At 40.8% G+C, this 72,089-nt stretch overlaps 3 protein-coding genes across 4 annotated transcripts; 1 reads left to right on the top strand and 2 right to left on the bottom strand.

Annotated features, from left to right (window-relative positions):
- Positions 1-16,511: 16,511 nt before the first annotated feature.
- LOC143624716 (nuclear transcription factor Y subunit A-8-like) lies at positions 16,512-22,333 on the top strand. 2 transcript variants are annotated; one of them, XM_077095277.1, is made up of 6 exons: positions 16,512-16,730; positions 17,804-17,889; positions 18,145-18,207; positions 20,404-20,580; positions 21,271-21,637; positions 22,285-22,333. In XM_077095277.1, exons 1-5 carry the CDS (start codon positions 16,568-16,570, stop codon positions 21,610-21,612), a joined length of 831 nt encoding a protein of 276 aa, XP_076951392.1. In that variant the 5' UTR covers positions 16,512-16,567; the 3' UTR covers positions 21,613-21,637; positions 22,285-22,333. The 2 variants fall into 2 exon arrangements, with proteins under 2 accessions (XP_076951392.1, XP_076951393.1); XM_077095278.1 differs by having other exon boundaries at positions 16,513-16,730; positions 20,413-20,580.
- Positions 22,334-23,485: 1,152 nt separating this feature from the next.
- Positions 23,486-26,929, bottom strand: LOC143624715 (uncharacterized). Its single transcript, XM_077095276.1, has 3 exons — positions 26,869-26,929; positions 25,893-26,126; positions 23,486-23,729 (listed from the first exon to the last, which is right to left on the bottom strand). The coding sequence occupies exons 1-3, from the start codon at positions 26,926-26,928 to the stop codon at positions 23,580-23,582; spliced, it is 444 nt and encodes a 147-aa protein (XP_076951391.1). The 5' UTR covers position 26,929; the 3' UTR covers positions 23,486-23,579.
- Positions 26,930-37,686: 10,757 nt separating this feature from the next.
- Positions 37,687-43,019, bottom strand: LOC143624757 (ATP synthase subunit O, mitochondrial-like). The gene is made up of 8 exons (XM_077095304.1): positions 42,953-43,019; positions 40,697-40,839; positions 40,245-40,297; positions 39,691-39,781; positions 39,317-39,560; positions 39,090-39,202; positions 38,164-38,250; positions 37,687-37,824 (listed from the first exon to the last, which is right to left on the bottom strand). Exons 1-8 carry the CDS (start codon positions 43,017-43,019, stop codon positions 37,699-37,701), a joined length of 924 nt encoding a protein of 307 aa, XP_076951419.1. The 3' UTR covers positions 37,687-37,698.
- Between the last annotated feature and the right edge of the window lie 29,070 nt (positions 43,020-72,089).

Raw genomic sequence — 72,089 nt, 5'->3', positions numbered from 1 at the left:
TTTATTTTAACACATGTTCAGGTTTGCAGTAGCTGTTTTGGAGCTTGTGGACACGTAGGACGTTTTTACTTTTGGACCTAGAATTAAAATGTATCAAGACAAGTTAATGTTGTTTGAATGTTATAATTTATGATATATTGATTTATGTTTGATTTATGTTCTTTATTTTCCCCGCTGCGCGGTGCGCGATAAAATGAATGTATTTATTAAATATTGACACCCAATAGTGTCACGAGTAATGAAACAATATGTGGCGCCCCGATGTATAATCCGCCTTTGGTCGGGGTGTTACAGATTGGTATCAGAGCTCGTTGACTTTAGGATAGGTGGTTAGACGTAACGGCCTAGAATACCTAAGAGTCCCTTCTCGCGCATGAGAGAAATCTCATGTTTGCGCGCTTATTGTTAATTACTCGTTATTTATGAATATGCTCGCGCTTGCGCAGTATATGATTTTATGTCTTATTTCGCGATATTTCGATTTTTGTTGAATTTCGATTTTTATTGATTTTACTTACATATTCGTTTGTTGAATTTGAAAATCCGAAAAGTCATGGTGATACATGAATAGTTGATTTTCAATTTCCATTTACGATTATGTTCTGAGGTTGGAGACTTGAAAAGTCATGGTGATACATGAATTGTCAACCTCCAATACTCATTTTCTTGTATATTTTATATTGAAGATTGGAAAGTCATGGTGATACATGAATCGTCAATCTCCAATACTCGTTTGCCCGTATATTTTAAATTGGGAATTCGGAAAGTCATGGTGATACATGAATTGTCGATTCTTGATTCGAATTTGTTACCTTTATTAAGTCTGCATTTAGGATCATTTATTTTACTTTAACTTTTGATAGTATCTAACTCTGCGAAACCAAGCTTTATAAAGTTAAACTTTGCGATAAAAACCAAGATATTAACTAAAATTAAAACTTTTATAGAATGCCTCCGCTATCTCGCCGATTTCAGAGAAGAGAAGCCTCGCGCATGCGTAGACAGCAACGTTCCCAGGAAATGGCCGCCGCAATAGCCCAAGCTTTGAGCCAAAACAATGCTAATACCTCCAGTTATAACATTAAGTCCTTTAATGCGGGTAACCCTCCGAAGTTCACAGGTCTTGAAGGAGCCACCGTGATGCTCCAATGGCTTGAGAAGATTGAAAACACTTTCCTCCATACCCAATGCCCCTCAGAAAGACGAACCCTATATGCTTCCAGTGTCCTGGAATCCAGAGCGCTTACATGGTGGAATGGAGTAGCTCATGCGCGTGGCGCAGAGGCTGCTTCTAGCATGACATGGGAGGAATTCAAGGAAATTCTTACGCGAGAATTCTGCCCTCCCAACGAAGTTAAGCGCCTGGAGGAAGAATTTTGGAATCTTAAGCAGTACAGCGGAGAAGCGCGCGAATACGCGACGCGCTTCCACGAGCTAAGCTTACTGGTCCCTCACCTTGTTACCCCTTCACGCAGAGCAATCGAGAAATTCCTTGGGGGTCTCCCCATGGAAATTCAAGATTCTGTATGGGCCAGAAACCCAGTTACCCTCTCTGACGCCATCGAGTTGGCCGCTGTGCTCAGCGACAACCATGTCAGAGCAGGAACCCTGTTCCTGCGGGGAACTGAGAAGACCAAACCCACCAAAACTGCCCCTGAACCCGCAGAAACCAAACCTGAACCCTCAAACCATAACCAGAAACGTAGGCGCAGACAAGCTTACGCGCTTACCAACCCGCCCATAGTCCAGCAACCCGCTTACCAGCCTCTAGCATACGCCCCTCAACCTCTGTCAGCCTACCCAACACCTCCTATAGGCCACAACTATGCCATAACCAACCCCGCACTCCCTGCCCCGCCAACTAAGAAACCTTACACAGGAAACCAACCCTTTTGCCCAACCTGTAGACTTCATCACCCACCTCAAGTCCCGTGTCGACAATGTAACCGATGTGGCCGCGTAGGTCACTCCGTTGAGTACTGTAGAACCCCTCCCTCCAATCCGATTGCGCCAACACCACCAGCCTACCCGCAGAACCCACAGCCAACATACCAAAACCCACGACCCAGGTCGTGCTTTAACTGCGGTGATCCAAGTCATTTCCGGAACGCGTGCCCAAGGCTACAAGTTCAGATTACTCAAGCGAATCCGGTGAACCAAATTTCGAACCAAGTGACGCGTGGCCGAGCTTTTAACATAACCGCGCACCAAGCGCAAGCGAATAACGACGTAGTTAATGGTACATTTTTGCTTAATGGATTTTATGCATCTATGCTTTTTGATACTGGCGCCGATCGAAGTTTTATCTCTCGCGCCTTCGAGCAGAAGCTTGCGCGACCGCGCGATGACTTAAAAGAAGATTTTTCAGTTGAATTGGCTAATGGCGAAACTGTTTTAATAAACTCGGTAATTAAAGATTGCACGCTTAACCTTAACGAAAACGATTTTCTGATCGACCTCATCCCTATGCCTCTTGGAAGCTTTGATGTTATCATTGGTATGGACTGGCTCTCGAAGAATCGCGCCGAAGTTATTTGCGCCAAGAAATTGATTCGCATACCTCGAGAAAATGGTGATCTTCATATTTACGGCGAAAAACCCTCCAGTGGTCTTAAACTTATGTCTTGCGCCGAAGCCCAAAGACTCATGCGGAAGAAGTGTATTGCATTTCTAGCCCATGTGGTTAAACCCGATGAAGGAAAGAAGCTTCGCGATATCCCTGTTGTGCGTGATTTTCCTGAAGTTTTTCCTGATGATCTTCCTGGTATCCCTCCCGCTCGTGAAGTCGAGTTTCGTATTGATCTTGTCCCTGGTGCTTCCCCCGTTGCTAAATCTCCTTACCGTCTTGCACCCGCTGAGATGCAAGAATTGGCCAGCCAACTTCAAGAGTTGACTGCTAAAGGATTCATTCGCCCTAGCTCTTCGCCCTGGGGTGCTCCGGTGTTGTTCGTTAAAAAGAAAGATGGATCGTTTCGCATGTGTATTGATTACCGCGAGTTGAACAAACTCACCATTAAAAACCGGTATCCCTTACCGCGTATTGACGACCTCTTTGATCAACTCCAAGGTGCCTCTTGTTTTTCCAAGATCGATCTCCGCTCTGGCTATCACCAGTTGCGCATCCGCGATGAAGATGTTCCGAAGACTGCTTTTCGTACTCGTTATGGCCATTTTGAATTCTTGGTCATGTCCTTCGGTCTAACCAACGCACCCGCCGTTTTCATGGATCTAATGAATCGGGTGTGTAGGCCTTTCTTGGATAAATTTGTGATCGTGTTTATCGATGATGTTCTGGTGTATTCTAAGACCAAGACCGAGCATGAGCAACATCTCCGATTGGTATTGCAAAAGCTTAGAGCCGAGCAACTCTATGCTAAGCTTTCCAAGTGTGAATTTTGGTCTGATGAAGTACAGTTTCTTGGTCATGTTGTAAACAAGATGGGTATTCATGTCGACCCATCCAAGATTGAAGCAATCAAGAACTGGATTACGCCATCCTCTCCTTCTGAGATCCGTTCCTTTCTGGGCTTAGCTGGTTATTACCGGCGTTTCATTTCGAACTTCTCAAAGATCGCTTTGCCTTTAACAGCTCTGACGCACAAAGGTAAACCGTATATTTGGGGCTCGAAGCAAGAAGAAGCCTTTCTAACGCTCAAGCGTTTGTTGTGTGAAGCTCCTGTTCTTGCGCTACCTGAGGGTAATGATGATTTTGTCGTGTATTGCGATGCATCCAACCAAGGTCTCGGTTGTGTTCTTATGCAACGAGGCAAGGTTATCGCTTACGCATCAAGGCAACTTAAGGTTCATGAAAAGAATTATACAACTCACGACCTCGAGCTTGGTGCAGTTGTTTTTGCCTTGAAGATCTGGAGACACTACCTTTATGGTACTAAGTGTATCCTCTACACTGACCATAAAAGCCTTCAGCATATCTTTGATCAAAAGGAACTTAACATGAGGCAACGCCGATGGAACGAACTCATCAGCGATTACGATTGTGAGATCCGGTATCATCCTGGTAAGGCTAATGTGGTAGCCGATGCGCTCAGCCGAAAACCCTGCCAACTTAACTGTATCTTGCCGCGCACCCAGCTTCACTTCGCGCCGATTCAAAGCAACCTTGAATCGCGTATTCGTGACGCGCAGCGCGCATCCATCAGTAATGGTAACCTTCGCGCCGAGTTAGCGTGTGGCGCGGAAGCACTCTTTGTCCCTAATCTGAGTGGAATTCTCTGCTATCTCAATCGCATCTGGATCCCTTGTGATGAGAATCTTCGCGCTGATATCCTGAGTGAAGCGCACAAATCTCGGTATTCTATTCATCCCGGCGCTGATAAGATGTACAAGGATTTGCGCATTACTTATTGGTGGCCTGGCATGAAAAAGGATATTGCTGTGTTCGTAGCTAAATGCCTGACTTGTTCTAAGGTAAAAGCTGAACACCAACGCCCATCTGGTTTGCTCGAACAACCAGAAATTCCTACGTGGAAATGGGAAAGTATAGCGATGGACTTTATTACCAAGTTACCTTTGACAGCAAGCAAACATGATAGCATTTGGGTAATAGTGGATCGTTTGACTAAGTCTGCTCACTTTCTGCCCATTCGTGAAAACTACCGTGTTGAGCAACTCGCGCAGCTTTATGTCAAAGAGATTGTCTGCCGTCATGGTACTCCTTTGAGCATCATATCCGATCGCGATGGCCGTTTTATATCTCGCTTTTGGAAATCTCTCCAATCTGCGCTAGGAACTCGCTTGGACATGAGTACGGCATATCATCCTCAGACTGACGGTCAGTCTGAGCGAACTATTCAAACTCTTGAGGATATGCTCCGATCTTGTGTTCTTGATTTTGGAGGTAATTGGGATTCGCACCTGCCTTTGATCGAGTTCTCTTATAATAACAGCTATCATTCCAGTATCGGTATGGCCCCATTTGAAGCACTTTACGGTCGTAAGTGCCGCTCCCCGATTTGTTGGAGCGAAGTGGGTGAAACTCAAATCACAGGACCCGAACTTGTTCAAGAGACAACCGATAAAATCGCCAAGATCCGTGATCATTTGCTGACTGCCAGAAGCCGACAGAAGAGTTACGCCGATCGTAGGCGAAAGCCTCTCGAATTTCAAGTTGGTGATCTTGTTCTCCTCAAAGTGTCGCCTTGGAAAGGTGTTGTCCGCTTTGGGAAGAAGGGTAAGCTTGCTCCTCGTTATGTTGGTCCATTCAAGATTCTCGCGCGTGTGGGAAAAGTTGCCTACAGACTTGACCTGCCGCTCGCGCTCAGTAATGTGCATCCAACGTTCCATGTTTCCAATCTCAAGAAGTGTTTAGCTGACGAGAACCTTCACATTCCACTTGATGAAGTTCAAGTTGATGAATCCATGCATTTCATTGAGAAGCCTGTTGAGATTATGGATCGCGAGGTTAAGCAAACCAAGCGCAGTCGTATCCCTATCGTGAAAGTTCGCTGGGAGTCCAAGCGCGGAGCCGAGTTTACATGGGAAAGGGAAGATCAAATGAAGATTAAGTACCCGCACCTGTTCTCTGCGCAACCTACTTCGAGATAAATTTCGGGACGAAATTTCTTAAAGTAGGGGAGACTGTGACATCTGCCCCGATCCGACCCGACCCAGGTACCCGTTTCTCTGACCCGATCTCTCTTTTATTATTTAATATTTATACTTGTATTTTATTTTTAATAATAATATGTATTTTCCTTCCCGCCTTTCGTTTCCCTCCCGCTGTCCCGTCCCTCTCCTTCTCTCTTTCCGCCTTCTTTTCCCTCTTGTCGCCGTCCCGCCCTTAAGCCTTGCTTCCCTCTTTCTTCTAACTCTTTGCTTGTCCTTTGTTCCTTCCCGCCTAAGGATGTCTGCGCAGCTCCACGCGCCAGACCCCTTACAAGGAATCCTGCGTGAAGACCATCTGTTCCTGCGTTACGCGAGACGAACGCTTCCCGCGACGCGCTAAGGATTTGTAGTTCCCTCGACGCGCGAAGAATTATAGTTCTTCCCGCGGCGCGCTAGGAATCTTAGTTCCTCCCGCGGCGCGCTAAGAAATGTGGTTCTTCCCGCAGTGCGCATGGAAATATAGTTCTTTCCGCGACGCGTTAAGGTTGTTTTTGTCTACCTTCGCGTTCGCGCTCTCTTGACCTTCTGTGTTTGCCTTCGCGCCTTAGCCTTCTCGCGCTGTACCCTTTGAGTTTTCTTGTGTTGAATCTAGCCGTTGCTTTTGTGTTGTCTTATCTTTTGAGCTGTTGACCTAATCTGCTTTATGTCTGAATAGTTACTTTCGGCGCAGCATGCGTACCAACCCCATTGGTTGGCAGAAAAAGTGACTGACATTATCTTTTGAGATCTGCTTTTGCCATGCTTGACCAGTACCTTTATCTGACCTGCCCATGCCTGTTACTGTTCCCTGTCAGCTTTATCTTGCCCCCTGCAGCTGCCATATCTTTTGATATCTTTTGCTTTTGGAATCTTTTGCTTTTTGAGATCTTTTCCCCTTTTTCTAGGGATTGTGTCTCCTAGGGTTTCTCTATAAATAATAGTATTATTTTTCCTAACACATCACACACAAAACACTTAATCTCTCCTGTTCTCTTGCCCCTTGCTCTCTCTGCCGTCTTCCTCTCTGCCTCCGTCTTCCTCCTTGTTCTTCCTGCTTTTCCGGTAATATATATTATATATAATAGTTTACTTATTAATTATGCTAACTTATAATCAAGACTTAAAACCAATCGTTAAAACAATAATCTTATTTATAGGTTAACTTGTGCTTGTTTAAAGTTGGTTCTTGCTTTATCTATCACCGCATCGTTTATCATGTGAGTTATCTCGTATCTAATCCCTTTTTATTTTAAATGCTTTGGGATGTTCATGTGTTCATACAAAACTTGAGTCTTAAACTTGTTTATGAACTTTAGTCGCGCAGTATCCCATGTGTTGAGGACGTTTACTTGGCTGTTTATTTGTATGTGTGTATCATTAACCGCTTTGTTCGGCCTATTCCGCAGTTCCGTTGGTACCATTAGTTGAACACGGGAGACCTATCGTTTACGGTTTTCTTGGTTTACACTTGCACAGATGTTTTCTCGTTTTTATGCTCAATTGGGAGCATGGATTGAACTATGATCTATGAACTATCTTAGGCTTGATCACAATCTGATTACACCCTTGTTAAACTCTAGACATACACGTGTTGCGCGCAGATTTACTGTGATTATCTATGATTATCTATTAAACTTGATTTCTCACCAACACGCGAGTGTTTGACGTTTATTTTAACACATGTTCAGGTTTGCAGTAGCTGTTTTGGAGCTTGTGGACACGTAGGACGTTTTTACTTTTGGACCTAGAATTAAAATGTATCAAGACAAGTTAATGTTGTTTGAATGTTATAATTTATGATATATTGATTTATGTTTGATTTATGTTCTTTATTTTCCCCGCTGCGCTGTGCGCGATAAAATGAATGTATTTATTAAATATTGACACCCAATAGTGTCACGAGTAATGAAACAATATGTGGCGCCCCGATGTATAATCCGCCTTTGGTCGGGGTGTTACAGATGGCGCGGGCAGAGATGTAGAAGAACTCCCGCTTCCACGATCGGAGACTGCGCTCGGTCACGCAGATCTTTAAACCCTTTATACGGGTTGTCAGGGTGTACCACCCTTGGACGCACCTCCAAGTATAGAAGGTCATCAGGCGGTCCACGTAGGGCTCAATACCCAGAATCCGGCACACCCACTCGAAGTGCCGGACCTTGGCAATCGCCATCGGATGCACCTCGGTCAGGTGCACACCGTGCCTCTCCAGGACACGATACATAAACTTTGTCAATGGAAACCTAAGGTTCCCATAAACAAAGAATGCAGCATATACCCCGATCTTGCCACTGGGGGCATCGTACACAGTTTGGTGGGATTCAGGAAACTCAGGCTCGAGAGACTCGAGCATGAACTTCCTGACTATGTACTGGTACTGATCGAGAGGTAGAGCACACTGGCACTCGCCAGCAGTACTCCTATCGTCGGCTACAGCTTCAGCATCATGAGAAGACATTTTTGCAGAAAGAAGAGTGATTTCGGGAAAATGCTTGCCTGAAAAAGGAGAGTATTTGCCGGAAATCACTAAGAAGAAGAAGAGAGGTGAAAGTGTGGATTACAAAGGGGCCTCTCCCCCTTTATATACTAATCGCAATTAATGCGGTGAATTTAATGCGGAGGAGAGAGAAATCGAAGGTGCAATGAAACTATGACACGTGGCAAAAAGCAGGCTGGCAACAGCTGTTGACAGGACGCGTGCCAGTAATTTCGCGGCCACGCGCCCGAAAAATCGTGCCCACGCGCCAGGAAAAGCGTCTGGAATGACCATGTTCTGTCACGTCACCATAACTTCCTGCACGTCCTGACACAGTCAGAAGAAACCGTCGCACGACGTTTCAGAGGTTTGGACTGTTCTTATCTTTCCACCAACTCTTCGAATTTCAAAATTCAAAATTCGAAAATATTAAAAAGTAAGCGGGAAAATACCCCTTACCCCTTGGCAAACAAGTAACCGTTAGACGGATGCGGGTACAGTGTAAAGGCAAAACCCTTCACATACCTAGCACCCGCAGGGAATTGAAGCCAAGTAAACCTTGGCGAACAAGTAACCGTTAGACGGATGCGGGTACAGTGTAAAGGCAAAATCCTTCACATACCTAGCACCCGCAGGGAATTGAAGCCAAGTAAACCTTGGCGAACAAGTAACCGTTAGACGGATGCGGGTACAGTGTAAAGGCAAAATCCTTCACATACCTAGCACCCGCAGGGAATTGAAGCCAAGTAAACCTTGGCGAACAAGTAACCGTTAGACGGATGCGGGTACAGTGTAAAGGCAAAACTCTTCACATACCTAGCACCCGCAGGGAATTGAAGCCAAATATTCCTCGGCAACCAAGTAACTATAAGACAGATGCGGGTACAGTGTAAAGGCAAAACCCTTCACATACCTAGCACCTGCAGGGAATTGACGCTAGGAATACCTTGGAAGTAAAGTAACCGTAAGACGAGCGCTGGTACAGTGTTAAGGCAAAACCCTTCACATACCTAGCGCTCCGCTGGGAATTGAAACCAGGAAGGATCTTCTGGGCAATGCTTGCGGAAACGGAAATAACATCCCCGCATAGCGGGAACGTTGAGAACTACGTTGTTTGAAGTTCCAGGATGGAATTGGTGGTTTTAACATAATTGATCACTATGTTCAAAACTACCAAAACCTCATGGAGAATCCACACAACTGGGACTCAATGCTCCTGACTTGCGAGGAGGTTACAGACCTACCCGCATCATACCCAAAGACCAAGCAGGAAACTCGGGCATTTCTGCAAGTGACAAGGACTTCCCATGGAAAACCTTACAAAACCCTTTTCAAAACCCTTTGCTTAAGTCCAAAAGTTCACCTCACTTTATTAAACACGCATGAGAAGAACATTGGACTGGGGGGACTTGAAGAGGTAGGTCCCAGCAGAGCCCAGTTGGACCCGCAAGACTCACCTTAAACAGGGACGTCTGCGCAGAGACCAACTGGATCCGCAGGACCAACCATGCTCAGAGACGTGACGTCCTTACGCGCAGTATGCAAGCTGGTCCCGCAGGAAATGCCTCCCATGGTGAAGGACTCCGCCTGTTCCCGCAGCCTCGGATACAAGCCATGAGGGAAGGCCACCCGCGCAGCATGGCTACACGCACTAGGTACTTAGCTCTCGATCATTCAGTGTCACCTGAAGGAATGAGCAAAGCCGGGAGCAATCCCGCACAGAGGCGGGAGGGGGAATACTCCCGCCCAAATAAGCCAGTCTATACTGAAGGACCTTTTACTGTACCTGACGAGGTATGGGCGAAAGATCTGATCAGGGATACGACAGCTCACTGATACAGTATGGCGAGCAGCATGCTCCTGTACTGTATCACTATTAAGCCGCTGCCTACTCACCAACTACTGTCATACCACGTGCGTAGCCGGCAGTTGGTGGAAAGGGAATAGTATACAGCAGGCCTGGTCGCTATCAGCCGCTGCCTACCCACCAACTACCAGCAGGGCACGTGCGTAGACTACTGTTGATGAACAGGAACACTGTTGCAGCCGGCCATACCTCCTTGGAAACCTACCTTCGGCTATAAATACCCCAAATGGTATGATCATCTGGACACATCATATCTTACTACATTATCATCATATTATACCTGATATCTGCTCTAGCAATCTCTTAATATACTTTTATATTTAAAGAGCAATCTAGTCTGATTCTCACGCCGGAGGGTGGTCACAAGGAGGAACCCCCCCCTTCTCAGTGACGAGCTCACGGTGTCTGTTTTGCAGGTTATCAGAAGAACCATCTTCCAAGGGTCTAACCCCTCGTGGGAAACATCTCTCCAACCCCCAGGTTACCAGTAATCTGCCCGGGGTCCGGTTGGTGTTTCTTCAAGGTCAAAGGATGGTTACTTGTATTATGTTGTGTTCATTGATGACCATTCTAGGTTTACACAGTTTTACCCATCTTTATAAATCTAGTGCAAACACAATGTGGGAGAAAAATCAAGATCTTTCAAAGTGATGGTGGAACCGAGTTTGTTAATCACACGGTTCATAAGATTTTTGAAGACAACGGGACATTTCATCATTTTTCTTGTCCCTACACGCCTCAGCAAAATGGGCGTGCAGAGCGAAAACATAAGCATATTGTCGAAACGGGTCTTGCCATGTTGTTTAATGCACATGTTCCGGGTCAATTTTGGGTGGAAGCTTTTCAATCGGCTACCTATATAATCAATCGGCTACCTTCATCCATATTGGATAATAAGTCTCATTTCCAAGTTTTCTTTGAGCAATAGCCGCAATATACAAATTTTCGGGTTTTTGGGTGCCTAGTTTTTCCTTATTTACGGGACTACTCAAAGCAAAAACTTGCTCCTCGAAGTCTCCCGTGTATCTTTCTCGGCTATAGCTCACAATATAAAGGATACCGGTGTCTTGATCCCTCAACTTCTCGGGTTTACATCACCCGACACGCCCGGTTCAACGAGACTAATTTTTCGTTTAATGGTGTTGCCAATATGCCCACAATTTCCCACCAAAACATTGCAACTTTCCTGGATGAATTTTCTGCCTCTAAAATTCGTCCGCAGCCCGTACCAACTGAGCCCAATGACACCAGCCCACTAAATTCCAAACCCATTGATCCATGTATATTATGTGATCATTCTCAAACTCCTAGCACATCTCAGCCCACCTTCGGCCCACTTTCCAATCCGCCAAGCCCACCTTCAACACCACCTCCAACACCACTTCCAAGCCCACCCCCAACAGCATCCACCAGCCCACTGCCAAATCCACCAAATCCAAATCCGGATTGTCCACCAGACCCGATTGCACCAACCAACAATACTCATGCCATGAACACCCGGTCAAAATCCGGTATTTTCAAACCCAAACACTTTGCGGATTTAGCCTCGCTTTCATATCATCCTTTGCATATGGCATTAACCGCTATCACTGAGCCCCGTGGTTTCAAAACGGCTTCTAAAGACTCTAAATGGGTTGAGGCCATGAATGAAGAGTTACTTGCTTTACATCGTAACCACACTTGGACTATAGTCCCTCGCCCATCTTCTACAAATGTGGTTGGATCCAAATGGGTATACCGGATTAAATATCATTCGGATGGTTCAATTGAACGTTACAAAGCTCGCTTAGTAGCTCAAGGTTTTACTCAAATAGCTGGACTTGATTTTTCTCACACGTTTAGTACGGTTGTTAAGGCATCTACTGTTCGTATTGTCCTATCTATTGCGGTCTTGAATATTGGAAACTGCATCAACTTGACGTTAAAAATGCGTTTTTAAATGGTAGCCTGACCGAGACTGTTTTCATGGAGCAACCCCCGGGTTTCCTTGATGCTAAATTGTTAGTATTTTAGTATAATTGGATTAACTGGTTGATCAATTTAATCATAATAAACATTAAACAAGTTCGGGGATGTGTGGAGTACACACTTGCTTTAGTTTACTGTGATGTTAGGGGTGAAGCCCCTAATGAACAGAGGTCCAGGGGCAGCGCCCCCGGTTTGCGGGGTTCTAGGGGCGGCAGCCCCTAGTAGGGTCCAAGGGGCTGCGCCCCTGGCTGGGGTTAATAACGCTTCATTAAAAATTCATTAGAAAAATGAATTTTATGATTTTGTTGCACATAATCATAAGTATTATTTGAAGTTATTTATTAATGATTTTAAAATTTTGAATAGATAACTGCTTGAAGCAGTTATCTTGAATACAACTGCCCTGGAGTTATATACGTTATTAGATTAATCGACAGACGCTCTGGTTCATCTTCCTCACAAAAATTCCATACGAAATTCTTGTCTCAATTTAGAGTTTTATCTGATTAAAGTGTTTTGGAGAACCACCAAAATAACTTTTAATCTGAAAGTTATCACACGACTCTCTAAGTAATCCAGGTTGCTATTTCAAATCCCTAACATAAATTTCCTAATCATGTGTGCAAATTGTCTAAGGCTATTTATGGTCTCAAAACAAGCGTCTAGAGCATGGTTTCAACGATTGAGCTCCTTCCTTACCACCTTCAGTTTTCGTTGCAGCCGTGCCGATACATCTCTCTTTATTTACCAAAGAAATGGTTGTGTCATGTATTTGTTAGTTTATATCGATGATCTGATTCTCACAGGTAATAATGAATCTCTTATTGGCTCTTTCACCCATCGGCTCAATGAGGAGTTCGCCACCAAAGATCTCGGAGACCTAAACTATTTTCTTGGCCTTGAAGTGCTTTTCACCCAAACGGGTCTCTTTCTTACCCAGGCAAAATATGCTACGGATATCTTAAAACATGCTGAGCTTCTCAATTCAAAACCGATAGCTACCCCACTTCCTCCACTTGAATCGTTTCGGTCAGATGGTGATCCTTACTCCGATCCTACTTTTTATCGATCAATGGTCGGGGCCCTGTGGTACTTAACAATAACGAGACCTGATATTTCCTATGCTGTGAATCAGGTTTCTCAATTTCTCAATGCTCCTACAGTTGATCATTTCCAAGCGGTGAAGCGTATACTTCGGTATGTGAAAGGCATTCTTTCCTTTGGGCTCACGTTTACTAAACCATCTCAATCCTCCTTGATTGGTTACTCTGATGCTGATTAGGCTCGTTGTCTCGAGACACGACGGTCCACCTACGGTTATTCTATTTTTCTTGGAGGAAATCTTGTCTCTTGGAGTGCAAAGAAACAACCAACTGTTTCTAGATCTAGCTGCGAATCGGAGTATAGAGCCATGGCTAACACTGCTGCTGAAATAGTTTGGATTACGCATTTGTTGACAGAACTGAATGCTTTACCTCCTGACAGGCCGACCCTTTTGTGTGATATCAAGAGTGCTCTCTTCATGACTCAGAATCTAGTTTCTCATAAGCGAGCTAAGCACATTGATCTCGACTAGGCCTGTAAACGAACCGAACGTTCGGTGAACATTCGTGAACCGTTCGGCGGGAAGTTCGTTTATGTTCGTTTATTTAATAAACGAACGAACTTGAACAAAAAACTTGTGTTCGTTTAATTAAACGAACGAACATGAACACATGTTCCGTTCGTTCATTTATGTTCATGAACGTTCGTTTATGTTCGTTTATGTCTATTCATTTATGTTTGTTTATGTATTAATAGATAATAATTAAATATTATCTAGATAGGTCAACTGCTTAAAGGTTTTATATTTGTTAATTTGTGTTCATTTAGGTGTTTTCATTTAAGTTCGTTGATGTTTGTTTGTGTTCATTTACATTTGTTCATATATGTTCGTTTATCTTTGTTCATTTATTTTCGTTTAGATTTTAAACAAACGAACACACATGTCCCTTTTTAAATAAACGAACATGAACATAAATATTTCTTTCAATTAAGTGTTTGTGTTCTTTTATAGTTAAATAAAGAACACGAACATGTCATTTTTCGTGTTCATTCGATTCGTTTACAGGCTCTCATTATTCACATTGATGAATACATCAGTCTCAATCTCTAGGCTTTTCCGATTTTATTGGTGTTCGTTTGTGTTCATGAACCGTTTGTGAACACATTGATTTCCTTAATGAACGAACACAAACATAAAATCTAATTCAGTAAGTGTTCGTGAACACATTATTTTCTTAACGAACGAACATGAACAAGGCCTTGTTCGTGTTCATTCGGTTCGTTTACATCCCTAATCTCGACTATCACTTTGTTCGAGAATTGGTCACCTCGGGTAGATTGTATACTCAGTTTGTTCCAACCAATCTTCAGGTGGCTGACATCTTTACCAAAAGTCTTCCGCGTGCTCCGTTTGAAGCCTTTCGTAGTATGCTACGCGTTCGTCCTCCACCCTTTTGATTGAAGGGGGGTATTGGAGTATAATAGGACATTTGGTTATTTTTGTAACAAATTGTATTTCCTTTTTTACTTTGTCAACTCTTTCTTAATTTGTGGAGAGTCCTATGTAACTTTATGCATATATATTGTAGAATACAATCCTCTAACTATGAGGTTGATTTTGTCATAAGTTAACAAAACCAAATCATTTGTTAGTGTGATCAACACTTATAACTATTTACTTCACAATGTTAGGAACTAGTTTCATGTTGCACTGACCACATACTCCTCGAGGTTTGACACCTACTTACCCTAGCTTGCTTAGGTGATTAGGAACCGAATTTAATTATTTTTTACTAGATGGCGACAGTCTAGCATCAGGCGATCAATGTTTGTGATGCAAACGTATGAGGTCACCTTTTGTCATTGGATTACCTCAGGTAGTCGGACTTTATTCGTTAGTCCTAAGAAACAAAATTAGGGTAGGTAAAACTAAACTTGGTCTTAAATTATAGAGTATAAATAAATATTCACTCATTATATTTATTTTTTACTTTCAGTTTCAAAAAAGAAAAAAATTCATCAAATGATTTAACTGGGAAATTTAAAGAAGCATAGGAAAAGTAATTCATATATAAAACCATAATATTTCAAGTCGTTTTCAAAGGCATAAAAACATAACGTTGATAAGTTTGAATCTTGTTCTATTAAAATCACTCAAATTCTTTTTCCAAATAACAAAAGTCATTCAAGTTCTGATATTAAGCTATCATTCATAAAATTTAATAGCAATAAAACAATTTTAAACAATAGGAAAAATCAAGTGGCTTTCATACTTTCAAATATGTAAATGAGGCGAGCTGTTCGTGAGCTAAATACCGACTCATTAAGAATTCAAATCGAGGTGAGCTTAAAACGAGCTCGAGCTTGAGCTTTAATTGGCGCTCTTTTAATAAACGAGCTCGAGTCCAAGCTTCACATATTGAGTTTGAGCTGCCTCGCGAACCTAAACAAGCTTTTTAAATATATAATAATAAATCAAACAATAAAATAATTAACAAATAAAAGACAATATGGATTTGAATAACAACTCACGAGCCAAGCTCGAGCTTTCAGAATAGAGCTCTAAATGAGCTGAACCCGAGATTGAGCCCTTTTAAATTAAAGCGACCTGAGCTCGAAAGCCCTCTAAGTTAAGGCGAGCCAAGCTTGAGCCTTAATGAGCTCGATTTGACACGACTAAAAGGCTGTTTGTTTCATATAGAATTGAATAAGTCAGATCTGAATAAACTTTTTTCCCATTCAGCAACAACATGAGTCTGACTGATTTAAACCTAATTTTAACTATTCAGATATTTTTTTTGTCTAGAACCAAACAAGCTAAAATCTTAATGAATTAGATGTTTCTATCTGAATGGTTTCAATAAGATGTAATTAAACAGCCCCTAAGCTCGTTTACACCCCTATATCCAAAGTAGGGATGGGATCGGTTTTGTATAGCGAAAATCTTGATCCCAAAAATCACATATTCTTGGTACCGATACCGATAGCGAAATATATTCCATTTGGTACAGTATTGGGATAGTACCGGTATTGAAGGTAAAAATTTAGGAAATACCGATACTGTATCGATCTCGAAACTCAAAACTTTGATATAAATTCGGTACAAACGGTTTTGGTACCGGTAGTGGTACCGAATTTGCCCATCCCTTATCAAAGCATAAAATCAAAAATCAAAATGGTTCACCGTAAATAAACAAATAACAAAGGGTAAAGCTGTAAATTACCCATAGCCGGTTCAGCCCGTTTATTATATTCTATTCCATTTACTCCTTAACAGCGACACAAATACTCAAATAGCAACGCTGGCGTGAACCCTAAATAATAATAATAATAATAATATTTCTATATCGAATCCAACAAATATCATCACATCATTCACAAACAATGGAATTGAGTTGAATTGAATTCACTTCCAGTTCCATCTTCAAGATTCCAATTCCATCTAGTCAGGTTTCACTTTCCCCCAATTCCAATAAATTAGGGCTTTTTTCTTCAGCCCCTTTGGTTATAAATTGAGCACATAATCTTGCAATTGGGTATCATTACATGCTGAATAACTGATTGCCGTGAACCAGATTTGCCGAATTGAAGGTGAATTGAGAAGCATCATGCCTGCAAACCCTAGCGATGAAGATCAACAAGATGGAGTGCCGGTTATGTCTCCGGCGACTGTTTACTCGCAGCCGTGGTGGCACAGGATTAAACACGGTGTTGGTGTTGGCGTTGGTGGTGTTAATGATAATACAGATTCATCCACAGCTCCACTGGCTGGTATGTGTTTATGAAGTTTAAGTTAATATGCATCGGGTTTTCGGTGTTGTTAATTACTGATTTTCGGCGTAAACTGGTTGTCAGTTTGACCTAGGGGTGGGTGAGCAGTAACAGAACCTTTAACCGAAAACCGAAGAAAATGAACCGAAAATTGGTTATCGGTTTTTTTGTGTATCCTCGGTTAAACGGACCGAATCATTCATATTTTCATATAATTCTAGCTTTTATATCTCCATTTCATGTATTTATAAAATTTAGTAGATATTTGGTTGTTATTAACGGAAATTAATCTAACCAAAGCGAAAACGGAAGATAACGAACCGAAATTCAGTTATCGGTTTTTTTTGTGTACCCTCGGTTGACCGGACCAAACCATTCATATTTTCATATAATTCTAGCTTTATATCTCCATTTCTGGTATTTATAAATTATAAATGTTAGCATTAGTTTGGTTGTTACTAACCGAATTAACCTAAGCAAACCGAGAACTGAAAACCAACAACTAAACAAATTAACTGAACTGATTTTGTTTATCGGTTTCGGTGAATTATTTTGCAAAAATCGAATTTCGGTTTTTGGTTTTGGTGGAGTGGAATAACTGAACCGAACCGATATATGCCCCCCCCCCCCAAATTTCAGATGTGTTCTAGATTTCATAATTGTTAGTAACTTAGCATTCATCAATTGTTCATATGCTATGTTTGCTAACCAGGTAAAAAACTTGATGCATTTTAATAAATTTGTAAATTTGTTTTTCATTATGTTAATAAAGTTGCAGAACCTTTATTTCGGGTGGTATATGAAGTTTTTCATCAGAGTAATTGATATTTACATGCAACAAATATGATGCAAAGCCTATGATCATGATTATATTTTTGGAAGTCTACTAGTTATTTTTGTTATTTTGTTTTTATTTCATTTTTTTTGTAGTGATAAGCTTATTGGACCCTTTTCCGTCACTTTATGCCACACTTTTTAGTTTGGCTATAAAAAGTGAATTATTTTTTCTTAATGTTTGCTTTTCTTGTCTGTTATGTAGAAGTGGGATTATGACACTGAACTTAACATTTCAGGTTTGAATGTGAATAATGGTCAAGATCAGCATCAGGCTAAACAAGATGAAACAAATTCACCAATGGAACTTGTGGGCCACTCAATAGTAATCCCTCTTATCTCTCTCTCTGTCTCTCTTTCTACACACATGTGTAGGTCTTATGTGCCATAACTAAAGTCTAAAACAATAGATACAAGTGTTAACATGGTTTTCAAATATGTGTGTGTAAGTATTTATTTATGCATCAAAATTTTGAAACTGTGAAAAGTGAGGTCACTGGACATTATTATTATTACGAGATTTACCAAGTTGGATATTTATCATAGTACTAGCCATGCACTAACTAAAAGCATTTTGCAGGTTTTGTCATCTTATCCATATCAGGACCCACACTATGCAGGAATGATGAATTATGGAACTCCGGTAAGGCTGAGGGGTGTGGGGGGCTCCAACGGGGGCGCGAGTGGGGGCTCCAGCCAATAATATTGTGACGTGTGGCAAAGAGAGAAACTGGATAAGATGGGTGTTGGAGCCCCCGCTGGAGCCCCTGGCCCTGGTGTGGAGGGGCGCGAGCAGGGGCTCCAGCGGATTTTTTTTTTATTTTTTTATAAATATATTCAAAAAAGGTATTATTAAAAAAAACTCATAAATTATTAAAAAAAACACACATTAAAAAAAAACATTAATATCTAAAAATAAAATAAAAATTAAAGTACTAAAAAAACATTATTCTTATTCTTCGGCTTGGTCTTCTTCGATCAACCTCTTTCGGATACGTTCCTTTTGCTTTTCCATCAGCATTTGATCGACCGGATTTAGGTTACTGAAGTCTCTTGTAAGGAAGTCCAAATCTCTCATTCGACTTTTTTCCTTTTTGTCATTAGAGACCACCTCCATGGTTTTGTTGAATTTATTGAGGGATTCAACAAGATCGACGATGTTTACGGCTCCCCTCTCAGCCGGTTTTTTCCCCTTGGCGTCCCGTCCCAATGGCCGCCTCCTCGGCGGTGAAGACGTTTCCTCCCCCGCAATGTTTAGGTCGAATCCAACGCGGCAGAAGTGCTATACGCTCCAGACGAACTAGTTTTAGTCCGTTTCGGCCCTACTTCCGCATCATGGTCGGGCGCCACCAGCTCAACCCACTTGGCACACCTTTTCAACCTCTCCCACAACTTTACATCGTCCCACGTCTTCACCGTCCCATACCTCCGCAGACACTCCTGCTTCCACTCTTCGACAGTGAAATTGTAAACCGCCAAATCATCACTGCCACTTGGTCTCATACGACCGGCGTTCCTGTTGAAAAGATTAGTAAACAAGCCGACAAATTTTCTGATTTCGGACCACCGACCCGAAATCATATCGGCGTTCCGCTCTGTACTCCCAACGAGCGAATAGAACGTCTCCCTAACCTTTGTCCAAAAGACCTTGCTCTTTTGGTAGTCGGCTGCAAAATGCATAAATAAATTTGTAAGTCATTTAACTTTTTTATTTAACTTTTTTATTAAAAATCATTTTTAAAAACGTTAAAACAATTACCGCAACGCCGATCCTCAGAAATGACTATCCAAGCCCGACACAGGGCTTCCTTCTCATCCGATGACCACGGAGTGGTTTTACGTTTCGTCCTCGGAGTCGAAGCAGAACCCGACCCGTCCGTTGCAACATGTTTTTTCCGGTGGACGCGTCTTCTTTGTCCCGCAGCTTCACCGTGTGATTCTTGTGTCTCCGGAACAACAAAGTTAGGAGACGGTTGTATGTTGGATGGTTGAAAGCCGGATGTTTCTTGCGACCCCGTAAAAAACATCGATTGGTCTGGTGACGACCATAAATCGTCGTAACTATAACCAGAATCTAGGTTCGGGTACCAATTTCCAGCCATGTTTTTAAAAAAAGGTTTGGAAGATGGGTTGATTTTGGGTTTTTTTTGTAGTTGTGGTAATGGTTTTATATGATTTTGGGTGTGGTATGTGATTTTGGGTGTGGTAATTGGTATAGGTTTATATATAGGAAAAACTGATTTTATGTTAATAAAAATATCCAAGCCCAACGGCTCATTTATCCTCCCAACGGCTCTTTCACGCTTTCCCACGTCCCTTTACGCCTCAGCCTTCCCGCGACCTGCCTTGCGCCCGCCTTGGTTCCCGTGCTCGCGCCCCTCTCGCGCCCCTCTCGCGCCTCGGTGGTGTGGTGCTCGCGCCCCCACTCTCGCGCCCCCGCTGAAGCCCCACACCCCTCAGCCTAAGAATGCTTAACTTTTGCAGTTCCATTATTTTATCTTGTGACAGCTTGCAGACAAATGTTTTGGTCAATGAATAATGGATGGCATGTTATAGTTTGAAATCATTATTATTAACATATGTGGACCATGATCAAGATTACAATAAACCCTACCATATAATCTTTACAATTTACATAATTAACTTTCCCAACTTGCCATGTTTTTGTTCACGTGATATGCAAATTTAAAATTTGAGTTATTAGGAGGCGGAATTTATTGTTACAGGTGACAATCTGTGTGTACTGATCAGTTATAGTTGTATAAGAAACTTCTTTGCTTATTGCGCCTGTTAAAATTTTTTTTTCATCGGGAAGATTTTTTTTGACAATTCTGTTGAGGTATGCCAGCTGGCACACCCGCCATATCTTGGGATTCATCCGCCTAGAATGCCATTGCCTTTACAAATGGAGGAGGAGCCGGTTTATGTGAATGCAAAACAGTATCATGGGATTCTAAGGCGAAGACAGTCGAGGGCTAAAGCAGAATTGGAAAAGAAAGTGATCAAGTCAAGAAAGGTACATTTTTTTAACTAGAAATTTTGCAGGAAATGTTTGTTGGATTATTGAATATTTATGTTAATTAAAATAAGACTGCACATGTTCTCTCACTACAGTTATACCCCTTCTAAAAAACCGTCTTTTTATATCACATTTAAAGCAATGGTTATAAGTATTTATGCAGTTCTCACAGCAATAAACTTAAAAATTAGTTGTGTATTGAACATCCCTCTTTCAAAATTAGTTAGCAGCTCTTTTGAGTGTGTGTGTATACATGTATACAAATGCCAATTAAATGATTTAATGCCCTACAACTTAATGCATTTTTTTTTTGTTTTTTTCAAGGTGACAAAATGGGTTGGTGGGTCGGTTGGGCTGACCGAAAATACATTTTGTCCAAAGCTTTTAATTTTTTTATAACCAATCAGTGTAGAAAGTATGAAAATGAGCATCAGATTATATCAATATGAATACACTTTTTTGAATAAAATGATTTAGGGCCTTTAGGCGGATTAACTGAAATTTATCTTTTACATTTGACCCATTTTCTTTTAGCCTTAACCCGTTTGACCCATTAGAGATAAAACATAACCTCATAGTGAGTAGTAAGTAATTAGGTCAAATTGCTACATGAAACATCTAGTTTAGCATACACTAATTATTATTGTTTTTACTTATCAAAGTGAACTTATTTTGTCTTCATTTCAGCCATGTCTTCATGAATCGCGGCACCAACATGCGATTAAAAGGGCTCGGGGCTGTGGAGGCCGCTTTTTCAATACAAAAAAGCTCAATAATGATGGAACCACAGATTCCTCACAACAAAAAGGGTCAAAATCAGGTCAACACACATCATTGCAATCGGACCCCGCAAACTACTCTGGAAATTCTGCAACCTTTGAAGACATGCTTAAAAGAAACAGCCCCTCAAATGGAAACAACAATGATCACCACATGTTGTCATCAACATGCAACTTTAATTTGATGGACAGGGAAGGAGGGCATTACTTCAAAAGGGATAAGGGTAATATGGTAAATCAGTTCCCGTAGCGGCCCGTATTACTGATGACAAAAGGTTAGTTCCTGTTAAAAAAGTATATAGTTTGGTACATAATTTGATTTTAGCGTGGTAAATCCTGTTAAAAGCCAACATTTTGGACATATTTTCCCTCACTTAGGTGAACATGGTTCGATTATAGGCCAAAACGAATCTGTAGCCTATCTTACTTTTTTTAGATTTTCATAACAGGTCTGTTTCACTTTTAGTTAAATAAGTTTAATTATACAAAAATATTAAAAAATATGGTTCGTTAGTTCAGTTCGGTTAATAGATCCAATAATATTTTGGGTGAAATAAAATTTTTTGTAAGCATGCTGAGGAAGAATGAAGGTGTTATTTAAAAAATTATAGCTAAAAGCATATTATGATGAAGGTGTTATATATAAGAATGAAGTTTTTTTATAATATATTGTTATAAAAATACAAAATATAAAGGTTGGTTTTAATGATGGTTGGTTTGGGTTAATTCAATAACCATAACAAAACCATAAAATTTGGTTGTCAAAAAGTGTGAACCGAACAATCAATTTTTCAATTGGTTAGGTTATTTTGGTTAAAGTTGGTTATTTTTTCTTTTTCTCATCTCTAGATTAATCTTGCATTAAGTTGACAAAATTCATTCAAGAAAAGCGAAGTGACGTTCTGTTTGCTTGAAATTGCAGGGATGTAACATATGTTCATGTTATCTGGCAATTCATTCTTGGCTTTGGTGCAATCTGGAGTTGTACCATGTAAGGGACGAAACTTGTACATTTGGAATCCTAAGGACATGTTGTAGTACTTGAAAGATGGTGGTATTGTCTGTTCCATGGGACAGGATGACCTTATTTGCCTGCTCACTATGTTTGGAAATGGCTGTTTTTAACTTCCTTTGACCAAATTATGTCCAACAGACCTACCAGCTGTATGTTAGTTGGATCTAATTTGATGTGCATTGCAGTTTTACTTTTGTGTACGCCTTTTGGTTGATGCATGCGCAGTTACAATAGCTGTCTGTGGATGCTGAAATACAATGTTTTGCGCACGTAACAAACTGTTTGTTAAAGCCTTTTGCGAGAAACGTTTTTAACAGTCACTTATGTGTCTAATTTGATGGTCGATTTGACTGAATGCCTTTGGTGAGTGACTTAAATTGTTGCATGTGCAAGTTTTGTATTTTCTTATATGAATCACCTGAATAGCTTTTTGAATCATGTGCGAGTTTACTTTCAGATTAAAGTATTTTGTGTGTAAATGAAACCACTAATCAGATAAAAGAAAGTCTATTTCAAAAGAGCGTGCATGCATTTTATTTTATATGAATATTCGTGTGTTTTGATGCATCTTTATCATCTATATATGGGTTTAAGTCGTCCAATGAAATCGTCACAAATTTTCATAATATGCTGACTTGTAACGGTCATAACTGCTTGGGCAGTTGTTATATGATAATGCTCGCGATCGATATTTATAGCTAGAGGGGTACAAAACTCGTCTATTTGAAGAGCCGGTTTGGGTTAACCAACTAGGTTAGTCAACATGTTATAAAAATTCGGATAGTAAGAAACCGGTTTAGGAAGAAAAATACTTGAACTTATAACCAATTCCTTTTGTGTTACTAACCGGTTTTAGGGCAGAAAAGCGTTTTCCTTTACATTTTTCAGATCGGCTCAGGTCCACAACTTGTTTCAGTGAGTACGACTACGAGCTGATACGCATGAACCTATGTGTTGAGTCTGGTCCAAACCAGTCAACAAAACCAGTCTTGGGTGACGTTTAGTAACGTTTTATTGTATTCATAATACAAATATTCCCTCTGACAACAAACTTAAATATTACATGTAACATGGCCGCCACTCTTTTGACAAAGATATACATATATACAAACATGATCTGCTCATTCACAGCAAAGGAAACCCAAAACCTGCTAAAAAAGGGTCGAAAATAGCAAAATTGAGGGAGGCCCCCTTATGATTCATCAGTAGACCGATCCGTTGCCTGTAACACAAGATTTGACTAGCTGCTTCAAACCCCTCTTTTTCTTCTTGATCACTTTCTTCTCTTGTTCTTGTTCTTGAGCACGTCTTCTCTTCTCCGCGTCTATCTCCTCTTCCAACTGCACACACAACTGAACATCAAGCTAACCAGTAAGACAGAAGTATCTATATACGTTGGACAGTCCTTTCATCCCAAATTTTTCTCCGTCGTTATATTTTTCATGTTTTATGAAACTAAATAAACCGTTTGATTAAACATATTCATGGGTTTAACCTAAAGCTGACCCAAAAGTCCTTGAAAGTGCAGCACCAAGTTTCACATGTTTTATGAAAGAGTTAATGGCCATTTTCGTTCCTGTGGTTTGCTACTTTCGTCACTTCAGTCCACAATTTTTAATTTTGTCAGTTTAGTCCTCATAGTTTTAAATATTAGCCAATTACGTCCCATCCGTCTAACGGCATCCAGCTATGCCGTTAGTTTAAGGGTATTTTTGTCTTTCTCCTTTTAATTTTGATTTAATGATCATTTTAGTCCCTGTGGTTTTATATTTTTCCCAATTCAGTCCAAAGTTTGAAAATTTGTCAATTTAATGTTCAGTTTAATTCAGTTTTTTTATTTTTTATTTTTTATTTTTTATAACCCTAAAGAGTATAATTCAAGCCCAATACCATCGAGCAACCTCAAATACTGGTATGCATTTACTCTGTTGACAACAGTAATCACACCCCCCCTATATTTAGTTTCTAGATATTTCCTAAAATCTTCTCCATGATGGAATTCAATGGTAAAGTGGTCAAGGTAATTCCCTGAAATCGAATTATACAGAAAAAACTAAAAATTGTTTTGTTGATTAATGTATAATAGTTGATTACGACCCAGATTTTCGTTATGATATTTTAATCTCTAAACCCTAAATATTATGCATTCATCAAAGAAACGATTTTTAGTTTTTTCCGTACAATTCGGTTTCACGGAATTGCTTTGACCACTTTACCATTGAATTCCACCATGGGGGAGATTTTAGGAACCGTCTAGAAACTAAATACGAGAGGAGGGGGTATGATTACTATTGTCGACAGAGTAAATGCAGACCTGTTTGGGCTTGGATAATGCTCTCTAGGGTTATAGAAAAAAAACTGACTTAAATTGACAAAATTTCAAACTTTGAACTTAATTGGCAAAAGTATCAAACCACAGAGACGAAAATGACCAATAACTCAAAATAAAAAGGAGAAAGACAAAAATACCCTTAAACTAACGGCATAGCTGGATGCCGTTAGACGGATAGGACGTAATTGGCTAATATTTAAAACTATGAGGACTAAATTGACAAAAATACAAATTTTGGATTGAAGTGGCGAAAGTAGCAAACCACAGGGACGAAAATGGCCATTAACTCTTTATGAAATAAAATAAACTTATGTTTGAGGCTGAGTCCAATGGATATGCATGCATATAGTGCATGCATAATGCTTGCTGTCGTAACGATGACTTCAAGATCTATTAGTGTAGTTTTTAATTACTTTTGACCAGGAGATCTATTAATATAGCTTTTAAAAAAACTACGCAATCCTATTCAATGAGGCTAACACACTTCTATATCCATATAGTAAACTTCATATTATACAATAAAAAAATAAATAAATATATGTAGTTAAACGTTTGCCAAACCAGCTAGATTGATCCTAACACAACTTCATATCATATCATGAAAAACAAATTAACGATGAATATACACCAGATTTTTATTTGTGTATAAACTAAACTTATTAATATTTAAGTATGGGGTTAGGGCCGCTCTAACGGCCTCGAAGGCTTAAAACCAACTAACATGTTGAGGTTTTTTTTTTCTTTTCTTTATGCATGTAGCATTAAGAGAGTATCCAAAAATTATAGAATATGAATAATATACAATAATAATTGATATGAGATAATCCTCCATAGCTTGTGGCTTATCAATAAACCACTAATTCTAAAAAATAACTCTACTTTCAAAAGCCTATAATATAAACTCTATTTAAAATTGAGGCCCTATAAAACTAGAGGCCTAAAGCCGTTGCCTCATTTAACTTACCCATAAGACGGCCTTGTATAGGGTCTGTTTGTAATTATTATATTTACTATGGTTAATGTGTAATTATTTATTCTATAAATAGGGAATGATGTCAAGACAAATTAAGCTAACGATCGCATTCAGTTATTTTAATTCAAGAATTTGTTTCTCTCTCATCTTGTTCTTGTTCTATTCAACTGTGAATTGTGTAAATTGATCTTTGGTTGCCAACAATGTTACCTTTGCTACACGGTCTTCCACATGAACAAGCCTCTCAATTAACGTTCCTTTCATCTCCGTCTCCACTATCACATCATCTATCGGACGGCAACGCTTCTCCAAGCTACGAGGCGAAAAATCAAACGACGAAGCTTTACCCTCACTCGCAAGCGTACTACTTGAAGGACTCGATGGACACGAGCTCTTCGGTGTTCGGAAACTATTCCCACCTTTTAACTCTTCCAATTTCCTCACCTATCCACATCCACAAATCAAATCACCACAATCAACCAAAAATATAAATAAGAAATCAAGGTGTAAACGAGTCAAGTCATTCTTGTTTTGAGCCAAGAGAGCTCGAGCTTAATCTTGGCACACATTGAGCTCATTTTCTAAAGCTTGAGCTTGGCACATTAGCTGTTTTCAAGCTCATACATGACCAGTTTATTATTAATTAATTAACTTATACGTGTTTTTAGTTATTTTTTTTATATATTTCGAGAAAAACCCTAAACTCGACTAGGATCATATAGTATCTTAAGCTTGGCACATTAGTTGTTCTCAAGCTCGACATAACTTATTTATAATTAGTTATTAACTTATAAATGTTTTTAGTTATTTTTATAGTTTTTGAAAGAAAACCTTATATGAACCTCAACTCACCCGGGCTTGTGTCGTATCTTAAGCGATACGAAGATATGCAATGTAAAACTAATACATAAAAGTTCAAAAGAAAAAAGAAATACACAAGGTCCATCAAGACTCGACGAGCCTAAACGAGCTTTCCATATAAGGCTCGAGCATAGACTCGATAACTAAATGAGCTATATTCGAGACTCCGACTTGGCTCGAGCTAAAAAACTCAGCTTGTTATGAGCAAGTTATAGGCATGAGCTCAAGTAACCCCCAAGCTAGTATCGATATGAGCTCGAGTAACTTACGAGTGGCTCGACTTGTCTGCACATGTATATATATTTTATATATTACTATTACTTACGATGATATCGAGACGATCGAGTCTTGAAAGCATGGGTTCTTCAACTGTAGTTACCACCATTATGTTTGCTATATGTAGGGGTATGGTACTAAACCCGGTTTTACGACCCTAAATTTATTATGTTTGGCTTATTTTATTATATGGACTAATACAATGTTATTGGGCTGAGAGGGTTTTGTGGAGGTAACCCTAACAGGGCTAGGCCCATTAGGGTACCATGATGGTGGCCATGAGGCTCCCTATATAAGGAGGTCTCCACCTCCTTATTAGGGGTTAGTCATTCTCAATAAGAGCCACCACCATATTTTTGTGTCTGTGAACAAGAGATCCTGGAGATTTCTTAGCGGTCACCTCCACACCCCCAAAAAGTCATTGCAGTCCCAACCAGCCGGAGAAGAAGATCAAGACGTGGTTCGTTCATCTCGAAATCTGTGGAAACATCGTCATGGATCAGGTCAGATTCATTTCGTGCTTCGACATTGGCGCCATCCGTGGGACGGCAATGAACCACGCTTCGCTTCTCGTCTCGGCCCTCCGATCTGTTCATCAATATCTCGGGTCTACGGTTTCTTCTTTCAGATATGTTCTATGGAAATCCAAAAATCCGTAGATCTAAAAAATACTTCCAGATCTGGAAATACACAGGAAGAAATACCACTGAACTTTTGGGGAAACCCTTAGATCTGTGTTTTTTCTAAGTGAAATATACCAAATCTAGTTATGATTTTTTCAGATCTGGGTTCGTTTGAGCAACAGTCACACTTCATATTCATAGATCTATAAATCCTATTAGATCTGTTGGTTTTACATAAAACCTACCTGATGTGGATATTCAAAATCTCTAGATCGTGCGCCACCGCGGATCAAAATCGCTCCCTGTGGATCAACTTCGGATTCCGCATGCGCGCTCCCGGCGATCACTCTACGCCACAGCGGGCCGCATGCGCGCTCCCGGCGATCACTCTACGCCACAGCGGGCCGCATGCGCGCTCCCGGCGATCACTCTACGCCACAGCGGGTCGCATGCGCGCCCCCGGCGATCACTCTACGCCACAGCGGGTCGCATGCGCGCCCCCGGCGATCACTCTACGCCACAGCGGGTCGCATGCGCGCCCCCGGCGATCACTCTACGCCACAGCGACTTGCATGCGCGCCCCCGGCGATCACTCTACGTCACAGCGGGTCGCATGCGCGCTCCCGGCGATCACTCTACGCCACAGCGGGTCGAATGCGCGCTCCCGGCGATCACTCTACGCCACAGCGGATCGCATGCGCGCTCCCGGCGATTACTCTACGCCACAGCTCACGCATATCACATGCTCATGAAGACAGCCAAACCTATGCTCGTGGCGCATATCACATGCTCACGCATCACGCATGCTCACGCGTATCACGTATGCTCACGCATACCACATATGCTCACGCATCACGTATGCTCACGCATCACGCATGCTCACGCATATCACATGCTCACGCATCTCATATGCTCACGCATCACATATGTTATTGGGCTTCACGTATGCTCATGCATATTAGATGCTCACGCATCATGCACGCTCACGCACCACATCTGCGCGTGAGAATAAAGGAGACATTGCGCAGGCCGCGCGTAAGCGACATAACAAATGAACAGTCTAATCCAAATCAGGATAAGAACAACCATGATTGTACTCACATGGCTACGCGCCATACTTAAAGGTTGGGAATCCTCATAATATCCCATATGGCTACGCGCCATACTTAAAGGTTGAGAATCCTCATAATATCCCATATGGCTACGCGCCATACTTAAAGGTTGGGAATCCTCATAATATCCCATATGGCTACGCGCCATACTTAAAGGTTGGGACTCCTCATAATATCCCATATGGCTACGCGCCAAACTTAAAGGTTGGGAATCCTCATAAACCCATAGGCCACGTGCCAAGCTTAAAGGTTGGGCACACCTCATAATTTGCCCGAGGATGGGAACCATGCAATACATCCACTTTTAGTTGACATGTTTTTGCAGGTTCGGCTACGAGCCGCACAAACACCTATGACATCATTATTATTATCTGGCCATTTGTGCCTCCATTATTATTTTGAAAACAGGCCGGGATATTCATCCTGCGCGGAGGAGGCCCTTGTGGGCCAGTCATTATCATCATTTTATAGCTCATAAGTCGCCTCGCGCGCAAGCTTTTATTATTCTTATAGCTCGTAAGACGCCTCGCGCGCAAGCTTTTATTATTCTTATAGCTCGTAAGACGCCACGCGCGCAGGCTTCATTATTCTCATAGATCCGTAAGTCGCCTCGCGCGCAGGCTTCATTATTTTTACAGCTCGTAAGTCGCCTCACGCGCGCAAGCTTTAATATTCATATAGCTCGTAAGACGCCTCGCGCGCAAGCTTTTATTATTCTTATAGCTCGTAAGACGCCTCGCGCGCAAGCTTTTATTATTCTTATAGCTCGTAAGACGCCACGCGCGCAGGCTTTATTATTCTCATAGATCCGTAAGTCGCCTCGCGCGCAGGCTTCATTATTTTTACAGCTCGTAAGTCGCCTCACGCGCGCAAGCTTTATTATTCATATAGCTCGTAAGACGCCTCGCGCGCAAGCTTTTATTATTCTTATAGCTCGTAAGACGCCACGCGCGCAGGCTTTATTATTCTCATAGATCCATAAGTCGCCTCGCGCGCAGGCTTCATTATTTTTACAGCTCGTAAGTCGCCTCACGCGCGCAAGCTTTATTATTCTTATAGCTCGTAAGTCGCCTCGCGCGCAAGCTTTTATTATTCTCATAGCTCATAAGTCGCCTCGCGCGCAAGCTTTATTATTCTCATAGCTCGTAAGTCGCCTCGCGCGCAGGCTTTTATTATTCGGCGTGCTATATCTTATTCATGCTAGTGCACCATCATTATCATAAAAACCACAACACGTCACCATCATGAAGAAAACCTCCCAAAACTCAAAGACAATAAAGATAAGGCCGAAGAAAAGGGAAAAAACCGCCTCACGCCCTAACACACCTCATAAAGTCCAGCGCTCCACCTAAACGCTTGCGCGCCCAGGAGCAACGCTGGACTTGGGGGGCTTGTAGGGGTATGGTACTAAACCCGGTTTTACGACCCTAAATTTATTATGTTTGGCTTATTTTATTATATGGACTAATACAATGTTATTGGGCTGAGGGGGTTTTGTGGAGGTAACCCTAACTGGGCTAGGCCCATTAGGGTACCATGATGGTGGCCATGAGGCTCCCTATATAAGGAGGTCTCCACCTCCTTATTAGGGGTTGGTCATTCTCAATAAGAGCCACCACCATATTTTTGTGTCTGTGAACAAGAGATCCTGGAGATTTCTTAGCGGTCACCTCCACACCCCCAAAAAGTCATTGCAGATCCCAACCAGCCGGAGAAGAAGATCAAGACGTGGTTCGTTCATCTCGAAATCCGTGGAAACATCGTCATGGATCAGGTCAGATTCATCTCGTGCTTCGACACTATAGAAAGGGGTCTTTTCGGAAAAAAAAGAAAAGAATACTAATGTTATGTTTTTGCCGGGAATCGAAGGCTTTTTAAGGTTTATGCTATGTGGAGGTGCAAAGACGTAGGGAACATGACTATATAAATGTTTGTGATTGTGATAGGCAACTGGTATTTGACACGTGTTGGAAGTTGGTTAGGTGGTAATGGCGGCCGAAGACACGTTGCATGATTACGTGTCGAGTTATGAGGTCACCATTTGGAGATATGGATGGATTGCTATTTCTAGTAATTTCTATGTGTGATCCTTGTGTTTGAAAGTATATCTAACTTTGTGGGTTATATTTTGTCGTTACTGTAGTAGTTACAAAGGGCTTTGCGGTTTTTTTTGTTGTTATTTGCAAAAACTTAATGTAAAGGTTTACTTTTTTTTGCTTATTTATTTTGTAGTGCGACATGAATAATATTACTAAATTATTAAAGCTTTTAGTTTTAATTTCATTGTTAGCTTTCGTACGTAAGTCTTTGAACTTTTCTATGATTCGGTTTATTAAATTAGACAATATAACCCTTAAATGAGGGGAAAACTTTTCTTCAATCATTATATATACGACGCCTAGACGCGTGAAAAACTACAACGCCGAAGCGACATCTCCTCCTTTCCCCTTCAAGGTTTTTGGCATTACCATTCAAAAGGTGCTGTCGGATTTGGAGGGGGAGGGGGGGGGGGGGGGCTGAAAAAGTGGTGCCGAGCTGGATTTGAGGCGTTAATCTACAACAAATAGCCTCATATCTGTTGACGCGAAGGTTATACTAGATCATTGATGGAAAGTTTCCAATATCAAAACAAAGCAATAGTTGGATTGTTATCTTGTTTCAATTTTTGTCCTAGAACTATAATCGTGCTAATTATTTTATAAAGAGCATTTTCTTATGTTAGTATCCCATACTTGTTTTTGTTTGACACTGTAAATGTGACACCTCGCATTTTCACATTAACATTGTTAACCCAAACTCCGTTATCTTACACGTCATAGATAACATTAACATGAGTCCGTCAGTACGCGTTAGTGCTTAATTTTGAATCAGATATGCTTAAAATATTCGGATACAATTTTTATTTGTTAGATGATTTTGTGTGTTACACGTTTTAGTACATTATGCTCGTTTCTATTAGGGAATATTGGCCTCATATAATCCAACTATGGCCCATTGGCAAATATAAGGACAAACTATCGAAATAGCAAAATATAATCCCAACTACGCATGTGGGTGGAAAATTAACGGGAAGTTAACCTTACGTTAGTTTTTGTGACGTGGCGGCTTAGCTGTCTTGTAGCCTGCTGACGGGGCTGCTGACGGGGATGCTGACTAGGATATTAATTAAAAAATGACTTTCTTAAAACCAAAATAATAATAATAATAATAATAATAATAATAATAATAGAAACCTGCAAACTATGTGTCTATCTCTCAAACTCATCTCCGACCTAGTACCACCACATCAGCCCCAACCACCCTTAGCCTCCGTCACTACCACCACCACCTCCATCGGCATTCGTCACTACCACCACCACCACCACCAATCAATCAATTAACGATATCAGTAAGAAGGTGTATCGATGGTACGGCGGCAGCTCCGGCGAGTACAAAAGTTAGCCTCCTGAACAACTCACCGTCTCCTAATTAACATACCAGTTAAGCTAAGGTAGGTTACCTTCCAGAACGTGTTCACCGGCGGTGCGCTCACCGAAACCTGAGAGAATTTCCAGTCCAGCGGCGGCGGCGGACTCGATATGTGGAGGTGGTTGTTGGCCGATCATCGCAATCGATAAGTGGTGGTAGGTGGATTAGGTAGAGAGAGTTTAGAGAGAGAGAGAGAGGATAGAGTTTACAACATTGGTTTAGGCGGCCGGTGACGATTGGCGGTGGTAGTGTCGTCGACTGATGGTGGTAGTGACGGATGCCAGTTGTGGTGGTAATTACGGAGGCTGATGGTGGTTTGGGGCGTGGTGCAGATGTGTGGTATGAATCTTGAAGATAGCAAAGTTGAATTATTATTATTATTATTATTAAATTCACCGATGGTTTTAATTTAAGATTTTTTTTAATTAATATCCCAGACAGCATCCCCGTCAGCAGGTTACAAGACAGCTAAGCCGCCACGTCACAAAAACTAACGGAAGATTAATTTCCCATTAATTTTCCACCTACATACGTAGTTGGGATTATATTTTGTCATTTCAATAGTTGGTTCTTATATTTGCCAATGGGCCATAGTTGGGATTATATGAGGCCAATATTCCTTCTATTAGTTATTATGTAAAAATAATACCTCAAGCATATGTTTATAATATTCTCTGTGTGAAATTACATACCTCTTATAAAATAGTATTTATAAAAATAACGAGACTCTCTTTTTATGAACATGGGTTATTATTTTAGTCATACTGGTTTGTTATAACCCAGTTCATTATTAAAAAGTTCGTTTAATGCCAAACTTGTTTCAACAGGGACCATTCTTATAAATTTGATTATGATATATTAAAAAAAATAATCCAAACCCTAATCACAACTCCCAAAACATGACATATGCTCTTCTCTATGATCACCACTCCCAACCATAAACTCGTCTTCAATTAAACATTGGTTCTTGCAATTGGTGGTGCATTTGATTGATCCTCATCATTCCTAATGCTAATTGGTAACAGTTAACGAGTCAACCTCATTCATTTGTTTTGAGAAAAGTCTATTACACGCGACACCAGGTGAGTTCATGCTTTTTCCTTACATGTTTTGAAAAGAAAACACAAAACTACTTCCGTATACTTGTTTTCTTGATTGAAAACACAAAATATTGTCGTTACTTGTTTTCTTGATAGAAAACACAAAATTACTTTCGTATACTAGTTTTCTGGATTGAAAACACAAAACATTTTCCTTACTTGTTTTCAGGGAGAAAACACGGACATACTTACATACTGGTTTTCTGGAGGAAAACACAGCGACTTATTTTGGATTTATGTAGTTTCTTATGTATCACAAGTGTACACTAGATACCCTCATATCATTTAAAGTCTTTACATACCTTGAACCGTTAGGATGGGATCACAGGGAAATTTAAGTAGTACTACTGGGTTTGACAAAACCCACCTGCTATAACTCGACTGAAGATCGGACGGGTGTAAATTGTCCTAATATACACGTGCCAGTGTCTTGTGATAGACCTCGTAAGAAGGCAACAGACAGTCAGCTTCGATTCAAACGTCTAGTAGCTTGTAAATGGGTTCGCTACCATGGTATATTTGAAAAGTGCTAAATTCACATACATTACATTCTACTTATGCTACGTATACTGCATATACTATACATACTACTCTTTACTACAACTTATGAACTCACCAACCTCGTGTTGACCCTTGAGTATTTATACTTGCTCGGGTTGCTAGATGTGCTAAGGAACTGGTTGCATTGCATATGTCAGGAGTTACACTTGTCGTATGAACTTTTATTTCATACTGTTTACACTTGATGGGTTGTGCGTATTTGAATACATGGATTATTGTTTTTTTTAAACCGTTTACTTTAGCACTTCAGCAACACTTTTTAATTGTTTGGTTTGGTTTTTGCTTTCTCATATTTGAATGAGACTTAAATAATGTTTTGAATATTTTAAATTGGCAGTTTGGTATAACAAATGAGCTAGATTATAGGTGATCAAATTGGGTTAGTCAAAGGAACCGGAACCGGTTCAGAACCGGTTCCATTAGTCAACATCACTGTTTAAACCGGTTTCATGGTCGAACCGGTTAGGGAACCGAACCGGTTCCCCAACCCTCGGACCCGGAACCGGTGGAACCGGTTCTGACCGGTTCCTAAACCGGTTCTTACACTGTAACCGGTTACAGTGTAAAATATTATTTTTTTTTCGTTTTTCGTTTCCGCTGCTTGTGTAGGTGATGATTTGTGTTCTTCTGATTTCTGAAGAGGCTCATGCTACTTTTGTTGTTCACCCACAGAGCAATGGTAAACAACATATTGAACTTAATGCTATGAGTGTCAGCGTGTTTGAATTGATTAGTCTGTATCGTGTATCGTGTAATGGTGAACTTAAATCTGTATCGTGTTACATTTGTTGAGTTTGCTATGTATTATAGTCTTTTGGCTTACGCAAGTCAAATGCTGAATTATAATCAAGAGCGGTGTTATACGATTCGTATTTGTATAACATGTTAAATAAAAAAAACAATTAACATAAAATTCATTTTATTTACTTTAAGAAGTTCAAAAAAAAATGTTACATGTTTTAAAATATTCAAAAACAAACTAACAAAACATTAAACTTATAAATATAAAGTTGTGACATATTATTTCTAGAAAAGCCTTCTTGTTCGTCGTAATTATTGAGTGGCGACTTATTCATCAGAATTACTTGTAGAAACGCCTTCTTGTTCGTCGTGCACTCGAACATCAAGTGGTGTTTCGTCTTCCAGAGTGGTTACGTGTTGAACACGATCGATTGAGTCCAAGTGATCCTTCAAGCAAATGCACATCTCCACCGACTCCGAATTCAGTCTTGTTCTTCTCACCGATATTACCCTGCCACTAAGAGAAAAAGCAGATTCCGAAGCTACCGTAGAAGCTTGGGCGGTTAGTAAATCACGGGCCATGGTGGCAAGAATCGGAAACTCGGTTTCCTTTACCTTCCACCAAGCCAAAACATCAAAAGTGCCATATTCCTCTTCGGATAAACCGGTAGAGAAATCATATGCACTATACCTTCCTAGTTCGCTTAAAGGGGTGTTACCCCTTTGTTTTTTAGCCGTTACGTTGCGAACGGTGTTCATAAGGCTAATCATGGGGTCTCGTACTCTAGTAGCACTTGAACTTGATGAAGACCCCCCCCGGCGTAGGCATGTGTATGTTTGACCCATATTTATTTATATAAAAGTCATACATAAATTTAAAATTCAAGTTAAAATCATTTTGTGCCTCTGTTGAAAAGTTTGGGTCAACTTCATGCATATCTAAGGCTGAAAAAATTTCGTCTATCACACATTCAACCCCCGTAACATTTAACATTGGGTTTAAAGCGGCGGCGCAAGTAAAAATCGGTGGCAATTCAAGAAAGTATTTTTTTAATTTAAACTTCATTGGTAATATGATGTTTGAAAACATTGGACTTTTATTTTCAAATTCTTTAAGATTGTTAACGATTAAAAATAACTCCGAAAGAACCAAGGGACTTGTCGGATAATACGTTCCCGATAGTTTCGTAGTTGATGTTTTAAAAACTTCAAGAAAAGTCGATAAGTCATTGATAATTTCCCATTTCTCATTTGAAAAGGGGATTGCCAAATCATTCTCCGCAAGACTAGAATGAAACATTTGTAAAGTTTCTCTTTGTTTCAAAGCACTTTGAAACATTATGCAAGTGGAATTCCATCGATGAGGTACATCCCAATTAGCTCCCAAAGCTTTTCTTCCCGTATCTTTACAAAATTTTCTATAATCCATTTGTCTTTTTTTACTTTTCTTAAAAACTTCATGTAGCATTACTCTAAAATCGTTTATAACCGATGTAACCTCATCCGAAGCAAGTCCGTCTTGCACGATTAAATTAATGATATGTGCAACACACCTTGAGTGAAAAAATACACCATTGCAAATCGGCGTATATTTTAATTTTAATTTATCAACCGCCGATGTATTATTCGACGCGTTATCAAATGCAATTGAAAATATTTTATTTTCTAGTTTATAAGTTTTTATAACATAATCTAAAATTTCAAACAAATTATCTCCCGTATGTGGATACTCAAAGAGTTCGAAAGCAATGGTGCGTTTCATCATTTCCCACGATGACGGGTCTACCCAATGAGCGGTGACACAAAGATAAGATTCGGGTAGACCATGTGGAGCCGACCAAACATCACTAGTTAAGTTTATTCCCGTATTTATATTTTCAAAATATGCAATTAGTACCTCTTTGGCCTTCTTCCACAATTTTAAACAATAACGTTTAAGAGTATGACGACTTACGTGAGTGTATTGTGGTTGAAGCGTATCTCGAATCATGGCGGTTAAGCGAGGGTTGTCGAAGTGGCTAAACGGCAAAGCTTCTTGAATCACAAACTTCGCCATACGATCTTGAACTCGATCAATTTGGTATGTAAATATTCCGCCTTCACTATCCATTTGCGTTTGTTGCGACTCGACGTTCTGTTTCAACGCCCTGCAATACGGTCTTTCGATGTGTTTCTTCAAATTTGAATTCGAAAGTGAGTTTAAATAAATCCCACAAAACTTGCACCGAGCCTTCAATGAATGGTCACTCAATTCAACCAAATCCCAATTGCACCAAATCTCTTGATTACGATTATGAGGTACAATACGAACGAAACTTGGTCCGGCGGTGGAACCTTGACCAACCGATGATTGTGAGGCAGCCATAACAACAAATATGAATATAGAAGAAGAGAAAACAAGAGATTAGAGAACTCAGAACGTTGTAATAGCGTTTTTTTGTATTTTTTTGCGTTCGGGTTTGCGTTTTGAGTGTTGTGATGAACCCATTACACCAAATACCTATTTATACTAGTAGTGGGGTGTTTGGGGAGCCAAAAAAACGGCCATTTTTGACCCCAACGGTCAAAAAACGGCCATAAAACCGTTTCCCAACGGCTAGAACTACTCCAACGGCTAGAACCGGTTCCGAATCGGTTCCGGTCGAACCGGTTCCAGAACCGGTTCCGGTTCGGTTCCGGTTCCTACCCGGTCCACCTCCAAAAATGTCAAACCGGTCCCGGATCGTCGGGTTGAAACGGAACCGAACCGGTTCCTACGAAAAACGGGTAGGAACCGGTTCGGTTCCACCGAACCGGTTCCAGGAACCGGTTTTGTTGTCCACCTCTAAGCTAGATTCTAACATGTCACACGCCTCACAGTAAACCTACATTAGTCGAAATGTGAGGGCGTGGTAGTATAAATCAATATTGTTATGTTATATTGCCTACTTGTCTTTAACATATCAATTTTAATGATGTATAACTTGATAAAAACGTCAAGAGACCATTAAAAGGATAAGGTTAACATTAAAAATATAACGAATAAAATGCTAAAAATGTGTAGAATTGAAAAGGTAAAAATGCAAAGAAAAAGAATAGTCTTAAAAACAGCTTTCACTATCTAATCTATCTTGCACCATCATGTGAGTTGAGAATCACCCAGAAAATATCTTCAAATAACAACATTAGAGCAGAGTAACTTTTTATTTCATCAATATCCAGATGTCAAAAATGAAAAACATTCTTTCTTGAAACCATTACCATTAATTTAAAACAGGCCCATAGAGCCACATGTTTAAGCATCAAAGTTAACCGGATCACGCAAGAACCGCTCCATTTGCCTTGCCCGGGTCTTTATCGACATGTCAAAAACCTTTTGCCCGAATTCCACCACAAGCCCGCCAAGAATACTGGGATCAATCTGATGTTCATATACGAAAAAAAAAATCAACAAACTATCAATCTGATGTTCCGTGACATTTTTAACCCGTTATCGAAAAGAATCCATTCGAGTTATATTTACATCAAATGGGTCAATTGAGTCAAATTAAAAATCTTGGCTCAGATGGCAAAGATTTAAAACCTAGGCTAAAAATGAGAGGAGTCAAATTGGCTAAAAGATTGATAAGTGTATTTATATGGTTACAATTTATAACCTACTAAATCATTTAGTTCAGAAAATTAAACTACCTTTTTAACAGTTTTTAAAATCATATTAAAGAGATTAACTATTTGTTATATTTAGAAATGGGCACACTACCTTCTGCTCAAGATGAACTTTCTTCCCTTTACCAAGTATTTCCTGTAAAGTTGCTTTCAATTCTTTCTCTTCTTCAGCAGGGAGTGGCTGGTAGAATAACAAAATAATAACCGGAACAATATTACATCAGAAATAAGTAAAGAGTTCAATTAATAAGATCAAACTAAGTTATATCAAATTAAGAGATGAGACAAAAACAAGAAAAGCATGCTAAAGATAACCAGTTAAACACATCAAAATTATGTAATGTGTTTTCTATTATCATTCTCTGAGTTTCCTTTTGACCGATCAAACGAAATTACTGGTGAATCTTAAACATTATATATTATATATATAGCACATTGAAATCAACACAAAACAACAAACTCAAAGAAATAATATTATACATGAAATTGCATTCACCATGGTGAAAGTAGGGTATAAAAGGTTAAAAACTAATTTGTTGGTAGGGTGTAAAGTGTAAACAGATCGAGCTGTTTGTAAGCTACCGAGCTTGACAAGGCTCGCGAGTTTATTATAAGTTTATAACATAACAATAATACACTACATAATAAATATTATAACAAATATAGTTACAAAAAATAAGTAGATTATATATTATGTTATACAGATATAGTTAAAACTATAAACATACATGAAAGTAGCTATATGTGTAAATAAATAAAATTATAAAACAATTTAAAAATATTGAAAAATAAACAAGTAGCTTAAAAAATTACTCACAAGCCGAGCATGAATTTTAATATAGAGCTCAAACCAAGCTCTATGATGTTAAACGAGCCAAGCTCAAGCTTAGACAAGATCGACGTCAGCTTAGCTCGTTTGCACTCATATTCACGGGCTTAAGAAAACAACAGCACGCATTATATTTAAAAAAATGTTCAGGTAATCACAAAAATGTTTTAAAAAGTCAAAATCGGACTTACAATCACGGTAGTGACAATAGCTTTAACTTCTCCTCGATGCGCCATAGTTAAATCCGAAAACCTCTTGGCAATAGTATCAACATGTCGAAGCCGGCCGTTGTCAGCCAAAACAACTAGCAAAATCACATAAATAATAACTCAATAAAAGAAGCCAACTTCAGTTACGAAATTATGAAAGAAATTTTCCATATCAATGTCAACTCATGAAAACTGGAGCTGATCAATACCTAAGAAATTCTTTGTGACATCTGAAAACTTAGCTTGAGCAGAAATTTCATTAATGGCCTTCACTCTAGTATCTGCAGGCACCGCCAAATCTTTCATGAATTGAGAAAATGTGGAGGCTTTTGTAGTGGCTGCAACAAAATCAGCAAGTTCTGATTCAACTTTTTCTAATGCGTTTGCTTTTGCCGCTGCAATGAATAATGCCGATGCATAGTTTCCCGAGCCTCCAAACATAGCTACAGGCACCTGAGCAGCATCATGACAATTAAATATTAACCATCAGTAACTCTGAAAACATTATAACTGTGATACATTTCAATACCCTCTAAGCCAATATAGCAAATTATTATACAGCATGATGAGTATAATACATTACCTTGACCTTTACTTCCTTAGAAGCAGGACCAGAAGCATAATTTCTCAATTGCTGCAAAATCAAAATCACAAATTTAGAAAATCCAAAAAAACTATTCAAGTTTATAAAACACCATTAGACGATGATGCTTGACAAAAATAACAAGGGCGGAAAGATAATGTACACCATAGGCATAGACAAACCATTTACAAAACTACATACTATTAAAAAAGGTGAAAAACAATAAAGAATAGTATCAAAAAATGCAACATCATTATTTAATATAGATCACAGGTAAGAACAGAAAGATAGATACCCTAAAACAACACCATTTTGTTTGACAGAAGCAGCTAAATCACCAAAACATTGCAGCCTAAATATATAAATATTTGATTACTATTTGAGTGATGTACATGTATTGCATTCATCTAAATTGCAGCCAGACTATCATGTTTTCACATTATTAAACATGATTAACGCGCTAACTAACTAATAACAACAAACAAGCGGATCCACATGGCAGCTAGACTACGTGGCACAACAGCTTAATACTTTACAAGAGTTATACAAGTAACATAATCAAATCTGAAGCAGCAAGTGATTGCATTACAATCAACTCACCAACTACCTTTAATGTGTCATAATTTATTTAAATAAAAATGCCAACCACACACTCATCGTCGGATCGAAACCCTACTTACAAAAAAACTCATTGCATCCAATCAAATCAGCTAGGAGTGTAAAAAATAAAAACCGGAAACCGAACTGTATCCGTATCCGAATACAGTCAATTCCTAACCGTACCCGAATCGTGAATTCGGTTCAGTCATAAATCTTGCTTATTCGGATAACTGAAGCGAATAATAACAGTTTTAATCTGGTTCAGTTAGACACATTTCTGATTCTAATCAGTTAGGACAAAATAAATTACAAAACCTACTAAACTGAATCGATTAAACGATCAAATCTCAAACAGTCAGATTCTAAAACGGTTAAAATAAACGAATTCAATTATTATTATTATTACCTCGGAAGATGTGAAATTAGGGCAAATTACGGCAGGTGCGAGGGTGGATCGAAGTGATAGAGCGTTAGTGGCGGTTGATCGGAGTCTTGCAGCCATCGCCATTAGAAATGAAACAAACCCTAGAGATGGAACAAGAATAAGCTCTGTTTTCACAAGTGATAAAAGGTAGAAGCTTATTATATTAACCTGTGTTATTTTGGGTTACTTATTATTATTATTATTATGGGTATGTTTGGCAAGGAGCTTCAAGCTTCAAAAAGCTCCTACATAACAAAAAGCCTTGTTTGGTTCAATGAGCTTGAAGCTTTTATATTAAAAGAAAATGCTCTTTTTCTAAAAGCTACTACTACTAGCATACTAGCGTTTGAGAAAAATCTATAAGCTTTTACAATTGAATTTACAATTTTGGTACTTGAACTTTCATCAATTTTTGTTAATTTATATAATAGTTACATATTTTACCCTTATTCAAAACTAACTACCCATGTGACTCTTTAAAAGTCCATAACTTTTTCACACGTTAATATTTTTTTTAAACACATTACATCATAAAAAAGAGCATTTTATTCTCTTTAATTTGAGTATGATATTGATATACTTCTTTACCGGTTATGATTGGCAACAAGTCGAGTCAGACGAGCTCGGGTCATGTGTAAGACCAAATTAGGGTCGGAACGAGTTGATAAAAAAGGGTTAATTTAGTTCGGTTCGTGTCGGTACGGTTTTGGTTCGAAAAAGGCCAGGTCAGAACATGTTTCAGATGAAAACGGTGTCGGGTCGGAAAGGGTTTCAAATCAAAAGAGGTTGGTTTAAAAAACTATCTATTTGAAATTACTATATATTTTAGCTTTGTTTCTTGATTTTCGTCACGATTACACGCTTGCTGCCTTTGCACGAAGTACACGTCTGCATTCGGGTTATGCGTGCACTAATATCAAGTGAATCACGTACCGACACTGATTATGCGGTTGATCTCAGGTTGCAAGCGCATTCCGCCGCACCGCGCTGGCACCCAATTAGTTTTATTAAAAGCTCCAGCTACTCTACCAAATACCTAAATATATCTAAAAAGCTCCAACTACTCTGTCAAACACCTAAATATATCTAAAAGGCTACAGCTTCTAGCTACCAGCTTCCAGCTAGTTTTGCCAAACGTACCCTAAAAGTTATAAAATCAAAAGAAATACCAAATTCATGTGAAAATTTTTATGACATTTTAGTTATGGTTTTACACTTTTCTAAGGGTGTGCAAACGGGCCAGACTCATAAAACCCGATCCTGACTAGTTGTTTAGTGGTGTTCTTAGGATTCAGGATTGAAGTTTATTATAATTTTGTAAATAGCCGGGTCTAATCAGTTTGGATCTTGTGGTTCTTACCTAGTTTATGTAAAGATAACATGGTCAGATACGAACTAGACCCGTTTAATGATATTTTTAGGATCCGGGAACCAATCCTGTTGAAATAACTGTGTTTAATTCGGGTCTAGTCTCGCAGGTCTTACCCAATTTACGCCCACCCCTTATTATGGTATCCGGTTTGTGTGAAACATATGGGAATCATAGGATTACAGACTGAGTCATGACTCCAGTTTTTAATATGAATTTTCTTTCACCATCCAGGTACACTAACCTAAACTCACAGGACCAACCAACCAGATTCCATCATCATACCAATGAAGAGGCGTGCGAATGTCTAGAAAAACGGCTATGCCATTATTATGATGAGAAGTCGATTCCAGAATTATCGTTGTGAACGATTACAACTATTCATGATGGGATACTTCTCAATTGAACAACGGGCTAGAAGAGCAAGCTAAGAAAATGTGGGACGCTTTGCCAAGTTATTCAAAATTGTCTCCTTATGGATAAGGATCTTTAAGTGAGAGGAATGATGTGTTTACATATGCACATAATCGCGCACCGACATTATTTTGCAGGATGCGACTGGAAAGCGGTAGCATTTGGTCGTTGTTATCAATGTTATGGTTAGTGTGTTATTTCTTTCCTAATCATCAGGGGCGGATCTATAGTACAAATGGGTGATTCCCCGAAATTACCCAAGTTTCAAAATAATAGTGTATCGATATATATAAAATATTAGAGAAACCACCTTATAAGTTAGGAAGGAACCACTCTATTTACATTACAAGTGTTGGACTAGTTCGTAAGTCGCTGGTGCTGGTTTTGTAAACGGAAGGTCACAGGTTCGATTCCGTGTAGCAAGTGAGTTTTTAAATCTTTTTTTTAAGTCATACCTTCCTCGTACTTACCATTGCTACTCTTTCTAGAATCCTCCCACTTTAAAGGTAAGTTTAGATTCATTTGTTAAATATTTAATTGTTCTTGATGTTGTTAATTGTTAAGCTATTTGCTAAATTTTAGTTTTAATTCGTTAGTTTGTTAGTTTTAATTTGCTAGTTTGTTAGTTTTTAAGTTGTTAGTTTGTAATGAACTTTGCTCGAATCATCGAATTGACCCCGAATTTTTTATACCCGATTCCATAAAATTGAAACATATAAAAATAGTACATCACCTGAAAAAAATTCTTGGATCCGTCACTGCTAATCATAAGAATGTGTATAGAAAAATGAAAGGGAAATTTATATACATTTTAGAGAAAGGATAGGGGAGAGAGAGGGTATGGTCGTTCGTTTTTCTCCATCCGAAGTCAACTAAGTTAGTTTTTCGTTAAGTTTTCTATTATAGGTAACTTTTTTTCAGTCAGTCTTTTAGTTCAGTTAAGTAATTAAAAATCAAGAATCAATATAATTATTATTCTAAGGTAGGTCTTGTCTAGGGTTAGTGATCTTTAGCGTTCTGACGTGTCCACGTGTTCGATACTCGGACTTCCTAAGTCTATACTACTTGCGATCGGTACACTTGCCGGTTGTGTGTGGTTTCAGGATTTTCGTTTTAATATTAAAGCTTAGTTGTGAGGTTCATATTTATAGGGTTATTAGACACACATCAAGTTTTTGGCGCCGTTGCCGGGGACACGGTTTTAGGCGTTTTGAGAGCGAACCGAGTTAGGACTTACCTTGTGTGCTACTTGTAATTATTTTCGTTTTTGTTTTGTTTGTCTTAGTTGTTGGAATAGTTTGCTAATTTTATTGATTTGTACAGTTGTATGCAACAGACTCGATCTCGTGGACCACCCGACACCGAATCATTTTCCGAGCCTGAGAGAGAGTTTCGCGAGAGACGTCGCACCATTTCACCGTCATCTACCTCATCATCCGTTGGTAGTTTATCCTCTTCCCCCTCGTCTTCCGACATCATCGATAGGGATAGGATCATGGGCGATAATCCACCACCGAGGAGGACAGTTGCAGACCGGGCCTGACCGGCCAATGCTGGCGCGAGATCCAGCATCGCACCACCCGCCATTGGAGTTGCGACGAACTGGCAGATCCCGTTAAACATTCTAAATACCATTGCTCATTCTGCTCAGTTTCACGGGTTGCTTCATGAGAACCCGCACTCTCATCTCACCCGCATCGTGCGTATCTGCGACACTTTCCATCTTGCGGGCGTTTCCGAAGACGCCGTTAAGCTCCGCGTCTTTCCATTTTCTCTCGCTGATCAAGCGAGTCTGTGGCTCGAGTCCCTCCCACAGGGCTCTATAGCCACTTGGGCTGCCATGCAGACCCAATTTCTCGAGAAGTATGATCCTCCGGCTAAGGCCGCTCGTTTACGTAACCAGATACATTCTTTTCAAATGGAGGACACCGAGAGTTTTTACGAGACCTGGGAGCGATTCAAAAATTTATTAGCGTTGTGCCCGAACCATGGCTTGCAAGATTGGGCGGTCGTCGAGAAATTTTATAATGGAGTGACGTACGCGACGCAGAGTATGCTCGACACGGCGGCGGGAGGAAATTTGTTGACGACTAAGGACCCTGATGAGTGTATCGCTTTATTTAACGGGTTAGCTATGAGTGGGTACCAGAGACCACCCACCAGAGGAGGTAAGACCGTCGATTCCATCTCACGAGGCATGCATTCGGTGGACACCACCACCGCACTAACGGCACAGGTCGAGGCGTTGGCGAAGATGGTAAAGGATATGCAGACGAAGAGTAAGTTGTGTGAGATCTGCAGAGGGGGGCATGATACCGTTCAGTGCCAAGTCAGTTCGCAGGAGGAGGCCGTAGACTTCACAGGAAATCCAAATTCTTCCAATTCTTATAATTCGGGATGGAGAGGCAATCAGAACTCCAATTGGAGGAGCGGCAGCCAGTCCGGTTTTCAGCAACGCCAGAGTTTATTTCAGGATGCGGGCGAAGGAGCGAGCAGTGGGGAGAAGAAGCCCACATTGGAGGAGATGATGGCGCAGCAAACACAGATGTTGTCACAGCTCATAGCACGAGGGGATTCCCGACACAAGGAGACGCAGGAGAAGTTCCGCGAACACGAGCAATTCATGAGGAATCAGGCAGCGTCGATTCAGGATCTCGAGTGGCAGATGGGGGAGATTGCCAGTCGGTTAAATGAGAGGCCGCAGGGTACGCTACCGAGTAATACCGAGCAGAACCCGAGAGGATTCGTGAAGGCTGTGACGACGAGGAGCGGTGCAGGGGCACGAGATGAGCCCGTGATTCAGCAGAGATCTAGAGGAGGAGTTGTCGAGGAGCCTGCAGTCGATGGAGAGAAGCAGGTGGATGAGGAGATTCAGATGGAGTCCCCGCCGGCCCAGGTGCATCAGAGGAGCATCCCAGGGAGTTCAGCACAGGCCGAGAGACAGCAATCACCGAGCGAGCCACCGAGAGTTTACAAACCCCGACTGCCATACCCCGGGAGAGTCCATAGAGATAGAGATGAGGAGCAGAACTCCAAATTCTTTGATCTTATGAAGCAGCTTTACCTTAATATCCCATTCCTTGAGGCACTCAATCAGATGCCTAAACACGCGAAGTTCCTTAAGGATATTCTTTCGAATAAGGAGAAGTTAGCTGAGGTAGCTTCCCTCCCTCTGAGTGCTAGTTGTTCTGCTATCTTACAAAGGAAGCTACCAGAGAAGAGAGCCGATCCAGGGAGTTTCACAATTCCCTGCACATTGAGTGATGATACAGTGGTTCATGCGCTGGCTGATCTTGGTGCCAGTATCAATCTCATGCCGTATGCTGTGTATCGCAAGCTGGGTTTAGGCGAACCGAGGCCTACCAGGATGAGTATCCAGCTTGCTGATCGTTCCGTGAAGTATCCGCGTGGGATTGTTGAGAACATGCTCATTCGCATTGGTAAGTTTATCATCCCGGTGGACTTCGTTATTCTTGACATGAATGAGGATGATAATGTTCCACTCATTTTGGGCAGACCTTTTTTGGCCACCGCACATGCGTTGATCGATGTTCGCGATGGCAAACTGATCCTTCGAGTCGGGGATGAGAACGTCACGTTTGACGTTCGACAGTCATCTAAGCATCCCAAATCGACTGATGACTCCCTATGCTTCATTGATACGATCATGACTCATGTGGGGGAGTTTTCCAGTAACCCCGGTGGAGGCCCCGCCTCAGACACACATTTCCTAGATAGGGAGACCCCGGAGGTTGAGATTGTCACCTTGACTGAACACCCCCCTGATGCTGACATTGAGTCGTCTTCCTCTGATTCTGAGTTATCTACCGGAGTTCATCGTGTTCATCAGTTGCTTGAGTTGGAGAAGTTACGGGACCGTACTTACGCGCAGTCAGATTGTTATAAGCAGCAGGTGAAGGAACTGCAAGATCGTAAGTTAGAGGGTATTGACCAGTTTAAGTGTGGGGATATGGTCTTATGGTATAATTCCCGGTTGAGGTTATTCCCGGGAAAGTTGAGGTCCCGTTGGTCAGGTCCGTTTATGATTACTGAGGTTTACCCGGATGGCACTATTGAGATAAAGGACAAAGGCGGGACGTTTATGGTGAATAGTGATGGACTGATGCACTACACTAGCGAGCCGATGACTGATCAGACGGTCGAGGTATTCTACCTTGACCCACTCTCCGAGACGTAGACATGTGGATGCATCACTCGGGAGACTACCCGAGTTGTAGAGTTTGTATTTTTGTTATATGTTTGTGCTATCTAATTTATTTGTTTTGTCTATTTCAAGATGTTCCAAGATGAAACCGCTCGTACTCAATCTCCATTCGAGTCGGTCGATTTAAGGGGTGTTTCAATTAAAAAAAAAATTAAATAAAAAAAAAATTAAAATTAAAAAAATTAAAAATTATAAAAACCAAAAACACAAAAATAAGTTTATTTGTTTATGTTTTTGTTTTCCGTGTTGTACGCCGCTACATGCGAGCGAGTTTGAGTTTTGCAGGTTATATTATGCTCATGGTAGCTATGATGGCGTTGTGGAACAGGTTCTCCCGAGGTTGCGGCCGCGAAGGAAATGCTATACGGTCATTTGGATACTACTCATCTGTTGAAGATTCTGCACACAAACCAGGGGAGTAACCCGTTCTTTGTTTTTACTCTTGTATACTTTATTTTTATTTTCTGTTTTATTTTTATTTTATTTTATTTCTTTTCCTTATACTCATCGAGGACGATTTCGTTCTAAGTGTGGGGATGGGGTTTATTTTACTTAGTTGTAGAAAAATTTTTGAAAAAAAAATAAAAAATAAAAATTTGAAAAAATTTAAAAAATAGTCCCTTGAAATTTGTTTTCTCTACGTTAAACAGGAGATGATATTATTACCGAGTAGTGGTTATTTTATAAATTCTTGGTGGTTTCAAAAATATATATATAATAAATAAGAACAGTGCCCATTAGACCCGCACGTAATGTATGTTAACCGAACGGTTTGGACTCAGTAATCGTGTGTCGGTAGGCTCAGCCTTTGAGAATGAAAGGGCGGTTTGGTTGTTGACCTAATTGAACCTTTTAAATGGCCTGACTATAGTGGGAAACATCTTAGGGGTTTTGTTTGTTTAACTAAGCTTGTGACAGGACTGGAATGAAAAGCCGGGTCATACTCAAGCCTCGAGTCGCATGATCGTCTGTATATTATAATCTTTTGTATATGTGTCTATTCCTGTTAAGCTCCGTACTTTGTTGCGCGATGGCGCAGACCTGAACGTTGATGCTAGCAGAAGACAGTTTTGCTCGGCCCTCTGTTGCGCGGTGGCGCAGATCTGAGCCTTGATGCATTTCTGTAGTTTCGTCCAACATGGAGTAAAAAATAAAAAAAAATAAAAAAAAATAAAAAAATAAAATAAAATGCAAAAAGCCAAAGGCAGAAAAAAATTATTTTAAATCAAAACCACCATGAAGGAAACTACTGTCGGTCGATCTTGACCAAGCTAGAGTTTATAGGTTGTATATGAGTCAAAATGTTTTAATCATGTGGCAAAAAGGTTTAAGTCAAGTTGGGGTGGCTCGGCCCGGTAAAACCATAATGGATTTGGTGAAGTGGCAGCAAAGCTTTTAGGTGTGGGTTCCACTTAGTCATACAAATTAATAGAATCGTCACACCTTATTTGTCTCGGTAAGTATTAGGGGCATGGGTGTAAAGTGGACAGCAATACCGGCAATCGACCTGATCTGGCTTAATAGGTGAAAGTTGGAAGGGGTAACGGGTCACTTGTTATAATACTTTAAAAAAAAATAAAAATAAAAAAAAAATTATTAATAATAATAATAGTAAATAAATAAAACCAAGAGTTGTCGGTTGAACTCAGATATGATCCTGTGTAGTATTCTTTTTCAGGGACGAAAAAGTCTTAAGTGTGGGGATATTTGATGTGTTGTAAAATACACGTATTTTCCGCACCTTTTATCTACGTAATATATTATATTTTATGTGTTTTTACTCGTTTTAGTTAGGTTTTACGTAAGTTTAATAACCTTGTAGGTTTTGGGTGAAAGAAAGAAGAAAACCGGGAGTTTTCGAGCATTCTACGAGCCTTTTAACGCATACAAGTTCAAGACAAAGCTCAAGGCCCGACCCGAATGCATCATGGAGGCCCAAGACCATATTATATTATATTATATAAAAAAAATAAAACCCTAATGAGAAAAGGGAGCTGCTGATCGGAATCAATAGCAGCACAACAACATCAACAGCAGCACAACAACAATCAACAGCAGCACAACAACAGCAACAGCAATAGCAACAACAGCAACAACAGCAGCAATAACAGCAGCAAACAACAGCCAACAGCAGCCTGGAACACCCAATATCCTTTCTTTCATAACATTGTTCAACAACTTTAATTCTCTTGTTTAATTGTTAACTAGTTTTGTACTTGATTGAGAGATTGAATTGTTTATGATTAGTGTTGATCATTGGATGTTTGTTAAGATGATTGGTATGAGTTTAATGATGGTTTTATTAAGTGTTTGCTGCTGTCCAAAAATTATGCTCAGCTAATCTTGTTAGTTCTACCTAGGAATGATGATTCTTGTTAGGTTTTGATAGGTTTTATGGATTGTTTGATTAATAGAATTGAATTGTTATTGTAAAGTTTGATTTAGACATGAAATAGGTTGTGTTTAAGGGCTGGAAATTTTAGTGATTCATTGCATAAACCCTGTGTGTTGATTGATTAGTTTTGTATTGATTGATCGGTGCATTGTTTGATTCTATACTTTGTGTTTAGGGTTTGTTTGCGGTAGGTACCACCGTAGGGTTTTGTTGCATGATTAATTGGATTAAGTACAGCGGTTAAACACCTTTCTTGATACCGAGAGGTGATAGGAAGTTAGGGTTGTCTCATTACCTTTGCATGCTAGAATAAGGATTGCGCGAGAGCAAGTTCGTTTCTTGTCAGGTTTAGGTGTTTGAGCGACTAGTTGATCTATTTTGGTTTAAGTTGAATTGTTCCTCTATCCTTGGTTGTGTAGTATTCATTGCCATTAGGGTCGAGTGTTGGTGAGATCGAGAGGTGATCTAGCATTAGAACACGTTAGCAATTGTTTCCCGGTTTGGTTGTTTTAGCCGATTTTGAGTAGTTTAGGCTTGTTGAGTGAGACCGAGAGGTAATCCAGTGAGCCCGAGTGATCCTTAGTCATGTCATTTTTAGGGACCGGTGTCTTGAAGTCATCCAATCCATTAGCTTGTTAGGCCTACAATTTGATTCAGACCTAGGTAGACGTTTTTCTCCATCCGAAGTCAACTCAGTTAGTTTTCCGTTAAGTTTTCTATTATAGGTAACTTTTTTTCAGTCAGTCTTGTTAGTTCAGTTAAGTAATTAAAAATCAAGAATCAATATAATTATTATTCTAAGGTAGATCTTGTCTAGGGTTAGTGATCTTTAGCGTTCTGACGTGTCCACGTGTTCGATACTCGGACTTCCTAAGTCTATACTACTTGCGATCGGTACACTTGCCGGTTGTGTGTGGTTTCAGGATTTTCGTTTTAATATTAAAGCTTAGTTGTGAGGTTCATATTTATAGGGTTATTAGACACACATCAAGTTTTTGAGGATAGGTTTCAATCTTTATTTGACTCAATGCAATTTGGAGTAAATGAAGCATCAACATCTGAGATCAATCAACCTCAAGAATCTGATGAAAGTTAAGACAGAATTGAAGATGACTCTGCTGTGTTAAACATGACAAATCTAGAGACAGAAGTGTCTGCACAACAGGTTGTGCAGACCACCTCTGTTGAAAGAAATCACCTTGCAGAGAACATCATAGGAGACTGTCACACCCTCAAAATCCACTAACGGAGTTTTACCGTCAGAGGGTGTGAACTAACAGGATCGGAATCATCAGTTATAATCAAACCATAAAAACGTTTAAATGAAAATAAGTGCGGAAGCGTAAAACCATAGAAACAATGTTATGTCACGCAGGACGATTTAAAACCAATGATAACAGTTAAAAGTAAGTTTGCATAGTTAAAAGTTTTTCAAGCAATGCATGTTCCTAAACCGCGCACCCGCCGCGGCTACCTGAGAATAACATACTAACAGTGTCAACATAAGGTTGGTGAGTTCACAAGTTATATATAAAAATAAATCGTTTAGCGTTTGCGTTCAGCGTTACAGCGTCACAACGTTTTGCGTTACAGCGTTTTGCGTTACAGCGTTTTGCGTTACAGATAGTGTTATGTCAATTATATATCGATAGGTAGCTAGTCTATACAACAAGTATTACTAAGTGTTCGACACCGAAGCTGACTCGTTTATTAAGTGCTTTGTCACCAGGTCATCCAGACCATGGTACGTGTTAGCCAAAATTACACCCGCTCGACCTCCAGTCGAGTTTAGCGTTGGGTGGGGTTTGTCAAACCCAGTAGTACTACTCAACAGTGACTCGCTATTCCAAATATTAACCGGTTCGATGTGTAGGACTTCAATTGTTTCGTTGCCACTTAGCCTTTACAAGTGATATATAATTTATAACAAAATCTTAAATGAGTTGTGGAGTATGTTATCTCCCCCAAGTGAAAAGCGTTTGAACACAGTTTAAAGAGGGGAAAGTGAAACTCACTGTTTGCGAAGAATTTCCCAAATTAAATCACCAAGATGCGCGTCACAGAAAAACTCTCTCTAGCGTTCTAAAACAACAAAGAGATTTTTCTAAGTGTCGGAATATTATCGAGTCTCTAGACCCTGCACATAATACCTATGCACATAACATGTTTCGTGTTTCGTTTGTGAATTGTGTGTGACTTTAACCAGTGTATTTGTGACACATTACATGTGTAAGCAATCATATACGTGTCATGTATTCATAAAGTACATCACTATCAATTATTCCCCGTAAGGGCATTTTGGTCGACAAATAACAATTAACTAGCCATTATTCCCCATGAGGGCAATTTGGTCAAATCATGGCAATAAATTAGCAATTATTCCCCGCAAGGGTATTTTGGTCAACAAATAACAATTAACTAGCCAGTATCATGTTTCATGCATTTTTACACAACTCAGCAGCTAGTTTCACCGAGACAGAAATCCTACTATAAAGATTGTACTATTTCACCGATCATAGCATCTCAATTAATTTACCAAAAATCATCACAGAAGCACATATGTCTTAGGTTTCCAGAACATATTTAATTATATTTTTATTCCACATAGTTTTCTCAAAATCATCAAATCATTACAGCAAACTCATAACAGTCAAATTCATGCGCAACAGAATATTATTTACAATTCCCGTTAAACGAAAGATCCAATAAATGCAAGACCACTTGGGTTAGGTTCCTAACTCAATAAGTCAACTTCCAAAGTGGAACCAACCCAATTGGTCTTGTAGTTCATGAGATATAACATTTACAAAACAACCTAACAGCAGGTCTAACAGCTCAGCTTTGCACAATGTTTTTGTAAAATCATAAAAGTTAACTTCTACTTGTCCAAAAATTACAAATTTATACTTTATAGAAACTAGACTCAACCTAGTTTACTGTAGTACCAATAATCTCAACCAATTTTCAAGTTTACACTTCGTTACAGTCACTTAAACATCATATACACATTCTGTCCAGAAACTGTTTGCATCCAAACTCAACATAATAACAATCTATGAACTATCATGCATTCATATAACACTCTAGACTCCATAAACACCATCCATGCACATCAATTACCCATTACATACATGATTAGGGTTTTTGTTTGAACTCAAATCATAGACACAACAATCAACATGTAACAACATCAATACTAGTTATCAATCATCATTAATTCAACAACAATCATGTTAACACACACCATACAAGAAATCGGCAGCTTAGGGTTTGTTATTAACCCAACAAACATCAAAATCAAGTAACAAGGATGTATAGGATAATCAATTATACCTTCCTAGCACCTAGTTCTTCAATCAAAGGCTTGATTTCTTGGTGTTATGTGTGTGTGAAGGTGACGGCAGCCAAGAGGGATGGAGGGGGTGGCTGATCGGTTTTGGGAAAAAAAAAATAAGAGTTAGGGTTTATTATAACATAGTATTTATAGAATACTATGTTACACTTTAGCCCCTCCACTTCTAAGTATTACTTATCTAGCTTAACTAACTTGTTTACATCTTGAGTTAACGTTTATAACAATGTTATGACATAACACATAAGTCTAACACATAATTATCACATAATTACTGTTTTGACGTTTTTCGTTTATTCATCAATCGTTTGCGTCAACTCGTTTGCGTTTCGGTGCAATTCCCGAAAGACTACACCTGTAGTAAGTGTTAAGCGTCATTTAAACCCTAGTTTAAATGTAATGAAGTGTGCGTTATAGATTCAATGATCTTAAGTTTGAATTGACGGAGTTGAGTTAACGGAGTTAACCTGAAATCGACGATTGTCACATCATTCCCATGTTAAAGAATTTTGTTGATGCATAAATGTCAGTAGTTCATATGTCTAATGTCTGTAATCGAGTATGTAATATTGTTTATGTATTTGTTTGTTTAAAGCGAAGTTGTTGACAAGTTCGCCTAGGCGAACTTGTTGAACGAGCGAAGTTATGGACAACTTCGCCTGAGGCGAAGTTGTCGTGTATTTATATAGGGTACGGCTGATCGTTTTAGAGTTAGTCAGAGAGGTTAAGTTACGTGTAATTCAGTGAGTCAAGTGACGTGAGGTCGAAAGTTTGTAAGTATCACGTGTTGAGTTATTAATATAACGTGTGTTTGTTCATATCGTGTTCGTGTGTTCGTGTGTTTGTGTTCTACGTCCATAACGATCTACACAGGGATTCCGCACCTGTGTATATCGGGATATCTCGTGTGATCCGTCCAGGGAACCTACAATTGGTATCAGAGCTTTTGCTCGATTGTGTGGTTCGGGATATTCACGCGGGTGTAGAATTTGTCCCGTTTCGACTATTCACCGGACGAGTTTTTGGTGTTTTTGCTCATTCTAGCCTCCTACCAGTGTGTTCAAGCCTTTAAACCGTCAAAAACGTCGTTAAAATCCTATTTTCAGAGCTGCAGAAAGTTTAAGTTCGTCAGGCGAAGTTGCTGTTCATCAGGCGAAGTTGCCGTCAGGATACGTAGGGTTTCAGCGAAGATATAAGGAGAAGCGAAGTTATTTACAACTTCGCCTACCTCCTCAACTTCGCCTAATCCAGCGAAGTTCTCCTCTAGTTCGCCTAGCTCAGCGAAGTTTTCTTCAAGTTCGCCTACTCTCTAAGCTCGCTTACCCTAAGCGAAGTTATTCTCAACTTCGCCCAGTCACGCGAATTTAAGAAAGATCCAGCGAAGTTATTACTTAAGCGAAGTTATCCTTAACTTCGCCTACAGTACTGTTCAGAGGAAATTTTTTAACTTCGCCTACTCAGAATTTTTCGGGTTTCTTAGTCTTCAAGAAGAATGTCGTCGATCAACATTTCGGAGCTTGTAAAGATGGAAGTTGAAGCGGGGTCAGCTACAAAGGCCCCAAGGTTGCTGAAGGGAACCGATTTTGTCGCGTGGAAGGATCGGTTCATACAATACGTTAAGTACCAGGATGCGAAGATGTGGGTATGCATCCAAGATGGGTATATTCCACCAGTCATGGAGTATGAGGGTCGAGACCAAATCAAGAAATACAGTAAGATGGAAGAGGAGGAGAAAAAGATGTATGAAGCCGAAAGCAAGGCTCATGCTGCAATCACAATGGCTCTTCCACAGGAGATCCTCCATACGTTCAGAAAGTATACATCAGCTAGAGAGCTTTGGGAAGCTCTTGAGAACAGATTTGAGGGGAATGTAGGTATTCGGGCTTCAAAGATAAAGTTGCTCAAAACTCAATTTTCAGTCTTTAAGTACTTAAAGAACGAATCTCTTGATGATATTATCACTCGATATTATCATCTAATGACTGAATTGAGTAACTACTCCATTTCCTACCGAGAAGAAGAGATTGTGGAAAAGCTTCTCGATGCCCTCCCACCAAAATGGGAGATGTATACTGTACTGATGAGGGAAGACAAGGACTTCCCTACTTATGATCTTGAAACCACTGTCAACAAGCTCAGAACTTTTGAGCTTAATATGGTAAGAAAAGAAACATCTATGGATCAGGTTCAAGATCCAGGCATGTACGGTGCTATAGTAAACTCCAATTCAAGTACAAAGACTGATTCTGCCGCCTACTACTCGAAGGGAGAGTCGGGTGCAAATTCTTCACAGGAGGGGCATGTGTCAGTAAACTCAAATGGGGATGTTTGCTTTGTAGCCGGTGGATCAAGTGGTACTCAACAGACAGCAAGCAAGATTAGTGGATCTTCAAGTTCCTCAAGCAATAATTACTCTAAGATGCCAATGAGCGTTAAATCTGCTGAAGAGCAGTTTGGCCTCTATGCTTCGTTTATTGCTTCATATGAAAACTATATTCAAGGAAAGGTGGTTGATCCAGCGATGCTGGATGAAGACTATGACCCATTTGATGCTGATGATCTGGAGGAAATGGATTTACAATGGCTGATGGCCATGATAGTGAGGAGAGTGAAGAAGTTTATGAGAAAGACGGGGAGAAAGTTTGTTGGTGGCAGGCCAGGGTTCGACAAGTCTAAGGTGAGGTGCTATAACTGTCAACAAAACGGGCACTTTGCCGAAGAGTGCAGAAACGAGCGAGTTGAATGTGGTCATGGCCGGTCTGCACAGCACACTGGGAGTAGTAAAGAAGTCAATGCCATGATGTCTAGAGAAGCAGGTGAATACAACTGGAACCTGCATTCGAATGAAACTAGTGAGCAGGCAAATATGGCTAAGGTTGAGAATGAAGAATGTGAGAAGATTACCGGAGAAGAGAAAGCTACTGGTAAGGAAAAAGCTTTCATGGCAGATAACAAGGATCAACTCTCCGAGGTAAGTTTTAAACCTATTTGTACTAAATGTGAGAATTTGTCTGAGCAACTTGCTACCATAACTGATCAGTATGTTCGTTTAGATGCTGAATTTAAAACTCTTAAAGAAGATCATCACTTTATGAAAGCAAGAGAAAACAGTTACAAAGTTAAAATAAAAGCGTGTGAAAAAGATGTTAAAAGCTTAAAAACAAAACTTGCTGAAAAAATTGAAGTAATTGATCTAAGTTATGAGGTTTTAGAAAAAAAGACTAAACTGATTGCTGAACGAGAAAAGCAGATTGCTGACCACCAGGTGAAAGTGGTGGAACTGAACCGAAAACTTGAACAGTTCAGAAATTCCTCAGCTATTCTTGATCACCTTGTTAGTGATCAAGGTACCTCTGCGAAGAGGGGAGGAATTGGTTATCACGAGGTTCCACCACCTTATAACCACAATTACACTTTTAACCCTAGTGTTCAGAAATCTGTTGATTTTGAAGTTCCTCAGACAGTTCCAATCAAGGTTACGAGTAAAGAACCTAGTGTTAGTAGTGGCGAAACGAGTTCGCCTGTTTCAAGTGTGAAAATTTCTGTTACGAGTCCAGTCTCATCGGATTCGGATAAGTTGTCCGAATCGGGTAAGACAAAAGAGAAGGTAGTGATACCCACTGGTGGAGAAAAAGATAAAACTTATAAAAAGAGTACTCCACTCAACCCGTACGTCCCACCTTATGTGAGACGAACGGCCGGTAACACAGCCTCGACATCCAAAACAACCTTTGAAAAGAAAAAAGAGCATAGGTGTTGTTTTAGGTGTAATAAGTTAGGACATCTTGTTGCAGATTGCCCTCTGACGCCGAAATTCAGAGGTGTGAGGCCTATTAAAACTGAGCATAAGCCTAATGGTAATTTTAATACTGCTAAAAATGAAAACCCTTCAAAGTTCCGAAATGTAACTAATTCAGGTTTTCACAGAAACAAACCTCAGTTTAACAATGCTAATAACCAAACCACAAGATATAATACTTTCAATATACATAGGTTTGGAAGGCCTCACACTCAATTTCCAAGGAGATTTCCTAATAGGACTGACAGGAATTATCCAGATGCTAACTTTGGAAAGCAGAAGTACGGGATATACAGATCCAAGACCAATTGGTCTTGGGTCCCTAGATTCTAATCCTTTGCTTTATTGTGCAGGAACAGTTGAAAAGGGCTGCCCACAGTCTTTGGATTGTAGATAGCGGCTGTTCCCGGCACATGACGGGTAACAAATACTTGTTGCACGACTTAAAACCTGTTCAAGGAGCGAGAGTTAGCTTTGCCGGTGAAAGTGGAGGAAGAATTACTGGAAAAGGAACGGTGTCCAATGGAAAAATGACTCTTGAAAATGTGAACTTTGTAGAAGAGTTGAAGCACAATCTGCTGAGTGTGTCGCAGATTTGTGATAAGGAGTACACTGTTCATTTCACGAAGAATGAGGCGATCGTGTTGAAGCCTGGTTTTCAGATACCAGACGAGTGGATAGTGATGAAAGCTCCACGTGATATAAATACTTATGTGATGGATATGAGGTCTACTGAAATGGCCACGGAAGAATCATGTTTAATGACGAAAGCAAGCGAATCGGAATCCGAACTGTGGCACAGGAGGATGGGGCACATTCATCTTCGGAAGATGAACCACATTGTCAGGAATGGACTTGTGATGGGCGTTCCCTTGAAAAGTTTTAACTTTGAAGACAAATGTATTGCATGCAAGAAGGGAAAGCAACACAAGAAATCCCATCTCACCAAGAAGGTCAACTCTATTGCTAGTACTCTAGAACTGCTTCACATGGATCTCTTCGGTCCCGTGAATGTAAAAAGTCTAGGAGGTACTTCTTACTGCTTGGTGATCACTGATGACTACTCGCGATATTCGTGGGTATATTTTCTGAAATCGAAAGATGAAATGGCTCAAATGGTGAAGAATTTGATTACCAAAGTCGAGAACGTCATGGGTAAAACAGTGAAGTTCATCAGAAGTGACAATGGAACGGAGTTCAAGAATTTTGAAATAGAGATCTTCTGTCTTCAGAAAGGAATTGAACACCAATACAGCGCTCCGTATACTCCGCAACAGAATGGAGTGGCTGAAAGGAAGAACCGAACTTTAATTGAAGGAGCCAGAACTATGCTGGCAGATTCGAAGCTTCCTGTGATGTTCTGGGTTGAAGCAGTTGCTACAGCCTGCTATGTTCTGAATAGAGTGTTAACCGTTAAGAGACTTGGTAAAACGTGTTACGAGCTTATGCATGGAAGGAAGCCCAACTTGAGTGGTCTTGAACCATTCGGGTCCCCTTGTTCGATCTTGAAGACAAATTCTAAATTTGGCGAAGTAGCCGATGAAGGAATATTAGTCGGTTATGTTGTTGGTACACCCAACAGACGTGTCTTCAATACTTCGACTTGCAAGGTGGAGGTGGTGTGTAACACCGACATCACAAGTTACCAACCGCCAAAACCAAGCAATGGACCTGCTGAGCTTTTCGACTATGTTAAGCTTTTTAAGTCGTTTAACATACCGAATTTGGAAATTTCTGAAGAAGAAGAAAGAGTTGCGACGAAGATGATACTCGATGAGGAAGAAAATCTATTGCAAAGACAGCTGATTGATAAATGTCAACCTTCCTCATCAAACACTATCGGTACCCCTGCTGCCTCAACTGAAGAAGAATTTATCAATCCTTTTCACTCTCAGCCAGAAACAACCATTGACGAGATCTCTTCTAATTTGGTAGATAATTTGCATGTCGGTTCTGTTCCGACCACGAGAATTCATAAAGATCACCCTTTGGATAATGTGATTGGTGATGTGTCCTCAGGTGTCCAAACGAGAAGTAGCTTGAATGAACATACCTGTGTTTATACAAGCATTAAGGAGACAGGAATAATCAATGAATGCCTGTACACCTGCTTTATAAGCCAGATTGAACCGAAGAATTATCAAATGGCTTTAAAGGACAGCTCGTGGGTCGAGGCCATGCAAGAAGAGTTGGCTCAATTCGAGAAGATGGAAGTTTGGACTTTGGTTGAAAAACCAAAGAATGTGCATGCGATAGGCACAAAATGGGTGTTTAAGTGCAAGAGAGATGATAAGGGGATTATTATAAGAAACAAGGCGAGGCTAGTCGTTAAAGGTTTTAATCAACAAGAGGGGATTGATTATAACGAAGTGTTCGCTCCTGTCGCCAGGTTGGAAGCTATAAGATTGTTTTTAGCGTTTGCTGCTTATGAAAAGATGAAGGTGTTTCAGCTAGATGTGAAGAGTGCGTTTTTGAATGGGAAAGTTGATGAGGTTGTGTATGTTGAGCAACCTCTGGGTTTTCCTGACCCAGACTTTCCAGATCACGTGTACAGGTTGAGCAAGGCGTTGTATGGATTACATCAGGCACCTCGTGCCTGGTATTCAACTTTATCGGATTACTTGCTCGAGAATGGTTTTGAAAGAGGGAAAATTGATAGCACGTTGTTCTTCAAAAGAGATGGAAGCGACTTCCTGCTGGTACAAGTCTACATGGATGACATTATATTTGCTGCGTCAAAAGTCTCCATGTGTCAGGAGTTTGAAGCCGTCATGAAGAAAAGGTTTGAAATGAGTGCTATGGGTGAACTAACTTTCTTTCTAGGATTGCAGGTTGATCAGAAGAAAGACGGGATGTTCATTCATCAGACGAAGTATGTTCATGATGTGCTCAAGCGCTTCAAGATGGAGGACAGTTCTCCATATGATACTCCAATCTGCGTCAATCACAAATTGGGTGCTGAAGTAAACGGTGATGCAGATGTGGACCCAACTCAATATCGGGCAATAATAGGTTCTTTAATGTACTTAACTGCATCTAGGCCTGATATAATGTTTGCTGTTTGTCTTTGTGCACGTTTTTAGGCAAATCCAAAAGAATCTCATTTGAAAGGTGCAAAGAGGATACTGCGGTATCTCAAGGGCAAGCCGAAGCTGGGGTTGTGGTACCCGAGAGGAGGAGACTTGGAGCTGGTCGCTTACACAGATTCTGATTATGGAGGGTGCAATCAGAGTCGGAAGTCAACAACAGGAGGATGTCAGTTTCTTGGTGGCAGATTGGTGTCGTGGCAATGCAAGAAGCAGACTTCAGTCGCAATCTCAACCTGTGAGGCAGAATACATGGCAGCATCCAACTGCTGCTCTCAGGTTCTTTGGATTCAACAACAGTTGCGCGACTATGGTCTGAATTTCTTACTTACTCCTATTTGCATTGATAACACAGCTACTATCTCAGTAACTAACAATCCCGTGAAACATAGTAAAACTAAACATATTGACATACGTCATCATTTTATACGGGATTGTGCTGAGAAGAAACTGATAATGCTTGAAAAGGTGGATACGCTTGATAATTTCGCTGATTTATATACTAAAGCGTTTGACAAATCCAGATTTCAAAACCTTATTGAACTGAATGGGATGATCAATCCCGAGTAACCATGCTTTTCTTGTGATATTTAAAAAAAAAAAAAAAACGTCACTAATCGCTTAAAAATATGTCGGTTACATCAGTTTGAAGGACTTGTCTTCGGACATGTTTTGGTCCTCATTTTCTACTTGTAGATTTTGAGGATAGCTATTAACCAGATTACTGATAGTGACCGGGGCGGTTTATGATGAGTTTTTCATTCTTTCGCTTAAAATTAGTCGATCATACTTAGTTAGAAGGACACATACTATTATGTGGTCGGTCCAGCTGATCCATTGGATCTTCGGGATAGCCGTTTACCTGAAGACTTTGTTTTGGTCGGGGCGATTAATGTTAAAATTTTGAAAGAACGGGGAAATGAAATTACTTTTCAAGTCTGTTACTTCGTAAGAAGTTCGTTAGCTATGTTTAACAGAAAATTGATCCAACCTTGGAAAATGATAGATATACTAATTCTGTGTGCTTAGCTGGTGAAGTTATTAGGCTTAAAAGGCTTTAGGACAGTCATTGTATGTCATGGTAACTTTTTATGGTGCGTAAAAGTAGATGTGATACAAACTAAATTTACTTGATTTTACGTGGAAACTCCTTAAGAGTTTTGCATGTCTTCATATATATCTTTCCGAATGATAGGCAGAAAAGCGATTACCCAGTCATACACGAGCCCATGTGTGTTCTGATTCCCGTGAAGATAGCGTCTCAAGATACTGCAGTGATCCAGATTCGGGACTTGCAGTTAATCTCTACTTTGAAGTCTATGTTTATTAAAAAAATAAAAATATATATATATATATATATATATATATATATATATATATTTGAAGTTATTGAAACATATTAGAGATGACAATATCAAGACTTCACAATCATTGAGTAAGAGAGAAGAACGGGAAGTAGATCAAGAATACTTTCAACTTAATCAGACACTATGGGTCGAAGTCAATTCGGGGTGACTTGGGGAAAGCCAAATACGCTTTGAGGAGAGATAGGAGGCATCAATATTTCTGAGTTGTTGCCCACTTAAATTTTGAGACTTAATCGAACCTAACTCGTATCACAGAAACGATGAAAACCACTTTAAGTTATACCTGCTTACAACCTGTCTCTTTATGTCATAATACAGCTAAACACGGATCTATGTGACAGTCACATACTTAGTATGATTCCTGTTCGGATCTTTTCTAAAACGTAGCAGTCCCTATCGAGATTGAAATTTGATCCCTTATACTTTAAATTTTTTAAGTTTTTGTACTTAGATAGTTTTATGATTTTTTAACTGGTTACTTAGAATTGATCATGTCATTTATCTCTTCAAGGAAAGTTTTATAACTTAATTGGAAAAATGTTAAACTTATAAGGTTAAATTCTGTAAATATATAGGCGATGTTGTTAAACAGGCGAAGTTGTTTGAAAAACCAGCGAAGTTATTCTTGATTGTCCGGCGAACTTATATTATTCGTTTACACAACGAACTTATATTGATCCTACGTGTTATCTTGTTCTTCGATTTCAAACCGATCTAAAGGTTGTTTGGGTTCGTTTATCACATGTTATATGTTCTTTGATGTTAATCTAAGGTTGTTTCGACAACCGGTTAATAACCTCGAAAAACCGACCTTTAAACCCGAGTTCAAAACTTGTTTTACATGTTCATGAGTAAACTGGTTGTTTAGTTATCCTTAATATCATGTGTTTGAGCCTCCTCAATCGTCAAAGTTAATCGGAACACCGGTTTTCCGGAGATCGATTAAACTTACTGTCGCCGTTTCAGATTCAGGCGAAGTTAAGGTTTAGGCGAAGTTATCCGTAACTTCGCCTGGAGCTTAAATTCGCCTAAGGCGAAGTTATCCGTAACTTCGCCTGATGCTCAACTTCGCCTGAAACTTAAATTCGCCTGAGGCGATGTTGTGATGAGGCGAAGTTAACATTAACTTCGCCTAAATCATTTTTACTTAATATTAATTAGACGAACTTAAAGCTGAAGCGAAGTTGTTCCCAACTTCGCCTCAACTTTAACTTCGCCTATACAGAGTTTATCACAACTTCGCTCATGGTAACCAGCGAACTTGTGTTATTCATTAACGTTTATCTAACTTGGTTAGTTTGTTGCAGATATGGCTGCGGTAGCTGGTGCTGGAGGTGCAGGAGGAGACGATGGTGATAACCAACGTCAATTTTTCCCGGGTCACAATATGTACATCACTTTAGACCCGGAGGCGAGCGGTGTGGACGATTACCGTGAGATCATAACTTTCCTCCTACGCTCGAGGATTTTTCATGCTATCACGAACACTCTGCCGATATCTCTACCAAATATCGAAGACTTTTGGCAGACGGTAGAATATGATTGTCGTATTGAGCCCCCGGTCATGCGAGCGACTGTGAACAATCAGCAAGTTCAGTTCAATTCTGAACAGATACGGGTGGCTTTACGATTCGGTGAAGAGACTAGGGATGACCCTACAGAGTTTGTGGCTCCGTTCCGTGATGGAGCGTTTCTCCGAATGGGCAACTCTGGTCCATTAGGTGATACCCAGAGGAGGAAGGGTTTCCTTCTAGATCAGTGGCGCTTCCTCATGCACGTTATGATAGTTTGCATGTCTGGGAGGAAGGCGGGCACTGACGGTATGGGTGCGACCATACAGTCTGCAATGACTGCACTGACTTACAATAAACGCTACAGTTTCAGTCAGATGGTCTTTTACGAGATAGACAGACAGAGGAGGGCGATGTCTCGGGAGCGGTTCATTATGTACCCACGTTTCATCCAGATGATATTGAACCATGTGGCTCCGAGTCTACCTCAGAGACGCCTGATCAGATACGTGGAATCTGTGAGCAAACGTATCTTTGCTCAATGCCGCACTTCGAGTGCGAGGAGCAACCCTGAACGTCGTCCAAGGCATACTCCACTGTTTGGGTTTTTAATCAACCCAGAGTATGTTCCTGCTGGTGGGGACGAGTTCAGAGATCCTCAACCGCGACAGGCAAGAGCAACTCAAGCTGCACCTGCTGTGCCTGTTGTGTCGGCTGCAGAGGATATAGATCTTGATGCTGTCTTTGGAGGTCAAGGTTATTTTGATATGGATCAAGTTGTTACACATGAAGAGGTGCAGGTCTCTGCTGCACAAGGTTCCGGTGTGAGAGCTACTAGAGCAGCTACATCGATGGCTGACTCCGATTTGGATGAGATCATGAATGAGGGGAGACGGTTGATGGTGTCTCGAGAGAGAACTTTTGGGAAGAGAAAGAGAACGGAGGATGATGATGAGTCAGAAGAGGAAGAAGATATACATAAGCTGATAAGAAGATCAAGAAGGGAAAGGGCAGGTGCTGGCATGGGAGCTGGAGAGACTTCAAGGATGGTACGCTTTGCTCCGGCCTCACTGTCTGGTATGTCTATCGTTCCTACTTCTGTACAGGTTACAAGTACAAGCGCTGCGGATGTTCCAGTGGTGGCTCCATCATCTGCTGGCATTCCATCTACCACTACCATCCAGACGTCGACTTCGGAGATTGTGTCTCTACCACCTCCAACGCTTACTCAGTCGGTGGTAGCTGCACGATTTGTAGAGTCAACGGTCGTCACTGCTGCAGGGTTATCAGGTATGGTACCACCTACGGTTACGCCTGCTTCTGATGTCTCGCCTACGCCTATGTCAGACTCAGAGAGAATAGCTTCACTAGAGCGGATCGTGGCAGAGCAATCGAAGACTATTCAACGCCTAGTGGAAGCAAATCAACTACAGTCATCCCTCCTTGTTGAGCATGGGAAGATTATAGATGCCTTGAAGGAGTTCATGGCATCTCAGGGAGAGATGAGCTGTAAAGGCGACGAGCTCAGGACGAAGAAGAGAAACGACAGAGACGATGATCCCAATGCATCGAAAGATGCAGGTGGTGAGCTGCCAAGAACTTCTCAAGCTCTTGGTACTTCCACAGCTGAGGGGGAGTCTGCCGACGCGGCTGGTGGTGATGATGTGGTGTTGGTTGATGATGACGTGATTGATGCGTTGAAGGAACTTGACGATGATATGTTCAGCGATGATGTGTTGTTTGATGAAGATGTGCTGCCGAGTGATGTGATTGAGAAGATCGGTGAGCAGATTGAGATTGAGAGTGAGATTGAGGAAGGAGAGATAGTAGTAGAAGACGTTGAACACGAGATCCCAGATGTTGAGAAAGCCGACATGGGTACTGAGATGGATGAGACTGAGTGGGAGGAGCAGCCTAGGTGGAAGGAAGGCTGTGCTCATTGGTTTATTAAGACCAAGAAGCCTGCTGTTCCAGCCATGTTCAAGAAGAGTTATAACATCAAAGGCTATGCTGAGTCGAAGAAGGGAATTATCTGTTGGATATATGATGAACAGATAAAGTTGTTTGTGGTGAAGCGTTATGATGGTATTCAATACTTCAAAAGAACCCTGAGATCTCTCAATACGTTGCCGGAATGTGAGGTGAAGGATTTGGCCAGGTTGGGCCTGATAAATAGAAGTGACGACAACATGGCAAGAGTGATTGGGAAGATCGTGTGGAAAGAAAGCATAAAAGAGAAGAAGTTTGAATTATTAAAGCCACAGAAGGGAAAGCTCGTGGAGGATACAGAAGGGGAATGAGAGCAGATGGCAAGCCATGGATGGTGATGAAGTACAAACCGATCCGATGCATCAAGGAGGTTCCAATGAAGACTATGCCTCAAGATGTGTTGAAGAATCTAAAATGGTGGTACGTTGATTGCCAGACTGCTGAAGCCGTGATGGAAGACGAAGATGAACTAGAAGTGCTGAGGGTGTATGATCCGATGCATCTTGTTAACTTATCGAAAGCTGATCTGCAAGTGTTGAATGAAAAGAAGATATTCTATATTCCTGCTTGGAAGGATGAAGCAAGGAAATATCAGCGAGTAGTCACGGTATGTGTTAGAGAAGGAATGCACGCGTGAAGATACAGGATTACGAGACAAGAGCTGAAAGATCAAGATATGAAGCTACTACCAAGGGGGAGTCTGTTGATGCATAAATGTCAGTAGTTCATATGTCTAATGTCTGTAATCGAGTCTGTAATATTGTTTATGTATTTGTTTGTTTAAAGCGAAGTTGTTGACAAGTTCGCTTAGGCGAACTTGTTAACCAAGCGAAGTTGTCTACAAGTTCGCCTAGGCGAACTTGTTGAACGAGCGAAGTTATGGACAACTTCGCCTGAGGCGAAGTTGTCGTGTATTTATATAGGGTACGACTGATCGTTTTAGAGTTAGTTAGAGAGGTTAAGTTACGTGTAATTCAGTGAGTCAAGTGACGTGAGGTCGAGAGTCTGTAAGTATCACGTGTTGAGTTATTAATATAACGTGTGTTTGTTCATATCGTGTTCGTGTGTTCGTGTGTTTGTGTTCTACGTCCGTAACGATCTACACAGGGATTCCGCACCTGTGTATATCGGGATATCTCGTGTGATCCGTCCAGGGAACCTACAAATTTTCGTCCCGAAAATTTGAGTCAAATCGTGACGAGTGTCAGAAAAAGTAAGAAAAATTTTCAGTTTGTCATATCATCCCCTAGTAGAAAGAAATTTCGTCCCGAAATTTAATTCATACCTCCGGTGATTTCTGACGGTTTGCCGGGTTTCGCGGTTTTCTGTGTTTGGTTAGCCCTTCAAAAAGGTGAGGATACTTTTTCATCATTTGATCCTCGCGTTCCCACGTGAACTCCGGTCCACGTCTCGAGTTCCATCGAACCTTAACGATTGGAATTTTGCTGTGCTTGAGCGTTTTGGTTTCCCAATCCAAAACCTCGACTGGTTCCTCAATGAAACGTAACTGTTCATCAACTTGCAGTTCCTCCAAAGGGACTACTTGGGTTTCATCAGATAGGCATTTCTTCAAATTGGATACGTGAAAAACATTGTGTACGCCACCGAGTTCCGTTGGTAGGTCCAGTCGGTACGCCACTGGACCAACGCGCTCAGTTATCCGGTAAGGACCAACATATCGTGGGTTGAGTTTGTTTCGCTTACCAAAGCGAACCACACCTTTCCAAGGTGAGACTTTGAGTAACACTCGATCGTTCACTTGAAATTCGAGAGGCTTTCGGCGCTTGTCGGCGTAACTCTTTTGGCGATCTCGTGCTGCTGCCATGCGATTTCGGATTTGTACAATCTTTTCCGAAGTTTCGAGTACCAGTTCTGGACCAGTGATTTGGCTGTCACCCACCTCTGCCCAGCAGAGTGGTGATCGACACTTCCGTCCGTACATCGCTTCAAACGGCGCTGCTTTAATACTTGCGTGGTAGCTGTTATTATACGAAAACTCTACCAAAGGTAAGTGAGGTTCCCAACTTTTTCCGAAATCCAATACGCAGGCACGCAACATATCCTCCAGGGTCTGAATAGTTCGTTCACTTTGCCCATCCGTCTGAGGATGGTATGCTGTGCTCATATCAAGACGGGTGCCTAGTGCGCTTTGCAGCGACTTCCAAAAGTGCGAAGTGAAACGAGAATCTCGATCGGAAATGATCGAGACAGGCACTCCGTGTCTAGATACCACTTCTTTCATGTAAGCACGAGTTAGTCTTTCCATTTTGTCCGATTCTTTAATCGCTAAGAAGTGTGCAGACTTAGTCAACCGGTCAACGATCACCCAGATGGTATCGCATCCCGTCGGTGTCTTCGGTAAACCCGTGATAAAATCCATTGAGATGTGTTCCCATTTCCACATTGGGAGTTCCGGTTGTTGCAGTAGACCAGATGGTTTCTGGTATTCTATTTTGATTCTGGCACAAGTCAAGCATTTGCTCACGTAGGTGGCAATGTCAGCTTTCATGTTCGGCCACCAGTAAAGTGCCTTTAAATCATGATACATTTTATCTGAGCCAGGGTGGATAGAATATCGGGACTTGTGTGCTTCGTCCATCACCAGAGTTCTCAACTCTCCGTACCGTGGAACCCAAATCTGGTTTCAAGTTGCTTGTTCAAGCCCCGCATGAGTTCCGATGGAAGATTATCATCTTTCAAAGCTTCAAGTTGCGCATCGCGAATCTGATCGGGTAAGCTGGCATGAATCGTGAGTTGCAATGCTCTCACCCATCTGGGTTTATTTGTTTCTTTTCTGCTGAGGGCGTCGGCCACTACATTGGCCTTGCCAGGGTGGTACTTGATGGCACAATCGTAATCTTTGAGCAGCTCGACCCAACGGCGCTGTCGCATGTTCAGCACCTTCTGATCGTAGATATGTTGGAGACTCTTGTGGTCGGTGTAAATGGTAAACTTGGTACCGTACAAGTAATGCCTTCATATCTTAAGAGCAAACACCACAGCTCCGAGTTCCAAATCATGGGTCGTGTAGTTCTTCTCGTGAACCCGTAGTTGTCGAGAGGCGTAGGCTATAACCTTCTCGAGTTGCATCAGCACACAACCAAGACCTTGTATCGATGCGTCACAGTGTACCTCGAAATTTTCCGTTCCCTCGGGGAGGGCTAGAATAGGGGCGCTACAAAGCTTGGTTTTCAACAGTTGAAAAGCGGGTTCTTGCGCGTCACCCCAATTGTACTTAGTGCCTTTGTGAGTCAAAGCGGTGAGGGGTTGAGCAATCTTTGAAAATCCCTCGATGAAACGCCGGTAGTAGCCGGCCAGTCCTAGGAATTGCCGCACCTCAGTCGGAGTCTTAGGTGCTTCCCAGTTTTTGATGGCCCCTACCTTACCGGGATCGACATGGATACCATTCTCGTTGATCACATGTCCTAAAAGGTGAACTTCGCGAAGCCAAATTTCACATTTCAAGAGTTTAGCATACAGTTGTTCCTTCTTCAATAACTCCAGAATTACCCTTAAGTGTTCTTCATGGTCAGCTTCATTCTTGGAGTAGAAGAGAATATCGTCAATGAACACAATCACAAGCTTGTCAAGGTACGCCTTGCATACTCGATTCATGAGATCCATAAATACGGCTGGTGCGTTGGTTAGGCCAAAAGGCATAACCGAAAACTCGTAGTGACCATACCGTGTTCTGAAAGCCGTCATTGAGATATCTTCTTCGCGCACTCTCAGTTGGTGGTAACCGGATCGCAGATCGATCTTCGAGTAGTAACTCGATCCTTGAAGCTGGTCAAACAAATCATCGATTCGGGGTAAAGGATAACGGTTCTTGACCGTCACCTTGTTCAACTCCCGGTAGTCGATGCACATGCGGAAAGTCCCGTCCTTCTTTCGGACAAACAAGACAGGGGCTCCCCACGGCGATGTGCTAGGTCGGATAAAACCCTTATCCAACAAATCTTGCAACTGAGTGGACAGTTCCTGAAGCTCCGCCGGTGCGAGCCGATACGGGGCTCGTGCTATGGGTGCTGCACCGGGGGTCAACTCGATTTGGAATTCGACTTGTCGTACAGGAGGGAGTCCAGGCAAATCCTCCGGGAAAACTTCCGGAAAATCTCGCATAACCGGTATATCTTCAATTCGCTTCTCCTCCGCGGGTTTCTCAACAATCTGCGCCAAAACTGCCGGATGACCCTTTCGCAGGTACTTCTGCGCCTTCATAAGGGTAATGATGCTGATGGTCATGCCGCTTCTCTCACCTCGGACCGAAATGATCTCGCCGGAAGGGGTAGTAACGTGAACTATCTTGTCGTGACATATAATCTCCGCTCGGTTCTCGGATAACCAGTCCATGCCGACAACGACATCGAAACTACTAAGCGTAAAAGGAATAAGGTCGATATCAAAGATATGACCTGACAGTTTTAACTTACATCTCGCAAGTACATGAGTCGTTACTATAGTCTTACCGTCAGCTAATTCAACAGGAAACTTAGCATATAACGGAGTTGGAGGTAAGTCTAAGAGTTGACTAAAGGCTTTCGACACAAAACTCCTATCAGCTCCAGTGTCAAACAATACAGAAGAAAAACAATCGTTTACAGGGAACTTACCAGTCACCACGTGCGGATCATTGCGGGCTTGACCCGACCCAATCACAAAAGCTCTTCCCTTGCCATTGCTTCCACCATTACTGCCACTTCCATTACCCCCATTGTTGTCGTTCTGTTTCAGCTTGGGACAATCTTTCCTGAAATTACCTTCCTGCCCACATTCGTAACATCCCTTCGTCGTCATAGGTGGTTTAGGAGCACCCGTTGCCGCAAGGTCTCCTCTACACTCCTTCGCCTGGTGACCCATCTTTCCGCATCTTTGACACTTGACACGGTTACACGGGCCAACATGATGATAGTTGCACCTATTGCACTTCGGATATTTCCCAGCATATCCGCTTGAACCCTGCCCGCTACCGTTGTTATTGTTGTTGTGACTTTGATTGTTAAAGCTCCGAGTGAATTCGGGCTTACGGTAGTGTTGTTGCGGTGGGAGGTTCGAGGATGAGGATCTGGTGTTGTCAAACTTCCTCTTTCCGCTGCTCGGGTTGCTGTTGCTGTTGTTGTCATTACTCGGGTTGTCACGGGCCTTAGTGGTTGAACCCCTAGGTGGTAACGCACCTTGGGTCACAACATGATCCGTCAGTTTGTGAGCTAAACGGATCGCTTGTTGAATCGTGGCTGGTCTGGAAGACGTCACCATGCCCTGAATCTGTGGTGCTAACCCATCAATGTACATTTCAATCCTCTTACTCGGCGGATCCACCATCCGCGGACACATCACAGCCAACTCGTGAGAACGAGTAGTGTAGGCTTCAATTTCCGAGCCCACCATCTTCAGTGACCAGAACTCTGATTCCAACTTCGAAATCTCTTCTCTCGGACACTACTCCTCTCGCATCATGTTTTTGAACTCCTCCCAGTTCATCGCGTTAGCCAGTTCCAATCCAAGAATTTGCACATATGCACATCGTCTGGGGACACCTCTGAGTGTGCCTCTGGCTCAGCCGGTTCTTCCTCCGGTTCTCCTTCGGGTTCCTCCTCGGGATCTTCTTTGGGATCCTCCTCTGGCTCCTCTTCGGGATCTTCTTCAGGTTCCTCTTCAGGCTCTGCCTCAGGTTCGGCTGCGTTCTGAGCAAGTTGCATTTGTAAGACATCGCAACGCTCTCGAGCTATCTCGGTTCGGGTCCTTGCTACTTGGAGTTGCTCTTGCAAGTCTATCATCTCGGCTTGCATCTTCCTCATAATCTTCATCTGTTGATCACTAGCCTCTTGCATTTCCTTCATTTCCGCTGCCATGCGGGCAATCTCCTCCTTAGTCTCGGTTCCGTCTTTTAACAGTCCGGAAACGTTCGCTCTCGTATAGCGCATGTAACCCACATCACGCTCCAAACATAAAACAACAGCTGCGAGAACTCGCTCTACAGGTTCGGTTATGGGTGGTAGGGTGTTGGGATAAGCAGGGTGGTTCGGGTGAGGTAACGGGGGAACTTGTTCGCGATAGACCATACGTCTGATCATGTTAGGGTACCAATCCCAGCTAACGTCGTTTTCGTATATGCCTCCGGATAGGCGGTACCTCTTCGGTGCGGGAGTTTCGAGTTCCGGGACTACTCGGGGTGGCGATGCGGTGGGTAACTGCGGTTCCTTCCCGTGAGCATGCGTCATCGAATCGGATGATGATGAGGGTGGCGTCGACATTCCTACAGGTAAGCCGTGTATGCGCGCGCGTATGAGTGAAAGAGGTAAAGAGATAAGATTACAAGACTACACAAATCTATGTAGTGCGTATCATTATAACTAATGGGTCGTCGCAGTTATAGTCTAGTATGCATGCAGCTTCTAGTTCGCTATAACCAATGGCTCTGATACCAATCTGTCACACCCTCAAAATCCACTAACGGAGTTTTACCGTCAGAGGGTGTGAACTAACAGGATCGGAATCATCAGTTATAATCAAACCATAAAAACGTTTAAATGAAAATAAGTGCGGAAGCGTAAAACCATAGAAACAATGTTACGTCACGTAGGACGATTTAAAACCAATGATAACAGTTAAAAGTAAGTTTGCATAGTTAAAAGTTTTTCAAGCAATGATTGTTCCTAAACCGCGCGCCCGCCTCGGCTACCTGAGAATAACATACTAACAGTGTCAACATAAGGTTGGTGAGTTCACAAGTTATATATAAAAATAAATCGTTTAGCGTTTGCGTTCAGCGTTACAGCGTCACAGCGTTTTGCGTTACAGCATTTTGAGTTACAGCGTTTTGTGTTACAGCGTTTTGCGTTACAGATAGTGTTATGTCAATTATATATCGATAGGTAGCTAGTCTATACAACAAGTATTACTAAGTGTTCGACACCGAAGCTGACTCGTTTATTAAGTGCCTTGTCACCAGGTCATCCAGACCATGGTACGTGTTAGCCAAAATTACACCCGCTCGACCTCCAGTCGAGTTTAGCGTTGGGTGGGGTTTGTCAAACCCAGTAGTACTACTCAACAGTGACTCGCTATTCCAAATATTAACCGGTTCGATGTGTAGGACTTCAATTGTTTCGTTGCCACTTAGCCTTTACAAGTGATATATAATTTATAACAAAATCTTAAATGCGTTGTGGAGTATGTTATCTCCCCCAAGTGAAAAGCGTTTGAAAACAGTTTAAAGAGGGGAAAGTGAAACTCACTGTTTGCGAAGAATTTCCCAAATTAAATCACCAAGATGCGCGTCACAGAAAAACTCTCTCTAGCGTTCTAAAACAACAAAGAGATTTTTCTAAGTGTCGGAATATTATCGAGTCTCTAGACCCGGCACATAATACCTATGCACATAACATGTTTCGTGTTTCGTTTGTGAATCGTGTGTGACTTTAACCAGTGTATTTGTGACACATTACATGTGTAAGCAATCATATACGTGTCATGTATTCATAAAGTACATCACTATCAATTATTCCCCGTAAGGGCATTTTGGTCGACAAATAACAATTAACTAGCCTTTATTCCCCATGAGGACAATTTGGTCAAATCATGACAATCAATTAGCAATTATTCCCCGCAAGGGTATTTTGGTCAACAAATAACAATTAACTAGCCAGTATCATGTTTCATGCATTTTTACACAACTCAGCAGCTAGTTTCACCGAGACAGAAATCCTACTAGAAAGATTGTACTATTTCACCGATCATAGCATCTCAATTAATTTACCAAAAATCATCACAGAAGCACATATGTCTTAGGTTTCCAGAACATATTTAATTATATTTTTATTCCACATAGTTTTCTCAAAATCATCAAATCATTACAGCAAACTCAT

This window comes from Bidens hawaiensis, unplaced genomic scaffold, assembly GCF_021521415.1.
Source record: "Bidens hawaiensis isolate Kalapana, Puna unplaced genomic scaffold, B.hawaiensis_p1.1 tig00003961_1, whole genome shotgun sequence".
NCBI classification, from domain to species: domain Eukaryota; kingdom Viridiplantae; phylum Streptophyta; class Magnoliopsida; order Asterales; family Asteraceae; genus Bidens; species Bidens hawaiensis.
This window is presented reverse-complemented; position numbering and strand designations above follow the sequence as displayed.

Coding starts and splice junctions, on each gene's coding strand:
- LOC143624757 (XM_077095304.1), bottom strand. CDS start 43,019: ATGAATCTAAACTTACCTTTAAAGTGGGAGGATTCTAGAAAGAGTAGC. Junction 40,840..42,952: donor CAATGGTAAGTACGAGGAAG/GTATGACTTAAA, acceptor TTGTGAAAACAG/AGCTTATTCTTGTTCCATCT. Junction 40,298..40,696: donor CTAATTTCACATCTTCCGAG/GTAATAATAATA, acceptor GACACATTAAAG/GTAGTTGGTGAGTTGATTGT.
- LOC143624715 (XM_077095276.1), bottom strand. CDS start 26,928: ATGGTGGTAACTACAGTTGAAGAACCCATGCTTTCAAGACTCGATCGT. Junction 26,127..26,868: donor TCGATCGTCTCGATATCATC/GTAAGTAATAGT, acceptor GGATGTGGATAG/GTGAGGAAATTGGAAGAGTT. Junction 23,730..25,892: donor TGGAAGACCGTGTAGCAAAG/GTAACATTGTTG, acceptor CTTGATGTTCAG/TTGTGTGTGCAGTTGGAAGA.
- LOC143624716 (XM_077095277.1), top strand. CDS start 16,568: ATGCCTGCAAACCCTAGCGATGAAGATCAACAAGATGGAGTGCCGGTT. Junction 17,890..18,144: donor AACTTGTGGGCCACTCAATA/GTAATCCCTCTT, acceptor AGCATTTTGCAG/GTTTTGTCATCTTATCCATA. Junction 18,208..20,403: donor TGATGAATTATGGAACTCCG/GTAAGGCTGAGG, acceptor AATTCTGTTGAG/GTATGCCAGCTGGCACACCC.